The 72,089-nt window shown below is 35.6% G+C and overlaps 2 pseudogenes; both read left to right on the forward strand.

Moving 5' to 3' along the window:
- The first annotated feature begins 28,189 nt into the window (after positions 1-28,189).
- LOC142841612 (uncharacterized) lies at positions 28,190-30,254 on the forward strand (annotated as a pseudogene).
- Positions 30,255-43,364: 13,110 nt separating this feature from the next.
- LOC142841613 (uncharacterized) lies at positions 43,365-51,586 on the forward strand (annotated as a pseudogene).
- Positions 51,587-72,089: the final 20,503 nt, after the last annotated feature.

Consider the following 72,089-nt stretch of genomic DNA (forward strand, 5'->3'; position numbering starts at 1 on the left):
AGAAGTGTAGCCAAACTATTATACAAATGTTTGATAAAGCCATTTACATTCTCAGTCTTTCTTACAGAAGAATACATGTGTGGAGTTGGTTAAAATAAAATTGTGTAACTGAAAAAGATTCACTTGAAGATCCAAGTTAAGCATTAAAGTCTATTTAGTAGGAAATTTTAATGTTCACCAAGCTATGATGGAGCTTCCTGCAGTGCTAGGAAGAAAGTGATAAAAGATCATTCAAAACAAAACACAGTTTTCTAGACCTGTGGGTTTCAATGTCTTTGGGAAGTTGAAAGTCCCTTTCACAGGGGTCAACAAAGACCATTGGAAAATACAGATATTTAATATTATGGTTCATAATAGGATCACAATTACAGTTATGATTTAGCAACAAAAATAATTTTATGTTTGGGGATTACCACAAAATGAGAACCAATATTAAAGGGTCAAAGCATTAGGAAGGTTGAGAACCACTGGTCTAGGCAGTAAGAGTAATTAGAATTGATTCATGTATAAAGTGTGAATGTAAGACAATTGAAGGGTATCTGGAAGAATGAGTACATTAAAGTATCATTTTACCACTGTGCAGGTTGGACACTACAAAAGTCTAAGGGATGTATTTCATATTGTTGTTAATGTGAGAATTACTTCACTGAATTTTGTACAGATATATACAACAGATATGAGAATGTACCAAGATCATATGGTTCACTTATGTCATGTTTAAACAGGAAGAGGAATCTGATAGCAGATGATCAAAATCACATCTCCCTAAATTTATGGGACAGACATTATAGATTCATATTTCTTACAGGTTCATATTTTGAGAAAAGCCAAAGTAATTTTGTCCAACATTGAATAGAACTTTGAAAGGCATCTTTTAGCTGAATTAATTTGCCTTGAGCATATTAAATAAACTTAAATTTATTCCTCATATCAGCACTGTGAAATAATTGTATCTATCTCTCTTTTTGCAACATTTTTCCACACAAAGTAAAAACAGTCTCAAAAATTATAGACAAATAACTTTTAAAAGAATCTATGGAGTTCAAATTTTATTTATTTGATTTTTTTATTAATTAATTTATTATTTTTTGGAGAGAGAATTTTATGTATTACTGACTGGAATCTTACATTGTAGTCAAGGATGATCTTAAACTTCTGAGGCTCCTGCCTCTCCCTCCAAACTCTTAGGATTATAGTCATGTTGGGCTGCATTCTATTTTGTTATGATAGTCTAAATACTTCCTGAAGTGCCTCATTGGCAACAATTAATTTTAATTTCTGTAGAATATGAAACACAAAGTAAAAATTAGCACGTAAAATGTTTTCTCTCTTTTCTTTCTCTCCTTTTTTGGGGGGGATTAAGAATTAAATGAGGGGCATCTAGGTTATTTCCAGGATCTGGCTATTACAAATAATGCTGCTGTGAACATAGTTGAACAAATGCTTTTGTAGTATGATTGGGCATCTCTTAGGTATATTTCCAAGAATGGTATTGCTGGATCCTAAGGTAGGTTGATTTTAAATTTCCTGAGAAACCACCACACTGATTTCCAAAGTGTTTGCACAAGTTTGCATTCCCACCAGCAATGAATGAGTGTTCCCCTTACTCCGCATCCTCTCCAGCAAAGGCTATCACTGGTGTTTTTATTTTAGCTATTCTGACAGGTGTAAGATGGTATCTCAAAGTTGTTTTGATTTGCATTTCCCTGATCACTAAGGAAGTTGAACATGTCTCTTGGTCATTTGAACTTCTTCTGTTGAGAATTCTCTGTTCAGTTCAGTGCCCCTTTTTTAATTGGGTTAATTAGAATTTTAAAGTCCAGTTTCTTGAGTTCTTTATATATTTTGGAGATCAGACCTTTGTCTGATTGCAGGGTTGGTGAAGATCTTCTCCCATTTAGTAGGATGCCTTTTTGTCTTAATGACGGTGTCCTTTGCTTTACAGAAGCTTCTCAGTTTCAGGAGGCCCCTTTTATTCAATGCTGTCCTTATTGTCTGTGCTTACTGAGGTTATATGTAGGAAGTGGTCTACTGTGCTCATGTGTTCTCTTCTATCAGCTTCAGTGTGGTCGGGTTTATATCAAGGTCTTTTAATCCATTTGGACTTGAGTTTTGTGAATGGTGATAGATATGGATATATTTTCATTCTTCTACAGGTTGACATCCAGTTATGCCAGCACCATTTGTGGAAGATGCTTTATTTCTTCCATTGTATACTATGAGCTCCTTTTTCGAAAATCAGGTGTTCATAGGTTTGGACAGCAGAGGAGAGGGTGCCTGAACTGTCCTTGCCCCACTATCATACTGATGATTATCTCAAATATTACCATAGAATCTTCGTCTGGTGATGGATGGAGATAGAGACAGAGACCCTCATTAGAGCAATGGACTGAGCTCACAAGGTCCAGTTAAAAGGCAGAAGGAGGGAGAAGACGAGCAAGGAAGTCAGGACCTTGAGGGGTTGGTCCACCAACTGAGGAGTGAGCCTGTTCTAATGGGAGCTCACCAAATCCAGCTGGACTGGGTCTGAATGAGCATGTGATCAAACCGTACTCTCTGATTGTAGAAGCCATTGATAAAGGCAATGGGACTCGTTTTTACGGCATGTTCTGGCTTTTTGGGATCTTAGTCTATATGGATGCAGAGCTCCCTAGGCCTGGATGTATGGGGGAGGGCCTTGGACTTCCCACAGGGCAGGATTCCCTGCCCTCTCTCAAGCAGAGAGGGAGAGGGTGTATGGGAGTGGGAGGGGATTGGGAGGAGAGAAGGAAGTGTAAATATTTAAATGGAAAAAATAAAAATTAAAAAAGAATTAAATAATTTCTTTAAGCATGTAGTGAACCAAAGGAAAAGAACAAATAGCAAGTAGCAAATAGAATCAGTGTGTAGATAGCAAAACTTTGAACCAGGAGTTCACAACAGATACAACATAATTGGACTGATAGAAAGAACAAACCAAGGTCATGTCACCCTATGAAAGGCTTGCAAACTTCCAACAGTAATCAACTGGAAAAACAGAGGCAGTCAGCTGGGGTTCCTAACAGAACTCTCTGAGTGGACCTCCCATCGTTAAACTTGCTGTTTCTGTTTGTTTCCCACCTACCCAAAGGCATTTTATACTGTGAGGTGTAATTACATTATAATTTCAAAACCTTAAAAAGAGAGTTTTAAAAAAAATAATTTGATATTTAAAGAAGCTTTTTATTTGATGTTTAGTTCAGCTTACCTTACAAACTGTTGACGTATTAAGCAGAATTGTTACAGCAAACTTCATAGTAACCCTTGTAAAATGTTTGAATGTACTTATGATGTGGGAGTGTCATATATCAATCTGTTGATTTCATTGGTTAACCAATAAAGAAACTGCTAGGCCCATTTGATAGGCCCACCCTTAGGTGGGTGGAGTAAACAGAACGGAAGGCTGGGAGAAAGAAGCTGAGTCAGAGAGTCGCCATGGTTCTCCCACTCCAGGCAGACGCAGGTTAAGATCATTCCTGGTAAGCCAGCTCGTGGGCTAAACAGATTATTAGAAATGGGCTAGCCCAGGTGCGAGAGTTAGCAGAGAAAAGGCTAGATATAATGGGCCAAGCGGTGTTTAAAAGAATACAGTTTCCATGTAATTATTTCAGGTAAAGCTAGCTGCTCTTACTACTACATACTTAAATTATCCTCTCTTCACTAAAATTCTTGCACTTATTTGAAATTCCTTAGCATTATTTTTTATGGGTACATAGTACAGTAATGATAGGAAATATCATTCCTACAGATTTTCTAGAATGAACTGACAAGAAACACATAAGATAAGATGCAAATATTAATCTATTCATCTGTAGTAAAAGCAGAAGATGGGAAATAACAGGTAAAAATAAAACATGAAGTTTCTCCCAAATTTAGAGTTTTGTGATTATACAACTGGTTTCAATCTTAGAACTTTATGATTTTATGACTTAACCAGGTATGTTCTTATTTATTTCTGAGCTTCCCAGAATACACAAATAGATGGTTACTTGTAACTTCTTGATGGACATTGTTGCATAAAATAGAGTAAACTGCTCTGCAGAAACGGATTCACTTTGTCTAAAATGCCTATCTAAATATCACTCCAGTCACTGTTTAATAAATTTTATATATGTAGTTATGTTTAAAATTAATAGGTATATGTCCATTAGTATGTTTTGAGGCAAATATGTTGATTAAAGGGTAAAAATATACATTTCACAATTTATTAATTATATGAACATTGTTCTTTTCAAAGTAATTGTTGCAAAATGTGTTTCTATGATGGGTATGCACATTTCATACATCAAAATCAAAAGTATTTTGACAAAGGATAGACTGTTAAGTCACTTTAGTAAGTTTTAGTGTATTTAACATCTGAGAAAAGTGACCCTAAATGGACAAATGCTTCCATCAGATTGACCTGTAGGCAGGTATTTGCGGTCTTTCCATTATTAAGGACTGATTATTAACACCCAACCCACTGTGTGGTACCATTGCTGAGCAGGTGGCCCTAGGATGTATAAAAAATAAGCTGAGCCCAGCAATGTAAAGCAATAACCTATGCTTCTGTGGATATAGTAATGACACTTGGTTCACTTTTATATTTTTCATTTACTGATAGTGATTTTTAAAGCATATGAAGGTTAATAATTTGGATTAAGTTAATGTTTTATAACAACGCTCCATTTTAAATTCCATTTGTTGTTACCAAAGATTTGCATTTCAAAAACAAGTAATGGATATTTCCATTTTATTTTTTGAGAGCAAAAGTATTCAGTTTTGTGAGAAGACAAATGTATCTGAAAAACTTTCTGATCCCATTTGTGTACAGAAATATATTTTTGCACAAATACAAATCCATTTATTAATACATATATGTACATGTAAATGTGCATGTATATTACATGTTTATTTATATCTACCTATCTTTCTACCCATCTATCACTGCATCCATTAATGTTGTAAAATATCCTTCTGTATATAATATACTTACAGTGATAAAACTAGATCAGAGTTGGGTAAGAAATTAAAATTTAAAATATCCTTTGAAACAGTTTGAAAAAATGGAATTTTGCTATCCAAAATTTAACTCTCTTAGGTAGCACTAGTCATAAGAAATGCAATCTCAGTATTACTTCCACCACACTAAACTGTTATTGCCTAGACATTTTTCTTTTCTTTTTTTTTTGACTGTCAAAAAATCAAATATAAGAATATTTATTTATTTATTTTTTTATAAATTTATTTATTTATTAAAGATTTCTGTCTCTTCCCTGCCACTGCCTCCCATTTCCCTCCCCCTCCCCCAATTACGTCCCCCCCCCAGCCCGAAAAGCAATCAGGGTTCCCTGTCCTGTGGGAGGTCCAAGGAACCCCCACCTCCATCCAGGTCTAGTAAGTTGAGCATCCAAACTGCCTAGGCTGTAAAATTCTGGGCTGCAAAAATTTTCAGCTGATATCTGTTGTCATGAAGATTCTCAAATCAGTTTTGAATTATACTAGTAGTTATTGTCAATTAATTCTTGACCTATGTTTATCCTTCTGTATTTTCATACTCAATAAATAATAGTAAAACTTCCTGTTATAAATCAGTCAGCTGTTTCAGTCACAATGATCTATCAGAATATTACATTTGAGTCTGATTAGACAGATGTCTGGGTCAAAAATAGCCTTTTTGTCTCACACATAAAAATTACAAATAACATTTGACTGCTCTATCCTCAAGTTATATAATAACTAGTTAAATAAAAATATTTCTGTCTACCATTATAATTTATTATATCCAGACATATTCACTACTTATTCCATGTACTATATTATTACTATAAATTGATTTGTAATAAAAAGGGATCATCACTATAAAAGCTAAACCTGTCACAGATATTTGACCATCAAAGAAAATTTGTATTTGATTTTTGTCCAAGCGAAGGGTATTTACCACCCTCCCCTTTGAAATGATTCCATAATTTCTTTTATTTCTCTATTTGTAACATTATACTCCTACCAATCAAGGTCATATCTGCTGACAATATTATAATCAATCACTCTCTGGAAGGAGCTACTCTACAAATAACGTATATCTATTTTTTTTGAGCTTTGCTGAAATTATTCTATATCCTTAAAGTAAATTTACAAGAAAACTCTGAAAGTGATTGAGATTATGCATTTGGACATGGATATTCATTAAAAAGAAACAAAGTTTCTTTGAAAATCCTAAAAGGAAATTTTATCACTCAGGATATGTGGAAATGAAAATGAGGTAGTTGGGCAGCCATTATCTGTATAAGGACCAGATATATTTTACATAATTGCACAAAATTACTTTAAAAATGACAAAATGAATTTTACTATGGTTGACATAGTTTGCTTTCTCTTGCTGTGATGACACGTCTTGACAAAAATCAACCTGAGAAAGGAAAGTGTTTAATCACACTGCATAATTGAGGGAAGGAAAGACAGGAACTCAAGCAGGGCATGAACCTGGAGGCTGGTACTGGATTAGAGACCATGGAAAAGTGATGATTATTTGCTTGATTGCCGTGTACAGAATCAGCTTGCTTTTTATATAAATCAGGCACAGAACCATCTGTGGTGGTAGGCATCCCACATCAATTCTTAATCAAGAAAACAATCCACAGATTTGCCTAAAAATCAGTATGAAGACATTTATCAACTGAGGGTCACTCTTCCTAGGTGACTCCAGCTGTGTCAAGTTGATAAAATACTAATCAGCACAGAAGGGTTAGTTGAATTCAATCTTTTGTGTGCAATTACTTTGGGAACTGAATAAAATATGAAAATAATATTTATTGTGATTTCATTGTGTTTCATAATCTCTGTATGGAGATGTGACCACTGCTTATTTTATTTTATTTTTTTCAATCATAAGATCTTCTGGTTCTTATGTTTCTAAAAATAGGCATTCTACAGAGATTTTATAATACCAATATTTACTACAATGTTTAAAATTATATATGAAACACAATCAGTAAATTTCATAATTCTTTTTCTTTTTTATTTCTATTTTTATTTTTATTATTCTTATTGAGCTCCACATTTTCCTTTGATGCCCTCCCTACCTTGCTCATCCCCTTCAACCCTCTCCCAATGTTGACATGCTCCAAATTTACTAAGATCTTGTCTTTCTATATTTCCCATGTAGGTTACTCTTAGGAAGTTTGCAATTTTTATATACTAATTTAAGAATCAGTGCAGTTTAAAAGTATTCAATATGATAGTTTGCCTCAAAGGTGTAAAATGTAAATCAGAATCACATGAGGGTCTGTATTTAGCCAAAAATGGCAGTACCAGTAAATGATTCAGATAGATAGTAGGTAGGGTACATACCTCAAGCCTTGGCCTTGCAAACCCTAAAATTTGCATCTACCAGAGTGAATATTTTGGTTATTTAAGAAAATTTTAGTTGTCTAGACATTGAAAGTACACAATGATTATTTTGTTATCTCTTTATAAGCAGAAGGAATTTGAGGTTATTCTTAGTGTGGGGAAACCAATTTCTTTAATATATTTTATAGAAAGAGACTTTGAAATGGTTCAGAGGTGAGGTCTCCTCAGAAGTCTGAGTTGATCTTACAATAGGGCAAGTCAGGAGGAATATAAAAAACAAGGAACAATGAAAGGAGAAAGTTCATGAGAAGACATGGTTGAGGATGTTTAAGGGTATTTCCTGCTAGATGGTTAACTAACTTAATGCTTTCTACAAAAGATGTATTTGGAAGAACTGATCCTTTCCACCCAGGGTTCTGAGCACTTCTCACTGCATAGTCAAAAGAATTTAATAGCTGAATGGATGTGGGATTTAATAATGACATCAAAAAAAACTGTTGTCATTGGGAGATAATTCAGAGATGGGCCATATATCTAAGCAGGGTTTTAGTTCTTCCTGGCCTGATTGGCAGTAGTTACTGAGTATCCAGAATAATTCTGGTGCCTCTGATATGAACCAGTTCTGTGATGATGCTGGCTGTACATCGCTCCTTTTAAGTGCATAAAGACACAACCAGTAGATTTTAGTGAAATTAAATATGTAGTTTCATTAATCACACAATGAGGGTTACATTCTCTTGGTAACAGTGTCTAAGTAAGAGTAAAGTACAGAAGTTTAGAAAAATAATTAAGGACAACAGCCCGATGGAAGTCATCATTGCTCCCATGCCCATCAGCCCATAGTCCACAAGCAAAACCTATACTATTTCCCGTTCCCAGAGAGATCCATTCATCTTCCACCCCAGTGCCCTCGTTATTGCATAAACACTTTGTGTCTGTGTTTGTAGTGTAATTATCCTTTACATAACAGCTAATACCTACTTATAAGTGACTACACATTGTATTTTTCTTTCTGGGTCTGAGTTCCTTGCTCAGGATGATTTCTTTCTCTAGTTTCATCAATTTTATGCCATTTTTCTAACAGCTGTGTAATACTAAATATACCATATTTATTTTTTATTCATTCTTCAGTTCGAAGAACATCTAGGTTGTTTCCAGTGTGAGGCTATTATGAATGAAGCCATTGCAAGTTAGATTGACTCTCAATTTTGTTAAGAGCCACCATATTGATTTTCATAGTGGCTACAAAAGTTTGCACTCCCACCAGGAATGGAGGAATATTCCCATTGCTCAACATCCTTGCCAACATGAACTGTTACTTGTGTTACTTAATTTAGTCATTCTGAGAAGTGTAAATTGGATTCTAAATCACATTCCCCTGATGAGTAAGGACTTGTACATTTCTTTACAAATTTCTCAGACATTTGAGATTCATCTATTGAGAATTATCTGTTTATATCTGTATTCCACTTATTCATTGGAATGTTTTGTTTGTTGATGTCTAGTTTCTTGAGTTACTTATTTAGTTTAGATATTAACTCTCTGTCAGATTTAGAGTTAGTAAAAACATTTTCCATTTTTTAGGTAGTAGTTTTGTCTTATTTCTGGTGCCATTTGCCTTACAGATGTTTATCAGTTTCTGTGGTCCCATTCATCAGGTTTTGATATTTGTTCCTGTAATATCAGACTTCTGTTTAAGAAATTGCCTTTTGTCTTGATGCATTCAAGGCTATTCCCATTTTCTCTTCTATCACGTTCAGTGTGTGTCTGGTTTAATGTTGAAGTATTTGATTCACTTAGACTTGAGTTTTATACAGGGTGATAAGTAGGGACAAATTTTCATAATTTCACATGTTGACATTCAGTTAGACCAGCTTAATTTGTTAAAGGTGCTTTATTTTTTCCAGCTTCTTTATGAAGTCACGTATCCATAAGTGTCTGGATTTATGTCTCAGTCTTTGATTCTGTTTCATTGATCAACATGTCTTATTTTCATAATTTTGTGACACACAAAAAATACTTATTTCTCTTAAAGGGAACTGTAAAATGATGAAAATTCCATGAAGTTAACTCACAAAAAGTAAAGTAAATATGATTCACATTGGCAACAACAGACAACAAATGCTTAAAGACAGGGGAGGTAGTCTGGCATCCCATCTTTTGAGACTCTAAAAAAATGAAGATCTGGTTACTAGAGGACATAGTTTGGATGGCTCACTATTTTGATTGACAGATTAAGACACCTCCATATTGGCTGCCATGCATGTTCCTTCCAGTTATGCATCTGATTTAAAAATATTAAATTATTAATAAACATAAGTATAGAGGAATATCATAAGTCATTTTTATAGAGGTCAATTTATTTTGTTGATCATATATCCAAAGCCAGTTTTGGCCTGACCTGTCATTTGATAGAAAATACACTTTTTCTCATATAACATATCCTTATTATAATATTTCCTTTCTCTACTTCCCCAGTGGCTCCTCACCCCCACCATCATCCAGATCCATGCTTTTTCTTACTCCTATTAAAAAAACAAACAAACTAATAAGGAATAATATCAAAATAAAATAAGATTAAAAACTGAAAGATCTGATATATCAGAATAGGGCAAAACAAACAAAGAGAAGGAGAAAGCCCAGAAAAGGTACACATGACACAGTTATAGAATCAGAGACAAGTTATTCACACACTCAAGAATCCCATAAAATCATTGAACTTGAAGTCATTATATATACACAGAGGACCTGTACAATCTGAATGTGTGTGCATATATGTGTGTGTATATATATATATACATATACATATATATACACATATATATATATAATGGAAAAATACTAGAAGACAATCTTAATGTATATACACACACACTGTAGATAGCATAACACAAGATGGCAATCTGAATCTGTGTGTATATTGTGTGTGTGTGTGTGTGTGTGTGTGTGTGTGTAGTGTTATGCATACAGCCTAATCCTTAAAACTAGTTTGTTTCCCCAGTGAGACTTCACTGGAGAAAACTAAATATTCAATTGCAAATGGTTATCAAATGGAGATAACTTCTGGGTTAAGAACAGGAGAATGTGTCTTTCAGCTGTAGAACATTATCTGGTGCAGACCTCTGCAGGTCCTGTGCATGCATACCTCCTCATTTTCTGTGAGTTTATATGCATCTATCTCCTGTTGGTTTAGAGTGCCTGCCTTCCTGGTATCCTCCATACTTGCTGACTCTTACAGTCTTTCCACTTTATCTACCAGGTTTCCCTGAGTCCTGGGGAGAAAAATGGGATGAGGACCTCACATTTAAGGATATGACTTCATCCCATGATTGCACATTCTATGCACAATGTCTGATTTTGGGTCTCTGTATTTGTTTCTGTCTGCTGCAGGAGGAAACTTCTCTGATGATGGTTGTACAAAAGTATAGCAGAATGTCATTAGAATCTAGTTATTTTACTTCTACACTTTTTAGAACATCAGTATTTGGTTTTACTCTAGATCCCTGGGATATATAGTCACAGGTTCTGGATCACTAAGTAATACCTCATACATGTTTTATTTTTTGAAGTGGGTCTTCAGTAAAATAAGAAATTTGTTGGATACTCCCATAAGCTGTGTTTGACAATTGCACTAGCATTTATTCCCAGAAGGATACCATTGTAGAATAAAGAGTTTGTGGTTATGGTGGTACTCACATTTCTCTTTATGGTATTCATTAGAGTACATTACTTAACCAAAGACTCTACCATGTAGGAATGAAATCTCTATGTAGGCATCAGGTCTCTATGTCCAATGAGTTGTGCAGGTATTGCCTTCTGATACTGAGCCTTGCTGTAAGTTTGTGGAGAGCTACTTCTAGTCTTGGATATGCACAACATTGTAACTTATAGTTACTTACAAGGATACTTAAACTTCTGTATTGTGTACCAAGGGAAAATAAATGATTTAAGATTAAATAATCAGATGTAGACAGGCTTTTCTCCCTCCAGTTATTGTTTTATTTCAAAAGAAGAATTGTTCTTCTATCCATAATTATACACAATGCCTAATATCTGAATGATGCTTAAATAAGAACATTTCCTTAAGATTAGTATTAGAATAGGGTCTTTTCAGGTTCCCTCTCCTCTGTTGTTCAAGGTACTATCTGGGGACATCTCCCTGGACACCTGTGAGGCCTTCTAGAGTCAAGTCTCTTGCCAACCCTAAGATGGCTCCCTTAATTAGGATATATATTTCCCTGCTCCCGTGTCCACCCTGCCTTTATCCTAACCATCCCATTCCCCCAAGCTCCCCCAATCCTCCCCTTCTCACGTTTCTCACCCCAATTCCCCTTAGCCCAATGCCACCTCACACCCAAGTTCCCAGTTTTTGCCAGGCAATCTTGTCTACTTCCCATATCCAGGCAGATGACTATATGTTTTTCTTTGGGTTCACCTTCTTATTTAGCTTCTTTAGGATCACAAATTATATGCTCAATATATTTATTTATATTATATCCTCTATTTATGGCTAGAAACCAATTATGAGTGAGTACATCCCATGTTCATCTTTTTGGGTCTGGGATACCTCACTCAGGATAGTGTTTTCTATTTCCCCAGATAGTACCTTGGGCAACAGAGGAGAGGGAACCTGAAATGACCCTATTCTATAGCCATACTGATGAATATCTTGCATATCACCTTAGAACCTTCATCTGGCGATGGATCGAGATAGAGAAAGAGACCCAAATTGGAGCACCGGACTGAGCTCTTAAGATCCAAATGAGGAGCACAAGGAGGGAGAACATGAGCAAGGAAGTCAGGACCACGTAGGGGTGCACCCATCCACTGTGACAATGGGGCTGATCTATTGGGAGCTCACCAAGGCCAGCGGGACTGGGACTGAATAAGCATGGGATGAAACCGGACTTTATGAACATGGCGGACAATGAGGGCTGATGAGAAGCCAAGGACAATGGCACTAGGTTTTGATCCTAATACATGATCTGGCTTCGTGGGAGCCTAGGCTGTTTGGATGCTCACCCTCCTGGACCTGGATAGAAGTGGGAGGACCTTGGACTTCCTGCAGGGCAGGGAATCTGGACTGCTCTTCATTCTCGAGAGGGAGGGGGAATGGAGTGGGGGGAGGGGTAGAGGGGGAGGGGAGTGGGGGAGGGAGCAATGTGTGGGAGGAGGGGGAGGGAAATGGGAAATGGGGAAAGGGCGGAAATTTTTTTTCAACAACTAAAAAAAAGATTAGTATTAGATAACAAGGACTGAGATTGTAGAATTAGCTGAATTTGTTTTTGTAGTCAGTAGGTGGCCTCTTATTAGTCCCAGCCTCCCAGAACCAAAATAACCACACAGAAACTGTATTAGTTAAATCACTGCTTGGTCCATTAGCTCTTGCTTCTTATTTACTAACTCTTTTATTAATTTAATCCATTTCTACTAATCTGTACCTTGTCATGTTGCTGTGGCTTACCAGGTAAAGTTCCCAGTGTCTGTCTCTGGTTGCTCCATGGCTTCTTTCTAACTCTGCCCTTATTTCTCCCAGCATTCAGTTCCAGCTTCCCAGTCTACCCTGTCCTGCTATAGTTCTCCCTCGCTATAAGTCGAAAGCAGTTTCTTTTTCCATTAATGGTAACCATAGTATACAGAGGGGAATCCCACATCATGCTTTAAGAAATGGGAAGATATTAATATTATCATGTTCTAGACAAAATTTCAGAGAAAAATTTGTAAAAATGTTACAAAGTACAAACGATACCTTACATACTTATTGTAACTCTCAATCCAAGAAGGTAATCACCTATTATTTAAAGTTGAAATAAGAGAAGTATTGAAAGAAGTTTTCAACCAGGACAAGTGAATATGCTTATTGAAACTAGTTTGAAAATGTTTTCTCATCTTTCAATTGAAAAAGGTAGACTATACAATTTCACTATGCCTAGAAACATTTTGAGTTGAGAAGCAGAAATATTCTTAAACTATGTGCTGCTGGTCCTAGTATCAGGAATGTAGACTTTCCATACTTTATTGAAAACTCCAATTTAAACAACCTATTGATAAAACACATCTAATAAACAGCTCATTGAGAAAATACAACTCACACAAACAGATTTGGGGGGTCCTTGGATTAACATAGTATATATTTTTGTTGTTATATGATTGTAGTTAATATCACTTGATTTTAATTCTTAAAATTTCCTGAGCTATAACCTATATGATATATGTTTTCTGTTATTCTAATGACATTAACATATAGAGGTTACCCATAAATTTAAAAATATTATAAATACCCAACAGCTAAAATAGTGACATTCATTAATTAAGAAGGAAATGGAAATTAAGCCACAGTGAAATATGTTAATTAGAATGCCAAATGCAGAGATCCACAGTGAAATACTGGGCTGAAAAAGTCCAGTTGAAGAGAGGGAGGAGCCAAAATATGGGCAAACATGTCAAGACCATGATGGGGATACCCACTGAAATAGCTTATGATGAGCTAGTGAGAGCTCACTGACACTGGACTGACAATGGGGGAACCTACATAGGACCAAACTAGGCCCTCTGAATGTGGTTGATAGGTGTTTGGCTGTGACAGACTATGGGGCCACTGGGAACCCCCAGTGGTCCTGCCTCAGGGAACATATAGTGGGGAACTCTTCAATCCTGCCTCAAAGCCATGAGCTAGACTTTGTTGACTCCTCCATGGGAGACCTTCCTTTCTCTGTAGAGTGGATGGTGGGTCTGGTTGGGCAGGGGAGGTGGAAGGAGTAGGAATAGAGGAAAAAGTGGGAGCTAGGATTGGTATGTAAGATTTCAATAAAATAATAATAATAATTAATACACACCTTTAAACCTAAGATTCAGGAGGAAAAGGCAGGTAGAACGTTATGAGTTCAAAGTCAATCTGTTCTACATACAGAGTTACAAGACAGCCTGGGATGCATAGAGGTACTCTGTCTAAAAATTAAAAAAAAAATGAAATGAAACCAAATAAAAATAAAAAAATAAATTAAAATATGAATACATTCCCATTTTCCCAACAAAGTATATGGCAAATTACCTATTGATGGATGAGAGCATAAATAAAATAGATTTAAGATTTAAGTGAATATCAAATATACAATGAATTAAAAAATAATGTATCTCTTTAAGATAGTGACCTTGGTAAGAGAGAAAATGAGATGCCATGAAAACCTGCTATTCTGTTTCCTAGAGTATTGTAATATACTTTAGCATTACAAACCTTAAGCATAGCTTAATGATAACATATCCATTCACATTTTTGCACCTGCAGTAATCTCTCAATGTTCATAAGAAATTGACTCTGAAATCACCCTTGGATAGCAAAATCTGAAGGTATTTAATTCTCTAACAGTGATGTAATATTTGAATAACCAAGGCACCTGTTTGTTTTCAACATATTGGTTATAACATCAAATATGCAAATGTTAACTTAATGATTATTATATTATATTTTAGGAAAAATAACCACATTATGTATTCAGGAAAAAATTAGATTTCAGTCTACTGGGATTCCACAGGCCACTCCATCCAGTGGAACAGGTAGGCTAACTGCAGTTTTGTTTCTTATGACTTCTCTTGGGCTCTTTCTGGTTGGTGTATCAAAAATCTCATATCAGTTTTTGTTTTATCTTATATTGCATCTTATTATATTTCATTTTATTATTGTTTATGGAAGACTTTAGTTTCTAATAAGAGACAGAAAGGAGGTGGATCTGGATGTGGGAGAAGCTAGAGATGAATTGGGAGAAGGGCAAACAGTAATCATGATATATTATGAGAGAAAAAAATCTATTTTTAATAAAAGAAAAATGATTTCAATCCAGAGATTGGAATTTGCAGAAAAAGGAAGACAATTTTATTAATTCATGGCCCTAATGTTGTCTTTACTTTATTGGCATGTACATGTTTGCCAGCCATAATAATGATAGTACAAGCATGTGCATGCACACACAAAAAACACATACACACACAAACAAAAGAACCTTTATATAGCATTTATTTGTACCTGATGTGAGTAAAAGAAATACAAATATTTCAAATAACATATATTTTTGGTTAAATAAAACTCAAAAAAAATGAAAATATTGTGTTGAACAGTGTCTCATTAGATTGATTTTTAAAAATCTTCAGTTTTTATCTTATTGAAAGAATTATTTATTTATCTTAGTTAACTATGACAAGTCTTTGCTACATACCACTAAGTATGCAACATTGGTTTTGGAAATGCTAGAACCTTGCTGAACATATACAATGTCGAAGTGTAAACCCCAGTCCTAAAAGTAATGTGCATTGTTGATCAAATTACCCAAAGAGAAAAATAACAATTATGAATATTTTCTAAAGACATCAGTTTACTGAGCTATAATTGTAGAAAATGCTATAGTTACTTTCCTTGTGAATTGAAAATAATATATATATGTTGTGGGAGTGGCGGGGCTGCATCCCAGGCACCCGGCCGCCCTCATGGCTTATGCCCTGAAATAACAACACACAAACTGTATTCTTTTAAACACTGCCTGGCCCATTATTTCCAGCCTCTTATTGGCTAGCTCTTACATATTGATCTAACCCATTTCTAATAATCTGTGTAGCCCACGAGGTGGTTTACCAGGGAAGATCTTAACCTGTGTCTGTCTGGAGTGGGAGAACCATGGCGACTTCCTGACTCAGCTTCTTTCTCCCAGCATTCTGTTCTATCTACTCCGCCTACCTAATTTTTTGTCCTATCAGAGGCCAAGCAGTTTCTTTATTACTTAATCAATGAAACAACAGATAGAAAGATGGCCCTCCTCCATCATTTCCCCTTTTTCTGTTTAAATAAAAAGAAAAGCTTTAACTTTAACATAGTAAAATTACATATAACAAAACAGTTATCAAGTAAGAATTACAGTTACAATATTTATATCTACTTTATCTTTTATCATAAATAAGGAAAACTATAACTATAACTAACCATTCTTCAAGTCCATCAAAGACTCCAGAAGAATATAATATTACCTAAGTAATCAAGAAATCCAAAACTCTAAAAATGACAGACACATCTCGCTGCCTGTACAGTCACCCAAAGTTCCTCTGTAGCATTGGGGCATCCATCTTTGGCCTATAGGCCCATAGTATCCATCAGACATTTCCATGAAGCAGGAAAATTCATAGACAGTTCAGTCACTTTTTGTTATGTCCTGCAGAATGTCTCGCAGACTCTATCATGAATCAGGAACCCCAAAAGACCATCTCACCTTTAGACAAGTTCAGCAGTCCTCTCTCTGTGGATTCTCTATGTCCAGTTTATGCAACAGTCCAGGCAAGAGGAGTTTCTTGCTCAAATGGCTAACCAACTCCATAATGAGCCTCTTCAATGCCCATCTTCCTTTTGAATTAGATTGGTGCTGCCAGGAGCAGACGTGTCTCATTGTCATGAAAAGCCCTAAGTTATTAAAATATTTTAAATGCCATATTCTGCAGTCTATCTAACTGAAGTATATCTCTATATATCTAGAAAATCTAACTAACATGACTACAAGCTTTACTATTATCGATGATTATCCATTAGCAACCTATATTTCCTATTATACATTACATTTTAAAAGAACTACACAATCACAATACCTTAGTCAAGAACAGAAATACTTATACATATAACAAAATTGACCTTAAAATCCACACCAATACAAATTACTCATATCTACATCATATCTCCCTTTAAATGTAAAAGAACATTTATAAACAATATTTGAGAACATGGGTGCAGTTTTTTTCTCTCCAAACTGCTTCCTGCTGAATGGGGACGCTGTTAATTAGGTCTTTCATGGTATAACCTGTGTGCCAGGGTCATCTCAGTTGACAGTTGAGTGAAGTAATTTTTTGAGGGTGTTCACAGCAACCTTTCAGGAGGGCGTGGTCTATCATACCATATTGGGATAGATGCAATCCACAGGGTCTCATCCTCTGTGAAAACAAAAGAAGACCCTCTCCAAAGCATCATATCCTTAGACCCAAATTCTGAAGTCATAATACCCTTATGAAATCCATTCTGGTTTAGCTTGTCAGCCCATGTAATGAAATGTCTCTGTACTTAGCTCCTTTACAGTCAAAAAATTTAAAGAAAACACAATGTACATAATCCAGACTCTCTGTGAATTTTTCATTTTTATGTGGCTTATTTTTACTCTATCACTTTACTTTATTCTGTCTCTTTAAAGACTTTACCATTTTTTTAACCATTAACTTTATTCTCTATATTCTTTTCTTCTCTCTCTCAAGCCTATGTACATTTATCCAACACTGTGACTTATTTAGTGGTCTGAATCTATTTATTGTGAATCTGTAATTTTTTTACTATCCAGGAGCATTTCTTAAAAAGTTAAGCACTTCTTAAAAAGTTAAGTTGCACCATGTAGGGGTAATACAGTACTGCCTGTTTACTGCCAGTCTAAACTTTAACTGCACTGTTATTATGCTAATTATGGTAGTTCCTGACTGAGATCAGTACAGTTCAGCATGGAGCAGCTGCTCCTGCCTCATATCCATTTGGTGCCCCTGAGCTGCGCACAGTTCCAGGCACACAGGAAGTCCACATTGGAGCCTCAGTCAGCAGTTTAATTCGGAGACTGAGCGTGCAGGACAATAACTCTTTTCATCCAGGTTACAGCCAAATCTGACACGCAGAGCACTGCACAGTCAGAAAACACCTCTCTGTATGGCGGCAGGAATCTGCCATGCTCTTCCACCTGCCTAAGCCTGATTTTGCCATCTGCCCAGGTGCAGGCGGGGAGCTCTGAGCCAAGGGTATGGTCTCAGCTACTTTCCTCCCGATCTAGAGTGGGAACACAAATATCCAGTCCCATAAAGTCATTGAAATGCTTTAAAGCCAGAGTTTGCACTGGCAGCACAGCCCCGGGAAGCTGCGCTTTAAAATGACGCAGCTTTTTTTCTGCTGCTGTTGCCGAATAAGGAAATCTCTCTACGGCACACCACCAACAAACAGCAAAAATCTGTGTTAAACTCTCTCTCCCTTATTTTTAAGCCTTCTCAGGTTTTTAAGTGGATTTAGCTACAACGTTGGGTGCCACTCTGTTGAAGTAGGAGCGGCGGGGCTGCGTCTCTGGCACCTGGCCGCCCGCACAGCTAGCTTTATACCAGAAATAATTACATGGAAACTGTATTCTTTTAAACACTGCCCGACCCATTATTTCCAGCCTCTTATTGGCTAGCTCTTACATATTGATCTAACCCATTTCTAATAATCTGTGTAGCCCACGAGGTGGCTTACCAGGGAAGATCTTAACCTGCGGCTGTGTCCGAGAGGGAAATCATGGCGACTGCCTGACTCAGCTTCTTTCTCCCAGCATTCTGTTCTGTTTACTCCACTCACCTAAGGGTTGGCCTATCAAATTGGCCTAGGCAGTTTCTTTATTAATTAACCAATGAAAGCAACAGATTAGAAAGAAATCACTCCCACATCATTTCCCCTTTCTGTTTAAACAAAAAAAGATGAAGGCAAAGGTGTAAGTCACAACGATCCCACACCAGTTTGGAATTATGATTAATAGAATGGTTATTTATTTAAATGGGAAAAAACTTACAGATCACCATCCCAGACAACAGCCCTTTGCACAATCAGGAAGGAAGTCTAGTCACTGGAAGCGGAGCAGGAAGTAAGAAAGAGAGGAGAAGGAAGTGGCCGCATTTTTAAAGAGAGAGAGACCACGCCCCAATGGACAGGTATCTCAGCGGCTATTGGCTGAAGAAGCAGGAGGAGCTCCCTCAACATACATACATATATATATATATATATATATATATATATATATATATATATATAAAATTATTAAATTTATTTTATGTGTATCTGTGCAGTACATGCATGTGGTGCCTACAGATGTCAGATGAAGGTATTGCAACCCTTGGAACTATAGTTGCAATGGTTGTGAGCCATCATATGTATGCTATAAATCTAACTCAAGGAAAAGTAACTCTAAACAATTAGGCCAACTCTCCATTCCGACATAGCTAAAAGATGAAGTTGAAAAGTGGTTATAGTTCCTTTCAATTATCATAATTTTGACATTGTTTGTTGTGATAAAAGAATTGTTTATTTGCAGGAAGATCTGAAATGAAATATTTCAGGTTCTTTGATGATAAATTAAACATATTCAACAAATAAACGACAAAACAATAAATGTTTGCCATTCTGAACCTTTCATTTACATTCATAATTACTGCCTCATATAGACATGTACTGTTCTAGATATTAAGAGCAGAACAATTAAGTAGAAAATCTTTATCTACATACTTAACTCATACATTGTGAAGACAGCTCATTTTGTTCTCTCCTAGACAATTAAAAAGTATGCCAGTTCATAAAATCTTAAAGGAAATGAATATTTGAGCCTTAAAAGTAACAACAGTATCTTCTCACTTACGTTTTGTTTTTAGTGCTAAGATCTCCTGTACTTCTAATTCATTGTGTATCCAAGAATGACCTTCCTCAACAGTTCAACAGTTATATTCCACCACACCCAATTTAACAAGTGTTTTCTAGAAAATTATTTTTCACAAGAACTTGCTTACAATATCTTGGTGTGTGTGTGTGTACGTGTGCTGGTGTGTGTGTGTGTGTGTGTGTGTGTGCGTGTGTGCATTTGTGATATATGAATGGGGAGTGATCAACTTCAAGACTTATTCTCAGTTTGAAAGCAAAGCTATGAAAAATTTAACTTAAATGTCACAAATTTTTCCTGTTTATGTACAGAATATACTTCTTTTTTTCAAGTTTTTGAAATTATAGATCACCATAATAATCTCCAAAATATCAACACAACTTTTTTTTATTCAATGAAAAAGTATTTCCAGGTTAAGTGGTAAATTATATAGATGGTTTCTGAAAGACCTACATTATAATCAGCTTTATGATGAAACATGTGGTTAAGAATTTTGTACCTTCTATTTCCAGTTTTCTTTTCTCCAGAATAACAAAGTAAAACTTATATTACTCACTGGGGCCTATTTTTTTCCAAGAGTCTAAGTTATTCTTCCTATCTCAACTGACATCTGGCTTGAACAAAACCAGACACATCACATACCTTCCTGCCCCAATTTTTTGTGCTCCAATAAACATGAAGAGGAGAATCAAGCATGGATACTTCTTAGGCTGAACAGTTATCAGGCACAGCATGTTTGTAGCAGAGGCCTATATTCACAGACATATGAAAACACACTCAGGATAAGATACTGAGCACCTGCTACAACCAAGCTGAGTGGTTGAATATATAATACCACAGAACCAGAAAATAATTCTTAATATATTTTTCATTCTTTATATGTATATCACAAGACATATGTTAAAATTTCCTTTTAAAATTATGAATAAACTACACAATTACATCATTTAAAATATTAAATTTTATTTTTAACAGCAAAGTTTATTTTTTATTGACTACACACAAAATACTAGAGAAACTCTAAACCTCAGCACATGATTTCTATAAGCAGTGTGTCTTGCTTAGAATTTCTGTTGCTGTGGAACACCCTGAACAAAAGCAATTTGGGGAGGAAAGGGTTTATTTCCCCTTATAGTTTGTAGCCAATTGTCCCAGGAAGTCAAAGCAAGCACTCAAAGCATGAACTAGTATAGATGATATGAAGGCGTGCTGCTTACTGGATTGCTTCTTATATCTTGATCACCCTGCTTTCTTATAGCACCTTGAACAAACGGCTGACTCATAGAACTACCCACAGTGAGCTAGGTCTTCCCAAATCAATCATCAGTCAAGAAAATATACTACAGGCTTGTCCACTGGTTTATCTGGTTGGGAAATTTTCTCAATTAATGTTCCCTCTTATAAGTGATAAAAGATTTTATTAATGTATAACCTTAGGTAAAACCATTTAAAGTCACTAAGTTTAACTGAAAATAGTACACAACATGAGTGGATAGAGAAAGGGGTAACTGAAATATATTGTCTAAAATTCTGAAAGAACTGTATTTTTTTTAAAAAAACACGCTTTCCAACTTTAACATTTATTTTCTGTTCTCTTTGCTCTCAGTCCAACCTCACGTCAAAAGTGTACACTTTGAAAAGTTGTACTCAGATCTGGATGATAATTGCAGCACAAATTTGATATCAAGTGGCTTTTAGCAGCTCCCTTTTTCTTTCTCCAGGCTTTGGAAATCCCAACTATAAAATTTTCCATTCTATGTTTCCAGTCTATTTTGCTGCCACTGGGTGGTGCTCACAGTACATGTTAGATGTTCTGTTTGCATGACTACCAGGCAGTGTATCTGGAAACTCAATAACACATGGATTTGTTTATTTTCTTGTTTCATTTTGTTTTGTTTTTCAAAAGTGACTGATGAGGTTGGGAAACTGTTAATTTGTATCACATTATGCTTGTTTTTAAAGTTGGTTATGATGATTGAGCAGCAGTTCATTCTGTAATCTTGAAGGGGCATGGCTCTCACATCCCATAACTTATATTGATACAACTAGAGTGGCAGTCATATTTGATTATTAACCTAGGGAAAGGCTGCTAACAATCAGAACAGATCTGAAAAACTCAAGTGTACTGGAGGGGTCATCTGAAAATGTAACCTAGAGAGCATTTCTCTGTGTCTCATGTTTAAATTTCTGAATTTCAAATAATTAAAAGTTAGGGATAGAAACATTGAAAACCTTATTTCTGAAAATGGTATAGCTAATGAATTTATGATCACACAACAGTGGGGTTACTTGTCATAAGCCTCCATAGTGTGAACCATGCAATAGTCAATGACAAATAGGGGCAGGCCCAAGATCCTACCTCTTCATGCAGAAGCACTGGTTTCTGTTGAATTCTGAGGATGTAAATTCATTATCTTCATAATGTACCTCCTGAGGAACCCTCTAAGCTCAAGAGGACAATTCCAAACTCATAGTCATGCGAACAATCCTGGTTAGACTCAATGAACACTCAAAACAAACAGGAATGAAAGTGGGGAACGGACTTGCAGAGAGGATGGGTTTTAGTAAAGGTAGTAGTAGTATGAAAGCAAGTTGGATGTTACAGTAATCTGAGCATACTATATACAAGTATACAACTGTTAAAGAATAAATTTAGTACATGTTATTTAAAAAAAAACACAGAACAATGAGTGATTGTTTTTACAGTATGTGTGAAGTCCCTGATTTGCTTTCAGGCACCCCTAGCAGTGAAAGGAGGAAAAGAGATAAAAAGACAAGATTGTTATAGACTTCTATTTAAAATCAAAATTCTTACTGTTGGCAATGTTGAAGTAATTCTACGGTGCAATATATGGAAAGAATCAGAAGCTAGATGATCACAAATATGTATCCTTTTCTACCTGGAAGATATGCCTACGGTGTTTCAGTAGTTTTTAGTTTAAAAAATTTGAATTTACATCTAAAACTCATGTGATTATATCTCTTTCTTCCTTGATTCATTTATACACAGTTTTGTGTATCTTTTGCATTAGTCACTTACTAACCTGGGCATTAGAAACACAGATTCAAGATGTAAGAATATTGGTATTTTATTTTTAAGATTGAATTACCTTTAGAAAGAACAACATGAGTTGAGGTCCTGAGTATTTAAAAATATATTGAAGTCTCTTTGTGCCACTCCACAAAAATTAAATTTCTTAGTAGTAGAAACTTAATATTTCACAAATATTAATCAGTGCTGGAATTCTATCTATATAATGTTTGATTATAGTTTTTCTTGCATATTTTAATTAGCATACAGTATTATTCATTTAAGTATAACATTTTATGCATGTTTTTAGCTTTAACTTCAAAGTAGTTGCAAATTTTTGGAAAAGAATAAACCATTCTTTATTCATTTTTAAAATTTTCTTACTTTTGTATTTCCCCGAATTTTGTTCTTTAATTTCTAAATGGAACCTGTGGAAAAAGTAAGGCACAGGATTTATGTTTCCAGAGGAAATTTTAATAGTGTATTTGTAAATTATATACCTCTAAGCTATATGTTATAAGCTATAAGCTCCATGCCAAAATAAATTATTGAAATCTACAAATATAAATAGATTCCGAGTTGTCTCCAAAAGACTCATATTCACCAAGAAAATTAGAATGTAGCCTCACTTGGCTATTTGATATAAGTACTTGTGAGTATTTGAAGGTCTCAGTTTTGAAATCATTTTGGATTTCAGGTAGGTACTACATTAGTAACTGATATCATTGTAAGAGAAAAGGAAATTTGGATACATGTTTATAGACACAGAGAGTAATGTATAGGTCATAAAAAGAAATTGGGCCATGCTGCCACAAACCATGCAATACCAACAATTTTCAAGAACCAGAGGGATGTAATAAAGGAGTCCGCAAAATATTGGTGAGAGCTTTGAGAAGAAACTTTTTCGGTATCTTGATTTTGGATAGCTGGTATCTTGAATTGTGAGAAATAATTTACTCTTATTTCAGTTTGTAAAACTGACAGTAATTGACTAAGGCAACCCTAGGAAATTTATGCATGTATCAGGAAAATTTTACTTCTAATTAATCTTAAAAAGTCAATTCCAAAACATAGTTTGTAGTTCTCAAAATTTTTTACTAAGTCCTCAACTTTAAGCAAAAGAAAAGAAAGGTAACCATAAGAGTAGATTTTATCACAAATTCCTTTGTCCTGCCTTATTTTGTTGCTGATGTTTTGTGATTGCCAGGCTTAAACAAATTCCTGACTGATATTATTTAATAGCAGTTCATAAGTGGTCTGCTAGAAAGCTTCAAGGACTGAAACAAGAGCCAAGATTTATAGAAAGGACTGGCAGAGATTGTGGAGAGCATACTCAAACAATTCTAAAAGGTGTAATAGGCAATTTGTGTAGAAGAAAGACAAAATAAGTAAAATTTCTAGTCATATCTTTGTCAGGAGCAGCAATTAAAAATAAAATAAAATAAGAAATTCTTCTACCTTTGAAGGACTATTTTGTTTTCTTTTTATTTTAAAGCCAAAAATCAATCTTCATTAAGTTGGCAAGTTGCATTGTTCACATAATTATCCTCTGTAGACCTCTATGTTAAAAGATGCCTAGAACTCACACATTGTAAAACATTTAAGAGTGAACGGAGTGGAAGGAAGTTAGGTCATTGTAAGAAAATGCTGGAAGGGGATATTGAAATCTTGTTATTTTCCTGTCTCTATCTTTACCTCCAGCCACAAAGGAAGCAATTTCCTCTACTTTATACTCACAACATTAGAAACTGTTTTGCCTCAAGCCAAAAAGCAACAAAGTCAACTGACCACAGACTGAAATCAACAAATACTTTTCAAACTCCTTATAGTTCTCTGAAATATCTTATTAAATATGAACTAAACATAGAAGGAAGTAAATGGCACATGTTGACTTTATTAATCAGTTGTTGAAAACAAACTGCATTAAAAAAATATTGCCTTCTATACAAAACTAGAAAAAGGAAGGTTAACTGTGGTTTATACAATTAACATTACATTATTGAAAAAATATGCATTTTAAGTATGATATTTTCTATAATTTTATACTTCAAATAAATAAAAAGCTTAACATGCACAAAATAGAACATGCTGTATCATTGATTTTTTTCATATAGAAATAACAATTTACTTATAAGTCAGGTTTCTTCCCCTAACGTTGATCTGTCATCCTCACTCTCAACTATATCTCCATACTGAGTATGATTTCTAAACTACAATTTCATAGTTTAAAGTACTTTTTCGGCATTACCTTGTATTAAGTAATGCATATGCTCCTTAGACGTAGAGAGTATATTACCAACCTTAAATTGCATTTACTTTTATTGTACATCATTTTACTCAGTATTTATCCCTACATGCTATATTCATTTTCTGGTATATACTGACATCATATTTATGCTATGTTTAAAAGGACACACCGTTTCATGATTCTCTATTTGATTTCTAATACAAATAGTATATGTATACTACTCTAATGGTATCATATATCTCAATGATAAAACCGTAAGATACTCCATATTGAACAAGTTTAGATGTTTACTTCTATATATTCCCAACTACATCATTTGTTGGAAATAAACCCTACAGCGTTGTTTATTACTAACCAAGTATATCCCCCTCATTATCAAGGCTAAACTAATGGATTTTTTGTGACATAATCATTCCACATACAATTATATTGTATGAATTATGAAAGAGAGGAAATGGAAGCTTTAATTTATTCTGATGGTTTACATAACAAATTGCATATAATTTCTGGATAAATTCATGGCAAATTAATTTTAGGGTTGTAAACGGTATAGTCTATGTCAATAGCTTCAACATTATTTTTTAAATTATCTGACATTAATTTCTGTCCATGAAAACATCATATCCAAAATAAAAATCAATGATTGATACATCTTTTATTCTGAATATATATTAGATACATAATAAATTATTTTCTAGTACTACCCAGCTACTTTTTAAGGGCTCGAAAATATTTTAATTTCTATTTGTAAATGTAGACCGTTAAATGAGGACATTTTTTTCAGTGTACTTTCTATGGAATGGCTTGAGAGACAACACAAGTGGATGAGAAAAGTCTAGTTCCCTTATAAACACAGGAGGGCGCTAAGAGGTTTGTTTTTGCTTCATCATTATTTTAGTAACAAAAAGGAAACAGGAACATTGGGGCCTATTATTTTAGGAAATAATAACTATTCTCCTACTTCTCTGCCTATTATATGCATTATTTCATGAATGATTACATTTTGAAGTTTTTGTAGTTTTATTTCTTTTTTAAGGGACTCAATTTTACATTTTTGGCATTGGAAATTTTCAGACTATTCTGTATCCCTGCAGTCATTTGGATCTCACCAGCTTAATGTGATTCAATAGGTTGAAAGCAGACCATTTTCTGTGTATTGAGTGCCTCAAGGACATTCCTGCATTTTGTGAGGTAATTTTCTTCCTTTCTAATACTTCTATCTCCTGTGCTTTAGATAAAATTATAAAAACTAGTGCATTATAACATCTGTAATTCTGACAGAAAAAAATTAACTCTTAACATCTAGCACCCTAAAATATGAACAGAACAGTAGGTTAAATAAAAGATATTTATACTTTATATGAAAACAATAACTGCCATTTTAAATGAAATTATTGTATCTGGTCTGTGTATTATTAATTTTATTAATAAAATCTGATTTATTATCTTTAACAAATATCATGAATTTTCCTTTAAAACACTGCCCTAATATATGATTTCTAAAACCATGATAGTAAATTACATAACTTGACTTATTTTCCAAATTTTTTCACAATTTCATGATGAAATTATTTATAAAAAGAAGCTAAAAGAGCTATATTATAGGAAACAAGTTCAACTGACATCCCAAAGTCTCTTGCTACTCATTTCTCTCTATACTCTTTTCTTTTTTGTTAATAGTTATTTCTCTTCAATAGTTTTTGATGCAAAGCAGAACAAATAAGTTAAATTTCCACTTTATGCTTTTCTTTTTAATCATTACTGAACTCTCACTAGAGATGAAAATACCATTGGCAAGGTTGGTGTTATATAAACTTAAGACACCATAATTGTCATTGTCAGTACAAAGAAATATTCGCGTTTAGCTGAAAGAAGCAATAAATTTATTTGGTTTAGCTGACATAGGATCACAATTTTTTTTTTGAATAAAGTATTGAATCCAAGACAAGAGAAATGTGCAAATTCTGTGGCTACTATTTCTCAGCACATTTTATTTCTCTGTATATTTATCTTGTTTCTATTTAAAAAGTATTTATGTAAAATGTGATAGAGAACTTGCCTAACATTTGTGAAGACCTCGGTTCAACTCCTAACACTACAAAAAAACATTTTGTTGGCCAGGTCTGAGGGCACAGATCCTTAATCCCAATACTGAGAAAGCAGAAGCAAGTGGATCTCTGTAAGTTTGAGGTCATTGTGGTCTAAAACTCAAGATTCACGGATACCTAGAGATACTGTCTTAAAATAATCAAATATTAATTAATTAATATGTTTATTTTAAAATTAATAAAAGAATAACATTTGGACAAAATAAATCAACAATTTTTCCCCTGTAAAAAAGACAGTTTCTAATTCATAGTTTATGCATTATAGCTCAGATGGAAAGCTATACTGCAATCTGGGAACCAGTGAATATCACAAAGTCACACTGCACAACAAACCACACACAACAGATTTATCAGGAGGGAAAAAAACAGAAGTGTGACTGCTTCTGCTCAGGTGAGAAACAACAGCAAACTGAACAGAATACAGATCTTATATGAGCTTCATCAGAAGGGAATGAAACTTTTCAGAGTGGAGAATTCCAGGGTGGATATTGTGAGATTTCATGTCTAGAAATTGGGCTTTTTACTCTATAGTACAGTACAGGGACAAGATCCAGCAATTAGGGCACTTACAGTATTCTGTAGGTGGAACCTGTCAGTTAGAGGTCCTTGGGGGAGGGGCCTAGCCACTAGCGTGACTGGAAGGTGTTACCCATAGTCTTCTATTTTCATATTGTTGCCATATAGATTACTGAATGGAAGGAATAAAAATGTTTAGTAGCTTTATAATTTCACTTTGTGATGAAGAAGATTAGAAAATGAATGTTATATTAAGTATAAATCAATTCATTTCTAACCTTTAATCAATGTTGGATGTCTGAATTTATATCAGGAATATTAAAGTAATTGTGTTGTGATTACATTACTTATGTAAAACTGGTATGCAGTTATATTCCCGTTTCTCGAAGAGTTTCAGCACTAGGATGGGTGGGGCTATATGTACCATTAATAGAATGTGTGAGTGAATACAATTAAAATCTCACAGTCAAAACCACATAGTCAAATGGAAAGAAAGGGCCACAATTATTGTGTTCTTCTCCCTGTTCTATTTATTTTCCCCTTTACAACTGATCATTTCAGAGGATCTAAGACTAAGGAATCAAGGATCATTAGTTACAGCCATCCTCTTCCTAATGTGGACAACTTGGCAAACAGCACTTCAACCAGCACACTGAGGCATGTATTTCAGGAATTTGGGCCTGTTAGTGATGTATATATCCCCCCAAACCACTTAATCAAAGAACCTGATGGCTTTGCCATCATCCATTTCTACAAACAAACATGATGCTAAGGATGCTATGGATGCCTTAAATGGGATTTTACTGCATGGTTGTAAACTTCGGGTACAGATGGTACACAACGATGATCCACTGTATGTTCAACTTGGCTGTGGCCAGGGAGGGCAACACCGTTTCAAGAAAGAGAACCATGAATTCCAGAGTCACAGTAAAAGACACTGTTGTCCCACCACCAGGATCCAATCCAGATCTTACAGCATATCTTCTCCAGAACACTTAGAATCCAGATCTCAATCTCATTGCTTGCAGAGAAGATTGCCATCAACCAAAAACTCCAACTTCAGCTCCTCAATGTTCAGTTATGAGTTGCCGGATACTCCCTGTCCAAGGTCTAGAAGGCTTCCACAACCAAAATGGAAGAAATCCAAATCTAGATCTTCATGCAAGCATGACTTCAAATGTCATGAAGGAGGAGGTAAGGTGAAATAGGTTAAGAATTCCTCAGCAAAGAGTCTGAGTACTGGGAATGGTAAGGGTAAGGAGAGAAGAGGCTCATTGAGTTGAGAGTTATTTGTAAAATCTAATAGAACTTAAAAAATAATACATTGCCTAGGCTTTTATTGTAAACCTTTTTCAAGTATTAAAATTAATTTTATATTTCATTTTTACTGTTATTTAAATATTATAATTCCCTATAAATGATGATAAATTTTAATTTTTCCTGTCTATTTTTGTATTGAAGTAAAACTTCGTTATCTTCAGAATGCTCACTTTTTTTTTTTTTTTTGGTTTTTCAAGACAGAGTTTTGCTGTAGCTCTGAAGCCTGTCCTGGAACTAGATCTTGTAGACCAGGCTGGCCTCAAACTCACAGGAATCACCTGCCTCTGCCTCCCGAGTACTGGGATTAAAAGCATGTGCCACCACTGCCTGGCTTAGAATTCTCACTTTTAAAATATAAAGTTAATAGAGCATTAACATCATTTGAAGCCTTCTATGACAACATGTGCTCTTGTTTTTTTTTTTTATCTAAAACTCTGTAATTAGAGGTTTTTTTTTGTCCTTTCAAATCCAGGAAAAGTATAAATGTTTATTTGCTATATATTTTCTTGTCTAAATAGTAAGTAAAACCTTCATTTGTATGGAGGTATTACTATTATTTTTTTAAAAAATATTTTTAAGCACCATTATAATGTGCTTTTTGTGTGTGTGTATCAAGAAAAAGTATGCAACAGCTGAAGAATTAGACTTACCTATTAAGGTGGTATTTAGAGTACAGATTACTTGGCTACCTTATGTATTCTATTTACTCCTTCATAAGGACGATATGATTATATAGAAACAAATAGTTGGGCAGCTTATTAAATTCATGAAAGTCCCACTTCCAGTCACCCTGGCTTTGCATGGGTATATTAATACACACAAAAATTAATCAGGCAAGTGTTAAATATTTCTTCATGGTTACTATTGAAAATATATTTATCATACAGTATATTCTGATCATGATTTTCCTTCTCTCAACTACACCCTGATCCTTCTCACTTTTCCAACCACCCTTCGTTTTCTCTCTCATATAAAGCAGATATGCATCAAAACATGAACAACAAGAAAAAAGAAAAGAAAAAACAAACATCCAAAGAAAACACACACTGTTATAAAAACACATTAATTTACACAGAAATCCCATAAAAACACAAAAACTATAATATGCAATCAAGTCCTGTAAGGTTAAAAATGCATTCAAAAATTATTATGAAACAAACAGCCTCCAAAATACCGTTGAACTACTTTTTTTTTTTTGTTGGCCATTTGTTTCAGGGTATGGGGCCTGAATTTAAGTGTGGTTTGTATAAACAACAAGACTCCATTGGAGAAAGTTAATTTTCCCTTTGCAGTGCTTATCAACTGGAAACAGCTTCTGAATAAGGGATTGGGGTTTCTGTTCACTTCCCCACTCAACTCTGGAAATCCAACCGGCTTAGACTCTATTCTTCTGAGATGATGTCTGTTTATGATAAAAAAAAAAGTATGGTTTTTTTGGACACAGCAGGAGGAAATATTCTGTTTTATAATACAGAATCTTATTCAGTCCCAGTCCCGCTGGCCTTGGTGAGCTCCCTATAGATCAGCCCCACTGTCACAGTTGGTGGGTGCACCCCTCGCGGTCCTGACTTCCTTGCTCATCTTCTCCCTCCTTCTGCTCCTCATTGGGACCTTGGGAGCTCAGTCCGGTGCTCCAGTGTTTGGGTGCTCACCTTCCTGGACCTGGATGGAGGGGGGAGGACCTTGGACTTCCCACAGGGCATGGAATCTGGACTGCTCTTCAGATTGGAGAGGGAGGGGGAATAGAGTGGGGGAAGGAGGAGAGGAGTGGGGGGAGGGGGAGGCGGAAATTTTTTCAATAAAAATAAATAAATAAATAAAACAATACAATATCTTAAGACTGTGTCTTTTTATTGAGGAATTATTGGTGTTAAGAGTTAACAATGGCAACTGTTGGTTGGTTTCTGTATCGTTATTATGTGAGTTTTCTCAATTTTTCATTTCTTTACAGGAGATTATTTATTCCTTTTGTTGTTTGAGTGTGGCCACCTTTTTAGGCTAAGGTTTTTTATTCTGGTCCCTTCCTTAGAGCTGAATTTGTAGATAGACACTACTTAAATTTAGTTTTATGTGGAATATTTTTCTTTCTACATCTATTATCATTGATATTTTTGCTGTATGTAATAGTCTAGGCTGACATATTTAGTCTCTTAGCATTTGGGGAGCAACAGTCCCCTTCTGGCTTTTAGAGTTTTCATTGAGAAGTCAGGTATTATACTAATGGGTCTGCCTTTATGTGGTACTTGGTCATTTTGCTTTTCAGCTCTTAATTTCTCTTTGGTCTTTATCGTTATTGTTTTGATTATTATGTGCCTAAAGGTCTTTCCTTTCTGGTCCAGTCTACTTGGTGTTCAATGTACTTCTTGTACATTGATAGGCATTTTCTTCTTAAGGCTAATAGAACTTTTTTATGATTTTGACAACATTTTCTGGGCTTTTGACCTATTGCAACTGTTCATAGATTTGGTCTCTTCATGGTATCCCAGATTTCCTGGATGTTTTTTGCCTGGAGTTTTTCAGATTTAGCATTTTCTTTAAGTTAGGTATCCATTTCTTCTACCTTGTCATCAAAAACTGAGATTCTGTTTTTCCCTCCTGTGTTGGTGGGGCTTATTTCAGAGATTTTTGTTTGACTTCCTAAATTTTTTCATTTCCAGTTTTATTTTAGTTTGTGTTTTTTTTTAAAGAGATTATGTTTCTTTGTTAAATCCTATTGTTGTGTCATGAATTGTTTTTTATCATTTCATTAAACTGCATTTTCACAGATTTCATTAGATTGCCTCTTAGATGGCATTTCTGCAAGTTGGTAGGTGGCAGAGAGAACTAGAGGTGGGCTAGGAGAAAAGGGTGAAAGGGGCTTCAGGAAAGAATTAAGGGGATCCTCCTCACACATTTGAGGTGGGAATCCACAGGGAAACAGAGGTATGGTATAAAGAGGCAGTTCCATAGGGAATTGGCAGTAAGATGGATATTCTTATCTTATTCCTAATTATAGAAGAAATGTTTTCATACTTCCCCACATTTATTATATAGAATTTGTTGTAGGTTTGTCATCTGTGGTAATGATTATCTAACAACATATTACTTCTGTACGTAGCTTTTTAGAAACTTTCATCAAGAAGGTATTTTGAACATTGTCAAAGACATGTTCTGTGTCTGTTGAGATGATCAAATCATGTCTGAAGTAAGCTGTTTATGTGGTGCATTAGATTTTGGGATATGCATAAATTTAAATATGCTTATAAAGTTTGTAATGATATAGATTTGATTGTGGCATATAGTTTGAAAATTGTTTTTCATTAAATTGGCAAAATTTATTTGTGTACATACTCATGAGAAAAATGTTCTACATCATTTTTTGATGTATCTTTAATTGGTTTTGGTATAATAACATAAGAGTGTGTAGAATGAAGTTTATAACACATATTCTACTCACATTCCATAGAATATGCTAAATAGCATTATTGTTATTTGTTCTTTTTTTTTTTTGGTTTTTCGAGACAGGGCTTCTCTGTGGTTTTGGATCCTGTCCTGGAACTAGCTCGTGTAGACCAGGCTGGTCTCGAACTCACAGAGATCCGCCTGTCTCTGCCTCCCGAGTGCTGGGATTAAAGGCGTGCGCCACCACCACCCGGCTTTGTTATTTGTTCTTTAAAGGTCTGGTAGAATTCAGTCATGCATCTGTCTGATCTCGGTATCTTTTCCTTCTTAGTAGTAGTCTTTCTTACTGCTTTGATATTGTTGCTAGAGATATTATCAAGATACATAAGCCTTCCTAGGCTCAATTAATATGCATAATGTGTCCTCAAATTTATCTACTTTTTATAATCTTATGGTATAAAATGTAGATTAAAAACATTCTTTCTTTTTTATTTAATTTTATAATTTATTAAATTTATTGCATATGCATTGGTGTGACTGATATCTCACTCACCAAGATGGAAAGTATGTGACGGGGCAGTCTAGAACCTTACAACCTTCCATCTGACTCTTTCTTTTTTTTTTTTTTTTTGGCTTTTGGGGGATGTTCTATTAGGAACTCTCCAACGCCAGCTGGCCTGGGTCTGAAAAAACCTGGGATAAAACTGGACTAGCTGAACATAGCGGACAATGAGGACTACTGAGAACTCAAGAACAATGGCAATGGGTTTTGATCCTACTGCTCGTACTGGCTTTGTGGGAGCCTAGGGAGTTTGGATGCTCACCTTACTAGACCTAGATGGAGGTGGGTGGTCCTTGAACTTCCCACAGGTCAGGGAACCCTGATTGCTCTTTGGGCTGATGAGGGAGGGGGACTTGATCCGGGAAGGGGGACTTGATTGGGGGAGGGGTGGGAAATGGGAGGCAGTGGCGAGGAGGAGGCAGAAATCTTTAATACATAAATTAATTAAAAAAACATTCTTTAATACCCTCCTGAATTTCACTAGTATATGTTGTAAGGTCCTCAGTTTCATCTCTAATGTTATTCATTTGAGTCCACCATTTATTTTTATTAGTTCGGCTAAGATTTGTTTATTTTTTTATGTTTTGAAAAATATCTTCTCTATTAATTGTTTGCACTCTTTCAGTCTGAAATATGTTAATTTCTGCCCTGACCTTTATTATTTCATTCAGCCTTCTATACTGACTTTGGTTCTGGATTTTTCTGTTTTCTTCTGTGACTTTAATATAGATCATGGAATTATATATCATTAAATTATTATATATGTCATTGAAAAAACTGATCCATCTGATTTTTAATTTGAACATTTATTATTTTAAACTTTAGAATTTCTATTCCTGTTTGTGAAATGTTTAGGTAAAATGAGGTTTAATTTTCATATGACTCTACTGTATTGTACATAAGCTTTTCTCTGTATATTTTTATATGGAGCTCTAAATGGGTATTTGGCTTGTGAATTTTCAGGGTCTGGGAAATTTTCTGTCACAATTACATTGAATAGATTTTCAGTTGTTTTAGTTTTCCTCTCAGCTTTTGGATTTTTACTGAAGATGTTGCCTTGATAATTTACCAATGTTGCTACTTACTTAACTGTGTTCATTTCTGCTCTTTTGCACTTTTCAGCTGTCCTATCAGACTTTTTTAAAAATACACAATATTGACCATATATTTTTCTTTTTGAAATAGAGCTTATTCTTTGTTATCTGAACTCAGATGATCCACAGTGTCATCCAGAGACAGCTTGCAATCGATCATCCTACCTTTTAAGTAAAAGCACAAATATTTTGTGGAGTCCAAAACCATGAACTATTATTATAGAACTGACAAAATTTCTTTTGAAGTAGGAAATGAAACAGGTGCAACCAGCTTCATCAAAACTATGAAATTTGGTAAGTTATTTATTTTTATAATAACCATTGAAAATTATTTGAGATGGCATTTCCACTCATTTTAATGTATATTTACAAGATGATTAATGTTATTCATCATTTTCATCTATCTAGGTAGCATTTGTATTGTCTTTTTTTGAGACATCAGGAATGCAACACCCTTGACAGTAATTAGAAACGCTGTAAAACTCAACTCAAATACACCTGAATTAGAGATAAATGTGTTCCCCAATAAGACATATGAGAATGTCATGAAATAATTGTGGATTGCCAAAGTAAGGGTAAGGATGTACTTGTCTACACAAGAGTGTCAAGAAAAGCTCCAAGGCATCCCACAATATAAAGAATAGTTTTCTTATACAGATGTTAGGCCCCCAAACTGAAGAGTGTTGATGTTTCAAAATTCAGTTGTAGCCAGAAAGCTACAATTTTCTTTCAGTGAGAAATAGGGTTGAACATTATCTTTAAAAGCCCCACTATAATGAGTTATTCCTTGTCATAGATTTATGTCAAGATAGTGAAGAGGCTATTATAGCAGGTTTTGTTTCTTTGGTGTTGTCTTAGATGTATAAGTTTAGGTTCAATATATTTTGCTTTAATAGGCAATTTATGTCAATTCTAGATTTTAGTACTATTTTGAATTATTCAAACTATTTTAAACCTATAAATTTCATTTAATTTTGTCAGTATTTTCAACAGTTTTATAACTTGACCTCATGAATTATCAAAATCGCACCTTTAAGGAGATAGGTAAACATAAGTAATATTTTAAAATTAATCAACACAAGATGTACAAAATCAGCTCAAAATGTCATTTTGAAGAAAATTCTAGTACTGAATAATAACTACAGTATATTTGGTTAAATTAATATCATTACTACAGACTGTAATATAAACTGCGATGAATTTACTTTGATGAATCTTCCATTGTAATCTATTAGATTATATGCACAGTGAAACACTGAAATATTATGTTTTCTTATTCTCTTTTAAATTTCTCTAGAATTATTAAGGATAACATGAATCTTTGCAAAGCAAGTTGAAACCAAGTGCCCTTTTTCCCTTTACTGGTAAAACTATGCTGTTTTATTAGAAAATGTATTAATTTTGAAAGTACTTAACTATGTAAAATATTCAAATATTAGTTTTCCCAAGCTTACTGTTTATAGACAAAGTTTGTGCATACTATTTTATGATAGATCATGTTTTTTAAATTCTTTTTTCATTTCTTCTTTTGATGTTAACTGGTCTAGGAGATAGATAGTCTTGTGTGATATACTTAGTAGTAATGTTATTAGGAGCTTGGCTGAACTTTTTGTTACAGCATGAAAATATGTTAGATGAGGAGTAAAGAAAACTGTATTTTTAGTAACAAATTGAGTAATTAAAAAATTGTGATATCTTTAAATTAGCAAATTTTAAGAATTGAAACCTAAATTAATAAGTCAGTACTAGTCTTTTTCATGTTTCTTGCAGGAGAAAATATGGAAAACAAGCAGAGGCAAACAGAAAATTCAGAATCTGTGATAATATTTGTGCAATCAAATCTATCTGAAGAAAGTAGATCTGAAACACTGACGGGAAAGCCACCTATCACAGGTCACGTGGGAATTAATAACCAAGATCTTCTCAAAAAGGGAACATGTCATGAAAATAAGTCACCTCTAAATTTACAGAATGGGGTGTTAAGCTGGTCTCACATTATACTGTGTGTCTTCAGAGAATCTTAGGGAAAATGACAAAGATATTTTACAGAATTGAGCACCACCAGAATAATATACCGGGTAGCAACTCCAGAGTTTAACATTTTGTAGTTTCTTTCTATAATAAATACCCTTTCAGTAGAATATTCTCTAGGCTGTTTCTGCACTGCTTCTGTGAGTTTGAATAGCGGAGTTTATTTTAATTGTAAATGGGATCAGGTGACATTTCAGAATATACAGAGATGTCTTACATTGTTCCAAATCATTCTGACATTTATCATTGTCTTTATTTGTATGTTAAAAATTCAAGAGGCCAACATTCTCAATACTAAGCTTACATGTTGCAAACTCTAATTAATTGGATGTAAAATGGGGGAGAAATTGTTAGTAATGAAATAATTGTGAAATAGGATAACACCAAGGAAGGGTTCTCATATTATACTCACCTGGAAAAGAGAGACTAAGAATACTGAAAAATACCTGATAATTATCTCCAATATAGTTATGGAGACCCCAAAGTTAAGAAAACTGATACTGAGAAATACATCTCTAACTTTCCTACTTCTTACTCTCTCACAATGTGAAATATACATTATTATCATTATTATTATTATTATGCCAAGGATAACTAAATAAATTAGTCTATTCAACTCAAAAATCATTGTAAGAGAAATTGCCTATCAGATCAATAACTAGATAGAAGGTATGTAATATAGACCATGCAAATAAACCAAACTATCATAGTAAACTGAACAACTAATCTGTTTTACAGTTTTTCTTCAAAGGAGCTCTTAGGAAAAATGTTATCTGCATGGAACCAAAGATAATAAATCTGTGGAGTTTTATATTGTTGTTTTTGTTGTTATTATTATTAAAGATAATTCGGTCTATATTTCTTATGCCCTTCACTGTTAGATAATGATATTCCTTATCTTTTGTAAAATATCTCTGTTAATTTTGTATGCCTTCCTTATTTCTGAGAATTCAGGCATGCAACCACTTCAATAGCACAAAGTAATGGTGAAAAAACTCTATAATCAAGTGCCTTGAACTGAAAACAGCTGCATCTATTCCTGAGGAATACCTTTTTTATGTTTTAGACACAATTGTGAATAATCACAACCAAGGGAAGATGTGAGGTTACTTACATCTAGTATGGTCTAGTGTGATGATATCAAGAGTATGTTCAAACCTCTTACAATTTACAGGATGTTTCCCAAAATAATTATCTGAGTCAAAATCAAAGGTTTAAGTTTTAAAAAATAAACTGCTCTAACCACACATAGTACTACTTTTCTCTTCCACTAATTATGTGGAGTATTACTAACTAAAGACATAAAAGTTTGTTCTTAAACTTGGCCTCATATACATCCAAAGAGGAGTCCACTTTAATAGTTGGGTTGTTCCACATGCCATAACAGTCATGTTATAATTATTCTAATCATTTAGATTAATAAGGAATAAATATAAATTCAAAATTCTTGTAACATTGAGTTACAAAGACCCTTTACAAATTGTTTTATTTTGCCCATGTCTAGGATATTCATAACTTAAAATAATGTTTCATATTTAAGACCATAACATGTAAAGAACATAAAAGGAATGTTATAGATTCTGAAAAAAATTGACAATAATGCATTTTAGCTAAAGCCTTCTAGTGGATTTAATTGGAGGATACTTGTTTGGTGATATTAATTGCCTTATTGAAACTGTAAGAAATATGTTTGGCATACTTTCCACAATGGTATATAATTTTATGAAAATAGTAAAATGCTAAATATTCCTACTGATCCCCTGTACATTTTTCTCTAAATGTATTCCGTCTATTAAAATGAATTTTAAATGTTTTTTTCTTTAAAAATTTAGACTGTACAATTTTAGAAATAATCTATAAACATGAAATCTATATATAATGTGTACAAAATTTACATTTTCCTTTCAACCATTGCTTATGAAGTAAAGTTTCAGAAAACTAGTTTATTGCAGATCTGATTTTATGATGCTTTTCTTGCCTCCTTCCATTTATGGTATCCCATGGAGAAGACCAAGGAAAAGGCCTGGTCAGTTGTCCTCATCAACTTAGACTGTGAAACCCAATATGACCAAGTTCAACAGAACTGCCATTCACTAGCTGCCCATGCATGCTTTACTATTGCCAGGGCATAAATTTCATTTTTTTTTTCATGGAGAAGCTCATTTGTCCATTTGTCTATTTTTGAGTTGTTTCTATGGTATTGTTTTTCAGGACAGGGTTTCACTGTAGCTTTGGAGCCTGTCCTGGAACTAGCTCTTGTAGACCAGGCTGGCCTTGAACTCAAAGAGATCTGCCTGACTCTGCCTCCCAAGTGCTGGGATTAAAGGCATGTGTCCCCACCGCCTAGCTCATCTGTATTTTTTACAAGGGGTAATTATACTAAAAAACAGATATTTTTATTCAAACAATCTTAAAGTGTGAAAAAAGTGAAAAAATAAAGATAACAAATTTGGGACACAAAATGAATACAATTCAACCAATCAAGATGTCCATAGAGTAACAAGTGTTAAGTTTACAAAAGGAAATCAATGATATGAAATGAGAATTTGTTATTTATGTGAAATTTTACAAGACATAATGTGGAATTCAACCACAAAAATGTAGGAAATCTACATTCTGAGTCTAAATACTTGAAGACATACATATCCAAGGACTATCACCAAAGCAATGATTTCAGTTGACCTAGTAGAGAACAGATAAGAAGCGAAACCCCAAAACTGTTCATTGATAGAGCATGGATGAAAACTAAGTGATCTTAATTAAGTAACTTAAATGTTTTATAAATTTTGGTGATACATGGCAGAAGACTTCTTAACACAAATATGAATGATATATGGGTGGAATTACAAAAAATGAGATGCCAGGAATTAAGTTGCAAATTAGGAATCTTTTTCAAGTTTTCCAAAAAAATAATGTCTTTTCAGTAAAAAAAAATCCCAGAAATAACTATTAAATATGAATATGGAGAATGGCATATTTGTGAGGTAGCAGTAAACTGAGTTTGAAGTTCCATTTTAGTATACTTTTGATATGTACCTCCCCAATGTTTAAAATTACTTATTTTTAATGTGCTAGTTACTCTGCATATTTCTTCTTTTGAGAATTCCTAAATACAGCATCTTCAAAAGAAAATCTGAATGCTGTTTGCCTTTAATCAATAAGTCTTAGTTGACAATAATCATTTCCCTCCGTAATGGACATACTATCATATTTTTAAAAATGATTATGGGTTCACACATTGAGGCTGGGATTAAAATAATAAATATCCTAGTGATAAATAATATCCCAATAATGAGACTTTAGGAATGTTACCAAATATCATTTGATGCACAAGACTGCTTCCAAATAAAGCCACATGCCTGCCAACAAATCAATAGTGATTATATTGAAAAACATTGCTCCATCCCCAAGATGGCTGTTTCTCTTCCAGTGGTAAATAAGTTTTACAATCTAACAAAGGTGAAGTAAAGTATTTTGGTACTTGAACATGTTCTTATATGCATACAATGAAAATTCTGTAGTTGTCAGTTTCAAGGAGAATCTTCATTTCTCAAAAGGTTATGACAATCCAAAAGTGACAATCTTAGCTCTGCTGCAGTTGAACTATAAAAGTATTGCTGGTGAAGAGATAAAACCCTACATAAAATGTATTTCTGCCAGACCGAAAGGGCCTCTTACCTTGGGAATATACATGTGGTTACAAATTGTAACAGAGACTGCACTTTTGCTTTCTGGTCACCCAGACACAAATAATCACATGAAAAGTATATTAATTAGAGCACTGTTTGGCTATGAGGCTGTGACCTACTGGTAATATTCTGCTGTTTTCCTCCTTTAGCAGCTACTTGGCATCTGCCTGACTCTGCCTTCTTTCTCCTTACATTAAGTTTAGTTCTCTTGCCTAGCCCTATGATGTCCTGCCATAGGCTAAAGGAACTTTATTAACCAACGGAAATAAAAACATATTCACAGCATACAGAGAATCCTACATCAACATATCAAAGCCAAAATCTAACTTCCAGGTTTCTCTGGTTTCTAGTAACACATCATTGTTATGAATATTAACACCCCCACAGTAGCTTGCTGGAACTTCTCACCTCCCCTACTATTCCTATACTATGCTAGTTCCCAGGCTGTTCCAGCTAACCAACCCTCCTTCCTTCTCAATAACTTATAACTTGCAGTACTGTCCGCACATTTTTGTTATTTTCTCTGCTCCAAAAAGATAGCCCTGGCATTCAGCACTGACAATCCCTGATGCTTCTGGCTGTTCACACTTTCACATCTGACTTCTACCGATCCATGTAGTGGTATAATCAGTGGTCTCTTTAAAATGTAGTACAATGGATCAACATAGTCATTTGATCTGATTTACAATTTCAGGCCAACATAAAATCCTGGTAACAATATGAGTTATTCATATCATTTTGAATCCAAAACATTTTTTTTCATTTACCTACTTCTTTAATAGAATTATACTTCAAACATACCCATGCATTATTGAATGGCGTACATCATTTAAAACCCTAGACATAAAAGTATAAATTAATGAGAAACAAATAAAATTGAAATTTGAATAAAGCACTAGTATTGAACCTGAACTGTAATGTATTTCTTAATCACATCAGTATTTTTACCATGAGCTAAAAGAAATTGATTTTTGATAACTACTAAGGGGGATATTTTTAAAAAGATATTTTCTGAATTTCTCTAAGATGTTGCTAAACTTATCTATAAAAATGTTAAGCTTCCCAATATGAATTTAAACTATCCTTTTCTTACTTTTAAATCAAGATTGTATCATTAGAAAATATACTGATTCTAAAATTATTATCTTCTCAAAATATCTAACTCTTTAGGTTTCTCTTCATGTGTGTGGTTTTTTTAAAACTGAAAGTGGATTCTTCTCACATACCATACATTTCAGGCAATCTCCCATCCCTTGATTTCTCCTAGCATCCCCACCTCCCCTTTCCTCCATACACATTCCACCTCCATTTCCCTTCATAAATGAACAGGCTCCAAGAGAAAACAACCAAGTACAACAGAGCAAATTACAATAAGACAAGACAAAAGACATCCTACTGAAGCTTGATAAGGAAACCCAATATGAGGAAAAAAGTTCCATTAACAGGCAAATAGTCAGAGACATACTTGCTCATATTAGAATTCTCACAAAATTACCAAGCTAACAGCCATAAAATAAATTCAGAGGACTTGGTGCATAAGGTTTATAAATTAAAGATTTTGAAAAGTATTGTATGATGAATCTGATTTATAGAATTCTTTCCAATTTTTCCCTTTTGTTATATCAGGTAAAGAAGACCTTTTGCACGATATGCTTAGTTGTGATAGTGCTAATTACCAGACAACAAATTTTGAACAATGTGAAGTTATGGCAGGAAAACACTATAAAGAATGCCAGTCTTGGAAAGAAACATCTCTGAGCAAGTCACAAGGTCATAATTTCATTAAAGGGGACAGTATTATTGATAATTGTGAGAACCCTACTCTAAAATATGACCATTTATATTTTGCAATGCTTCTTGGATAAGAAAATATTGATAATGACCAGAACCAAGTGGAAAATGCATGATCCAAGTCTATGTTTAAAAGGCCACATATATCAGAAGGAAATTCAAGTGACGCATTGGTGGCAGTTCTATCTACCAGAAAACAGACAATAAAAAGAAGCAGGATTACCCAAAATTGGAAAAAAAGACCATGGATAGAAAGTAAGTTGTTTAAACTGGCAACATGATTGTTCCATTTTTATGGAAAGGTTTTACTGTAATTATGAGAGCAAGAGCAGCCAGAGGTATTCGAAAGAGTACAAAATAGACAAATGAGAAGTAGAGGGAACATAGCCAACCTACTGGACATTGCCAGGGCTATCTGTGAGAGATAGTTGAATGTCAGGGGCTAGTAAAAATAGCTAAATGAAAATAGCGGTAACTGAAGCCCAGAAGAGTGAGAATAGCCAGGTTGCATGTATTATCAGTAGCTGGAGGAGGAAATCTTTAGGAGACTGTTGTGGGGGCATTGAAATGTACTTGTGAGTAGGAACTAAGGTACCCTGGAGGGTAGCCTGGACCTTGATATGCTGATAGGATAGCTATATGAGTTTTTAGTAGAAATAAAGGAAATTATTCCTTTTGGTAGCCAGGAAACTGGCTTTACAAATTCTTGTGATGACTGGCTCTTTTCAACCTACCAAAAATCTCCCCATAGTTCAAGTTGAGTTCATTCCTGGATATTTGGGATGCCTTTGGGGGTTTGTGTAATTGAAATTTCTTTTAGGAACTGCTGCAAGTCACAATTAAATTCACAGAGTAAAATATTATGTATTTTTAAAAATTTCTTTACCAAAGAATGCCTGGAATGTGCTTCAGACCATTTTGAATGTGGCATGAAAGTGTTCATTAATTTTTGACAGCCATTAGCCATTTTCAATGGGATTTGATGACATATCCATATATGTGTTTAATAATAGTCATCATTTTTGAATATACGTTTGCTATTTATTGCTCTCTTTTGAAGTGTCAGATGTATATCTTCAATGTGCAAAGAAATGTTGCAATATACTAACCAAGAAGCTCTTGCCTGTAGACAATTGTGTCTATCTTTGGTTACATGTTTAATCTTAAATTATGTTTAGGCACCATGCTATTACTTTTCTACCATAGAAAAACCAAGAATGTTTATTGTTTCACAGAATTCAAAGGACACATCCCCAGTGGAATTATCTGGGCATAAATTCAGTAATGCTGATGTTAAAAAAATGTTCTAACCCTAGAACTGGTATTTCTCTTAAAATGTAAACTATGGATGATTATTATTATTACTATCATGTCAAGGGTGATTGAAATAGCTTTGTTGGTCATAAATATCACCTCAGCTCCTTGTCACACCCCTTTATCCAAAAAGTCAGTGGACTCCAATTCCCAGCCTTCCAAGCACTGACTCCTCCTCGGGGAGGGTCAGGACCATTCACTCAGGAACAAGGAACATGTGGTTTTGGGTTTGCTTGTGTGCTACCTCTGTCCTTCCCTTACCATGTTCTCCCAGCCATCCAGGACTGTGCCATCTATTAAACATGAGCAGAGGCAGGTGGATCTTTGTGAGTTCGAGGCCAGACTGGTCTACAAGAGCTAGTTCCAGGACAACTTCCAAACCTACAAAAACTAGTTCCAGAACAGCTTCCAAACCTACAGAGAAACCCTGTCAAAAAATGTGGTTTAATCTGGTCTGATTGAAGTTCTTTTGTGTCAATGGAGCAGATTGTCTTAAGAGGACAGGCTCATGCTGGAAAATGCCCTTCTACCAGGCCAGATTGGCAGCAGGTAAGTTCCTCTTTTAAAGTGCATGCCTGGTAAGGTTTGGGGTGACCCATTTGGGTTTTAGGGTCTCCAATGAAGCTGCGGGCCCATGCCAGAAAACTGACCCGTGCAGCAAAAGCCAGACACTTTCACTGAGGTGAATTTTGATTGATCCAGGACACTGGACATTCAATTTTTCACAGCTCCATCTTCGGTTCAAGAATTGTCTAAGCGGAAGTCCTGTGACACACTTGAGTCACTCAGGCATATGATTAAAATGGGTTTCTTGCAATTCCAAGCCGATTCCAAATTGACCTTAAGTGCCCTCTGACAAAAAAAATCCTTTTAAATTGCAGCTATCTAACCTAAATTAACAATGCTCCAAAAGCCCACGGTTTTTAGATGCACGTTCTTGCCACTCCATCTGTCTCTCTCTCCTCATTTGGGGCCAGTGGTTTGTCCTGCCCCAGCGTCCATTTTCTCTGCAGCGGCTCTGCTCCCCCACTTCATTGTTGCTTGCTGCTTCCCCACCAACCCTAACTGAACAGGGATTCTCCATCAGCTGTTTCCCTGGCCTCTGCTGCCTATGCTGCCTACGCTGGGCCTACTACTCTGGCCTCACTCTGCTCCCCACTTCCTTGCTGATTGCTGCTTCCACTCCAGGCATAACTGTGCCAGGATTTTTAAGTTGGTCAGCTGACATAGGTTTCCAAATGTGTCCTATTTGTCTTTCTGTTAGAATAATGTGGCCACAATATGTTTATTTAAGTATGTATGTTTTTGTGATGTGATAATTTAAACTTCTGTATGCATGTGTGCTTACGTTAAAATCTGTAAAATTTATATCTCCAGATTACAACAGCTCTGCAAAAATACAAACACGTGGGTAGCGGACATTTTAACCTCACAGCCATCATTTGTAAGTGCAATCACATGTGCAAGTCCACCATCATTGGTAAGGGTAACTATATGTGCTAGTATTCTACTAGCATTGATAAACTGTAACTGATTAAATAAAATACACATCTAAATTTAGCTTATCTGCCCAGTTTAAAATAACAGGTAACAGGTACCTGGTTCTCAAGTGCCTTTATAGATCTGATATTATGGCATTTTAACACAAAATTCTAACAAAGACACACCAGCTTCCACAGGAAACTTTAGCTACTCCAAGAAGACAGAAGACCTTCTGCCTCCACTCCTTGCCTCTGGGTTTGGCAAAGCAATCCACAAAACAAAAAAGTGGCCTTTCACCTCTCCAGCTTTCCTTATGTTTTATCCGGGAATTGATCTGATCTTCCTGCCAAGCCAGGTAGACTAAATCTTCCCCACACAAGAAAAATCCTTGGGGCTCCTGTACTCCACAGCAAATGGCAAACACTGCTTCTAAGACTGGTGCTTTCCAAGAACTAGGAGAGGATCTGTGAGTGCCTGCATAACTAAAAAGATGTCTCATTTTTGCTCATTTATCCCTCCCAGGTCTGTCTAAGGGCATTTGACAACTTAAGGTACTGTTCTTTAACAGGTTTCATAGTCGAGGATTAACAGTTTCAGGTGTATCTTCAGAGTTTGAGAGTTCCCAATTTACTTTAATTGTATTCTAAAATGTTCATACCTTTTAACCTAAAGCAAAAACCTATTTCTGTGGTGTAAATCTGTTCCAGTTTTCTTACAGGTTCCTGGAAAAATTCTGCTGCTGTATTAAAACCAGGTCTGGTAAAAAGACAAAACAAAACAAAACTAACAGTCAGCATAGTTTTTTGCTAACCGCATCAAGTTTCAAGCATATTTTACAGGTCATTCCTGCTGCCTGGGACAAGAGCAACTCACAAAGTGCTCTCCAAATAATGCCAAGCACCTGCACCAGCTCCTGGTATTTTACCATTGGTACCCACCCTTCTAGATGAAAGACACCTACCCGGACTAAAATCTGATTGTATCTGATACACCTGAGCCTCGCCTGTCCAACCAGAGAAATTTCCTGTTCCATTCTTTCTGGCAGTTAATGAATAGGAACAATAATAACATTTTTTCTCCTAGGAGCCTGCCTTCTCTTCCCCCTCAAAAAGCAGCTGCCTAAGGACTCCAGGATACCAGCAAGTCAGATACCACCCCAGCCACTCCTCTCACTGAGCATGCCAACTGTCAGCTCTCCCCTCACCCACATCACCCCATGTCCACAGGAAGTAGCCAGACTTGAGCCAACGCCCACTTATCCAAAGAGAGCATAAAATGCTGGTCATAAATATCACCTCAGCTCATTGTCACACCCCTATATCCAAAGAGTCTGGAATGTTAGTCTGGACTCCAACTCACAGCCTGCCAAACACTGACCCCTCCTGGGGGAGGGTCAGCACCGCTCACACAGGGTATTTAGGGTCACACTGGAAAAAGGAACATATGGGTTTGCATGTGTGCTCCCTCTGTCTTTCCCTCACCATGCTCTCCCAGCCACCTGAGAGTGTGCTGTCTATTAAACATGGGCATTTAATGTGGCTTAATCTGGTCTGATTGGAGTTCTTTTGTGTCAGTGTAGTGGCTCGTCTTAAGATTTTTCCTAACAGTTTTCTTCATGAAAATGGTATTAAATTTGAATCTAATAGAGCATATAAGGAAGCCTTAGGTTCTTCAGCATATGCTGTTATATACTATATTATTTTCAGTGTATTGATTTGGTACTATAGGCAATTAATGTCAATTCAAAAAAACATCAAAACCTTAATACATATGGAAGATACACCAATTGTCTTTTCTGAACATGCCTTCCACCTTATTAGCATTTTTCTAAAATGTTAATGAGATGTATTGCTGAAGGTATATCACTTGTCTTTTCTAGTACTTAATTAGTCATTAAAGCTGAAAAAATGCTGATGACTATCTGTCTTAGGTAGTTTATTGCTGTGCTGAAACACCATGACCAAAACTAAATATGGGTGAATGGGATCATTTCCTTCTATAAAATACATCTTTATGTTTACTACTTACATTCTAATATGTTTATCAATTGTTATAAACCACTTTCCCTTTCTTTCTCTTCCACAATGAAACTTGAAAAGGATAATGTTTTCTGAAATACATTATATAAGTTAATTATAAGAGCTTTGAGTGTTAATTCATTAGAACAAAATGTTTGTTATAAACAGTTATCACAAAAAAGGTATATTCAAGTGATTTTAAATCTATATAAACTTTATTTTTCATTACCTACAGTAGTTATATACTAATAAGATCACATATTTTATCAAAATAATGTTAGAGAGTAGACTAAAAACAATTCCAGTGAAAAATAAAAATTACTTTATAATATAAGTGAAATTGCAAAACAAGTACATAATCTTACCTAGAGTATACATTACTTGACCATATTATATTTTGACCCTGAGATACAAGAAAGTGGCATTTGACCTGCCTTAAACAATAGAATATCACAAAGAATCCCCTTATATTCTTCTTATGTTGTCTGTTTCACCAAGGATGTGGTTAATAAGCTTGGCATTAGATTTTATAACTATATGTATCTCTCAGTCCCAAAGTGCTGGAAAAGTCTGCCAGCTATCTTTCCCTGGCATGACTTAGGCCTAAGAATTTTTGAACAATTGCTCTGTTCATCACTCTGCAGAGGAGCTAGTGATTCTCAAACTAGCACAACTCAGCTCAGACTTGATTTCCAGCAAGTGAAACACTGAGCAATTGTCATTCATCATTTTCCCTATAAATAGAATTATTCTACATTCTATGAGCCAGAGAATAGTTCCATGACACTTGCCTTAGTTTCCCATGATGGGTTGTGCAGGAAAGAAACTTTTTTTGTCTCTAGTAATACCTAGTGTGGAATCAGGAAGGCTCTGCTTTTTCAAAAATATTTTACAGATTTAAAAATTTTCTTAGAATTTCATGTGTGGGTATGTATTTACATCATTCTTGCCTCTCACTCTCTCCTAAAATTCCAACCATATATACCAAACTTCTTACCATATATTAGTGAATTACAGAGTAAATATATTGTTGCTCATATGGACATGTGTATGTGGCCATATACTTTGCATTGTGGAAGAAATTAACTATCTATAGCTCTTCATTTAGGAGTGGTACCGTATAAGGTTTAGTCTATCCCCATTGGTATATGGTCTGGTTAGAACATTATGCATCTTGTTTAAGCAACCATATTGAAAATGCCTTCTTGAAACTATTCCCATAAAATACTGAAAGCAAAGATTTTCTGAGCACCTTTAAAGTATGTAGAATCCAAGTTTCCTATTTCATTGCACTTCAGATCTGTACAGTGATGAGTGTAGGCTTAACTGCGTTTTATAAGTCTGTTTTATTTCCTTCTTTTTTTTTTTTTTTAGTTTGATCCTCCCCTGACTTTCTGCTAATACAGCTACCACAAGGGCTCTTCTCTCTTCTCTTTCACTTCCTTACAAATGTTTTGGTACTTAGTGTATTGTGCAAATTTCTGAGAATCACTGCTCATCTTGAGCTCCATCTCCAAATCTCTTAACTGTACTTATTTCATACTAGAAGTAGCCCCAATTGGCAAAAAGCCTATCAGGATGATTTTTTTTCACTTTTTTAAAGAGCTACTGACAACCACTGACAACCGTGGTTTTCTTCTAGCACTCACCTTATTGGATACCTGCCTCCTCATTTTTCCTTAGTTAATCTCTGGAAACTAGACCAGTTCTTGATTGGGCATCCTCTTCCATTTTTATGGTTTTTGAAGAAAAATTTAAAAGCACTCTTATATGTTGCCTCTCTGTTTTAGAGTTTCTTTATGATATTGTCATATTTCATGGTCACAGGTACAGACAATCATTTGTAGCATATGGCTAGTAGTACTTTTTAAGAGTCTGGATAGGCTGTTTTAATTATTAAAAACATGGCAGATAGTGAATTATGACAATACCAATATTGGACCGTAACACTTCACAGTAACTCAAATAGTCCCAGTGAAAATAGAGAGGTGATTGTTAACCTGTATGATATAAGCTTGTCTGCATGAATCACTGTTACTTGCAAATATTTTTGCAGAATATAAGGAAAATATCCAGAGTCAAATAGAATATCCATAATCTGAATCAATATTTAAAACACTATGTGTTTCAAAAGAAGATTAACCTGAAATGTTTATGGTATATTATAGACCTCAGAAATGAACAAGGAGTATTCCACGATTTCCGAAGACCAACGATAGGATTAAAGGTAGGTTACTTTAAGTTTTCTGAATTCAATACTTTGGAAATTTCTGTATAATATATTACCTGAGTCTTTTGAGAATCTTAAAGTAAATAAGGTTCTGATATTTACTAGTAAGTAGAAACACAAGCATTTACTCAACATATAAGATTGGAGTTGCAAACTACAGGACATTTTAAGGCTTTTCCAAGAAGAATGCTACCAAAAACACTATAAACAATAGTGGTTCTTTTGTAGTGAACCACTATTTTTTTGTCTTTTCTTGATTATGAATTAATTATAAACTGTCTGCTGTTGCAATTAGTAATATCAGTAGTGCGAGTAAACTGTTTTAAGTTAGTAACAGAGAATCCGGGTGTAATTTTGATATGCTCTTATGTATTTGATGGCAAATGATATTACTATTTTTCATGTATTTCACATTTTGAGAAGTCAAACAAAAGAAAATTTCTATCATCAAATGAAAGTTTGCATAATTCTGTTCTCCTCCTCAGAGACATATGTTAACATCTGTAAAACAATTTGGTTGTGATAATGGATATATCTGGATATGTTAATTCTATCCAGTATAACAAAGCCAAGAATGATGCCAATCATTTTATAAACACAAAAAAATGCCACCCAATACATCTAGTTTGCCTTCAATATAGTTGGTGCTTTACTTTAAAACCATACTTAAAACTAAGAATTATTGTTTCTCTCTCTGGGTGCAGTGTGAATATTGCTATGTAATAAGTGTTCACTATAATGCTTTATTTTCTTAAGATGGTTTCTTATGTTTCAAATGAAAGCATGTTACCCATGATCCTAGAAATAAAGCTACAGACTAATAAATATTAAAAGACAAGTAAATTTTAACTTTGATATTTGTGTTGTATCTTGAGTAGAACTTTTATTTGAGTCTGCATAGATTGCTAAGCAGGCAAAATCACATTGTGTTTTTTCCAAAGAAAGTGTCTTCAATTTATAATCTTCATTTTGGGTATCTGACAACTGCTTATGACTCTAGATCCAGGGGATCTGATTCTTGGTATCTCCAACAAGCATCTGCACACACTAGGCATACACTCACACAGACAAATAAACATGCACATAACATAAGTAAACTTTTAAAAAATATTTTTAAAGCTTTGAACTTTTGGGGGACTGTATTAATATCTTGATTAGATGCCTCTCCATGGTGATATATAAGATTCTGAAACATTGAACAGAAGTACTCTCTGATAAACTTTAAATTTCCATAAATTTGTCTGGAATAAGCTAAGTTATTTCAAAGGCAGTTTTGAAATCCTCTTGCCTTTACTTGTAAATTTGGATTTTTATATTTTGCAAAAGTATTGATTCCATGTAAAATATGAATCATATTCACAATAAAATATTTGAATATTTAGGTGCTTATTTTCTGTTATTGAAACAGTATCAAAGCAGCATATGTTCTAATTTTGACAGTTCCTTTCTAATTAACTTGCACTTTATGTTTGCAGATGGAGTAAAGACTTTAGACATTGTGCCTGGTGGTGACTGTGTGAGAGACCAACTTACCTCACTTCAGTATTCTGAAAATAGGACAAAAATGGAGATAGTGGAGTGCACGTTTTGGACAACAAAATGTCAGAGGAACACAAACAATAGTGATACCAGTGGAGGGATGAGATCTACCTTTAATAATGAGAACTCCAGTCCACAAAATGGCCATGTATTACTTTCAGGACTCAGCTATCATGACAATAATAGAAACAGCCAGAAGCAAGTACACCATCAACAACCTGAGGCAACATGTGTAATTACCTTTCCACCAGAAGAAGATACAACTGAAATTTCAAAAAAAAAAGACCCATTTAGTAGAGATAAAAGAAATTTCCAAAGTAAGAGTCCAGAAGTTCTGATAGTTGGAGAAATGACAGAAAGTAGGTTACCTCAACCTATTCTGCATTCTACTTTAAAGAAAGATCATTGTGTAACACCTGAAGTTTTTTTCTCATTTTAACATTCATGAGCCTTTCCCTAGTTTTCTATCAGTTTTTCCATTGATAGAAAATTTGGCCATATCTGAGATGCAAAGAAATTATTCTTTCACATCTTCTCCAATAAGAGAGCACACATACAGTACCACTCATAGAGATCAGGCTACATCTGTTTCACCAAATAATTTTATCACTGGAAATTAATAAAGAAGAACATGCAAACATCTCTTCATTTTCTAATCAAAAAAGTATGCAGAATTCTGAAATAATTTTGGTGGCTCAACTTCAAATACTAGTTTAGATTTTGCGATAGCTATAGCATCTTATGGAACATCAGGACAAATCCTTCCAGAAAATTTTGAAGTTGAACATAATTGCATTGAGATTGACTTAGAACCTTGTGACTCATCTTCAAGTCAAAATAGTAGAAGAGTTCATTCTAGTAATAGTAGTATTTCTAGTTCTGTTTGTAGTTTTATTTCACATTCTACCAGTAATTCTAGTCCAGCTTACTCATTCATTTCCTTGTCAAGGCCCAGTCAACAGTTTTTGCCTGTTCCCAAGATTACAGACAGTGCTATTGTCAGCAATAGAAATTTATCAGCTGTAATCCAAATTAAAGAAAGCAGAAATGAACCAATTTTATCTCCTGATACACCTTCTGAGGCGAGGCAGGAAATGCAAATTACAAACCCAGAAGAATATGATGACAGTGATTCCTGGCCACCTTTGCCTGATTTTACCAACTTCAATGATATTTATAATAACCATTCTAAAGGACTTACCAAAGAACAGATTAAGACTTTACCAATAAGACCTTTTGGTGAAAATGATAAATTAAATATCTGTAGTATTTGTATTACAGAATATGTAGAAAGCAGTAAGTTTCGCATACTACCTTGCTTTCATGAATTTCATGATGAATGCACTGATTACTGGCTATCTGAAAGCTCTACCTGTTCTATTTTTCACAAACAAATAATAAATCCTGAAGAGATAGAAATTCTATTATGAGTTCTTGACCTCACATAAATCAATTTTTATAACGAAGAATGAACAAATGTCACTTGCTGTTTTAATTTGTGTTTTTATTGCTTTGAAAAACACTATGGCCAAAAGCAGTATTGGCAGGAAATGGTTTACTTGGCATGCCTATCCACCTAGAGAAGTCAAAGAAGGAGCTGAAAGAGGAAAACTAAAGTTTGAGCTGAAGCAAAGACCATGAATGTTCCTTACTAGCATGCTCCTCCTACAACCATTTTTTCTTATACAACAAACAATGGGCTGACCTACCTCTATTAATCCCCAATTAAAAAATACCTTACAGGCTTGTCTGTCATGAAACCAGGTTTTTGGAATCATTTTCTCCAATAAGGTCCCCTTCTCTCAGATGACTCTAGCTTGTGTCAAGTTGTTAAACACTACCCAGCAAAATTGATGCCTTGTCAACTTGACATATAAACACCATCACATAGACATAACTTTTCCTTTCTTGTTGCTCTGTGAAGCTCAATGTTGATATTATAATATGCAGCATATTATAAACTTTTAAAGTTCCATAGTCTTCCTTTTTTCTTAGTTTATTATTTTAGTTTTTAAAAAATCTTATTTTTTTGTATTTTTTATTTATTAATTTTTTTAATTAAAAATTTCCGCCTCCTCCCCACCTTCCTTTTCCCTCCCCCTCCCCCTACTCCCCACACCGACCTCCCCTACCCCTCCCTCTCCAGTCCAAAGAGCAGTCAGTGTTCCCTGCCCTGTGGGCAGTCCGAGGTCCTCCTCCCTCCATCCAGGTCTAGGAAGGTAAGCATCCAAACTGGCTAGGCTCCCACAAAGCCAGTACATGCAGTAGGGTCAAAACTCAGTGCCATTGTCCTTGGCTTCTCAACAGCCCTCATTGTCCGCCATATTCAGTGAGTCCAGTTCTATCCCATGCATTTTCAGTCCCAGTCCAGCTGGCCTTGGTGATCTCCTAATAGATCAGCCCCACTGTCTCAGTGGGTGGGTGCCCCCCTCGTGGTCTTGACTTCCTTGCTCAGGTTCTCCCTCCTTCTGTTCCTCATTTGAACCTTGGGAGCTCAATCCATTGCTCCAATGTGGGTCTCTGTCTCTATCTCCATCCATCACCAGTAGAAGGTTCTATGGTGATAAGCAAGATATTCGTTAGTATGGCTGTAGGATCGGGCCATTTCAGGCTTTCTCTCCTCAGCTGCCCAAGGACCTAGTTGGGTACATCTCTCTGAACCCCTGGGAACCCCTCTAGAGTCAAGGCTCTTGCCAACCCTAAAATGGCTCCTTTAATTAAGATATATACTTCCCTGTTCCCATATCCCTCCTTCCATTATCCCAAACATCTCATTTCCCCAAGTTCTCCCTATCCTCCCCTTCTCACTTTTCTCTCCCCATCCCTCCCCACCCCCCAGTTCCCAAATTTTTGCCCATCAATTTTGACTACGTCCAGTATCCAGGATGATAATTATATGTTTTCTTTGTTTGTTTGTTTTTGTTCTCCTTATTTAGCTTCTCTAGGATCGCAAAGTATAGGCTCAATGTCCTATATTTATGGCTAAAACACAATTATGAGTGAGTACATCCAATGTTCCTCTTTTTCGGTCTGGCTTACCTCACTCAGGATAGTGTTTTCACTTTGCGTCCATTTTTATGCAAAATTCACGAAGTCATTGATTTTTTACTGCTGAGTAGTACTCTAATATGTATATATTCCATACTTTCTTCATCCATTCTTCCATTGAAGGGCATCTCAGTTGTTTCCAGGTTCTGGCTATTACAAACTGAGCTGAACAGAGAATTCTCAACAGAAGAAGTTCAAATGGCCAAAAGACACTTAAGAACATGCTCAACTTCTTTAGCGATCAGGGAAATGCAAATCAAGACAACTTTAAGATACCATCTTACACCTGTCAGAATGGCTAAAATCAAAAACACCAATGATTGCCTTTCTGCAGAGGTTGTGGAGAAAGGGGTACACTCATCCATTGCTGGTGAGAATGCAAACTTGTGCAACCACTTTGGAAAGCAGTGTGGCGGTTTCTCAGGAAATTCGGGATCAACTTACCCTTGGACCCAGCAATACCACTCTTGGGAATATACCCAAGACATGCCCTATCATACAACAAAATTATATGCTCAACTATGTTCATAGCAACATTGTTTGTAAAAACACCCACTTATGTAAAGGAAACATTACTAGAAATCAAGGCAGACATCAAACCTCACACACTAATATTAGGAGACTTCAACATACCTCTCTCACCAATGGACAGGTCAATCAGACAGAAACCTAATAGAGAAATAAGAGAATTAATGGAGGTAATGAAGGAAATGGACTTAACAGACATCTATAGGACATTCCACCCAAATAGGAAAGAATATATTTTCTTCTCTGTAGCGCATGGAACCTTCTCGAAAATTGACCACATACTCAGTAACAAAGCAAACTTCCACAGATATAAAAAATCTTATTTTACATACCAATCCCAGCTCCCTCTCCCTCCAGTTTTCTCACTCCTCCACCTCCTCTGAATCCAACCCCCCATCCAATCCACAGAGAGCCTAAGGCTTCCCATGGGGAGTCAACAAAGTCTGTCATATCAGTTGAGGCAGGACCAAGGCCCTTCCTCCAGTATCTAAGCTGAGTACGGTATTCCTTAGAAAAGGGGCTCCAAAAGCCAGTTCATACACTGCTAGTGGTCCCACCAACTGCCATTGGCACCCAACTGTTACTCTCATTCAGAGGGCCTAGTTCTGTCTTATTCTGGTTCCTCGGCTGTCAGTCTGGGGTCAGTAGGCTCCCATCAGCTCATTCTAGCTGTTTCTGTGGCTATTACCATCATGATTTTGACCCCTTTGCTTGTAATGTCACTATTCCCTCTCTATGACTGGAATCCAGCAATTTGGCCATGTGCTTAGTTAGCTGTAGATCTCTGCATCTGCTTCCATCAGCTACTGGATGAAGGTTCTGTGATGACAACTAAGGTAGTCATTAATCTGATTAAAGGGGAAAGGTAGTTTAGGTGCCCTCTCCACTATTGCTTAGATTCTTAGCTGGGTTCATCCTTGTGGTTTCCTGGGAGTTTCCCTAGTGCCTGGTTTCTCAATAACCTTCACCACAATGGCTCCCTCTTTCAAGGTATCTCTTTTCTTGTTCTCCTTCTCTGTACTTTATGCAACTCGATCTTGATCCCTCATGTTCTCCCTCCTGATCCTTTTCTCCTCTCTCTACCCCCCTCTGACTCTTCCCCCATGCTGCCAATTTACTTAGGAAATCTTGTCTACTTTCTTTTCCCAGGGTGATCCATGTATATTTGTCATAGGATTTTTCCTTTTTTCTTGTCTTCTCTGTAATTGTGAACTGTAGGCTGCTTATCCTTTGCTTTATGTCTAATATACGCTTATAAGTGGATACATATTGTGTTTGTATTTCTGTGTCTGGGTAATGTCCCCCAGCATTTTTTTTCTAGTTCCATTCATTTGGCTTCAAATTTCAAAATGTCATTTTTTTTAACCACTGAGTAAAATTTGTGTAAATATACCACATTTTCCTTATTCATTCTTCAGTTGAGGGGCATCTTGATGGTTTCCAGATTCTGGCTATTACAAACAATGTTGCTATGGACATAGTAAAGCAAATGTCCTGTGGTATGGGCTGGTATGGGTCAAGATCCTTTGGGTGTATTCCCAAGAGTGGTATTGCTGGATCTCATGTAGATTGATTCCCAATTTTTTGAAATACTGACATACTTATTTACAAAGTGGCTGTATAAGTTTGCACTAGCACAAGCAATGGAGGAAGTTCCTCTTACTCTGCATCCTTTCCAGCATGTCTTAGCCATTCTGACTGATGTAAGGTGGTATCTCAGAGTCATTTTGATTTGAATTTCTCTGACGGCTAAGGAAATTGAGAAGTTTCTTAAGTGTCTTTCAGTCATTAAAGGTTCATCTCTTGAGGATTCTCTCTTTAGATCTCTACTCAATTTTTAAATTGGATTATTTGGTGTTTTGATATCTTGTTTCATGAGTTATTTGTATATTTTGGAGATCAGTACTCTGTCCAAAGTGGAGTTAGTGAAGATATTTTTCCCATTCTCTAGGTTTTAGTTTTGTCTTGTTGACTGTGTCATTTGCCTTACAGAAGTTTCTCAGTTACATGAAGTCCCATATGCTAATTGTTCATCTCAGTGTCTGTGCTATTGGTTGTATATATTTAGGAAGTAGTCTTCTGTGCCAATGAATTCAAGGCTACTTCTCATTTTCCCTTTTATGAGGTTCATTGTGATGGGATTTATATTGAAGTTTTTGATCGATTTGGACTTGATCTTTCTGCATGGGGATATATGGATCTAATTGCATTATTCTACATGTAGATATCCAGTTATGCCAGCAACATTTGTTGAAGACGCTCTGTTTTTTCCATTGTCTAACTTTAACTTCTTTTTTTAAAAAAAAATCAGGTGTTCATAGGTGTTTGGATTAATATCAGGGTCTTTTATTCTATTCCATTGATTTACTTGTATATTTTGTGCCAATACCAAGCTGTTTTCATTATTATAGCTCTCTAAATAGGGATGACGATGTCTCGAGAAGTGCCTTTCTTATATAGGAATTTTTTTGGCTATCTTGGGGTTTTTGCTGTTTCATATGGAGTTGAGTATTGTTTTTTCAAGGTCTGTGAAGAACTGGGCTGGAATTTTGATGGGGATTTCATTGAATCTACAGATTTATTTTGGTTAGATTACTATTTTTACTATCTTTATCCTACCTATCCAAAAGCATTGGAGATCTTTCCACTTTCCGGTGTCTTCTTCAGTTTCTTTCATCAAAGATTTAAAGTTCTTTTACTTGTTTTGTTAGAGTTTACCCAGGATATTTTATGTTGTTTATGGCTATGGTATAGGGTGATGATTCTCTGATCTCTTTCTTACCCTGTTTATCATCTGTATATAGGAGGGATGCTGATTATTTGAGTTATTTTTATATCCTGCCATATTACTGAAGCTGTTTATCAGCTATAGGAGTTCCCTGGTAGAATTTTGGGGGTTGCTTATGTATACTATCATAACATCTGCAAACCATGAAAGTTTGATTTCTTCCTTTCCAATTTTTATCCCCTGATCTCCTTTTGTTGTCTTATTCTAGCTTGAACTTCAGGTTCTATGTTGAATAGATACAGAGTGGACAGTCTTATCTTGTTCTTGATTTTAATGGAAATGTTTTAAATTTCTCTCCTTTTAGTTTGATGTTGAATGTTGGCTTGCTGTATATTGCCTCTATTGGTTTTGTATGTTCCTTGTATCCCTGATTTCTCCAGGACCTTTATCATGAAGGGGTCTTAGATTTTGTCAAAGGCCTTTCCCACATCTTATGAGATGACTATGTGTATTTTTTTTTCTTTCAGTTTGTTTATATGGTGAATTACATTGACAGATTTTCATACATTGAACCATTCCTGCATCTCCAGGATGAAACTTGTTTGACCATAGTTGATAATTTTTATGATCTTTTCTTGGATTCAGTTTGCCAGTATTTTATTGAGTGTTTTTGCAGTAATGTTCTTGAGGAAAATTGACTTATAATTCTCGTTTTTGGTTGTAACTCTGTGTGGTTTTGGTACCAGGGTAATTATCACATTGTAAAAAGAGTTTGACAATGTCATTTCTGTTTTTGTTGTGTGGAACAATTTGAGGAGTATTAGTATTAGCCTTCTTTGAAATTCTTCTGGTAGGTAGAATTCTACATGGAAGCTATCTGGTACTGGGCTTTCATTGGTTGGGAGATTATAGAAGAATGTTCCTATTTCCTTAGGGGTTATAGGTATATTTAAATCATTTACCTGCTATTGATTTAATTTTGGTATGTGGTGCCTATGCAGCAAATTGTCCTCCTTTAAATTTTCCAATTTTGTGGAGTACAGGTTTTTGAAGTATGACCTGATGTTTCTCTGAATTTCCTCAGTGTCTGTTGTTTGTCCCTTTTCTCATTTGTGATTTTGTTAATTCTCATATTCCCTCTCTGCCTTTTGGTTAGTTTGGATGAGGGTTTGTCTATCTTGTGGGTTTTTTCAAAGAACCACATTGATTGCTTTCTCTGTTTCTACTTTATTGATTTCAGCCATAAATTTGATTATTTTCTGGCATCTACTACTCACGGGTTTGTTTTCTTCTTTTTGTTCTAGAGCTTTTAGGTGTGCTGTTAAATCGCTAGTGTAAGATTTCTCTAAGTTCATTATATGTTGTGGGGGGGGGGTCCTTCTGCTCCTCCAGCCAATAGCCGCTGAGATACCAGACCATTGGGGCGTGGTCTCTCTCCCTTTAAAAAAGCGTCCACTTCCCTTCTTGCTCTCTCTTTCTTCCTGCTCCGCTTCCTGCAACTAGACTCCCTTCCTGATTGTGCAGAGGGCTGTTGTCTAGGACGGTGATCTGTAAGTTTTTTTCCCTTTAAATAAATAACCATTATATTAATCATAATTCTAAACTGGTGTGTGATTGTTTTTGACTTACGCCTTCGCCTTCATCTGGCACCCAACGTTTGGTTTTAGGACCCCTCCTTCCCCCGCTCCACTGCCTGCCTTTGAAAATGGTATGTCAATTATGTTAGGCCTTAGAGTGAGGTGTTGAATCTCCCACTATTAGTGTGTGTGGTTTGCTATATGATTTGTGCTTTAGTAATGTTTCTTTTATAAATATGGGTGGCTTTGTATTTGGGGTATATATGTTCAGAATTGAGACTTCATCTAGATGGATTTTACCTGTGACAAATGTGATAAGTCCTTCTTCATCTCTTTTGATTAATGTAATTAGAAGTCTATTTTTTATGTTGATTAGCTACACCATCTTCTTTCTTAAGTCCATTTTGTTGGAAAATTTTTTCCCAACCCATTACTCTGAGGTAATATCTGTCTTTTGAATTTTTTTTTAATTTATTTATTTATTAAGGATTTCTGCCTCCTCCCCGCAACCGCCTCCCATTTCCCTCCCCCTCCCCCGATCAAGTCCCACTCCCTCATCTGCTCGAAGAGCAATCAGGGTTCCCTGACCTGTGGGAAGCCCAAGGACCGCCCACCTCTATCCAGGTCTCCTAAGGTGAGCATCCAAACTGCCTAGGCTCCCCCAAAGCCAGTACGTGCAGTAGGATCAAAAACCCAATGCGGTTGTTCTTGAGTTCTCAGTATTCCTCATTGTCCGCTATGTTCAGCTAGTCCGGATTTATCCCATGCTTTTTCAGACCCGGGCCAGCTGGCCTTGGTGAGTTCCCAATAGAACATCCCCATTGTGTCAGTGTGTGGGTGCACCCCTCCCGGTCCTGAGTTCCTTGCTCGTGCTCCGTCTCCTTCTGCTCCTGATTTGGACCTTGAGATTTCTGTCCGGTGCTCCAATGTGGGTCTCTGTCTCTGTCTCCTTTCATCGCCTGATGAAGGTTAATATTCATGAGGATGCCTATGTGTTTGTCTTTGGATTCACCTTCTTATTTAGCTTCTCTAGGAACATGAATTATAAGCTCAATGTCCTTTATTTATGGCTAGAAACCAAATATGAGTGAGTACATCCCATGTTCCTCTTTTTGGGTCTGGCTTACCTCACTCAGGATAGTGTTTTCTATTTCCATCCATTTGTATGCAAAATACAAAAGTCCTTGTTTTTTACTGCTGAGTAATACTCTAATATGTATATATTCCATACTTTCTTCATCCATTCTTCTGAGCTGAACAGAGAATTCTCAACAGAAGAACTTCAAATGGCCAAAAGACACTTATAGTCATGCTCAACTTCCTTAGCGATCAGGGAAATGCAAATCAAGACAACTTTAAGATACCATCCTACACCTGTCAGAATGGCTAAAATCAAAAACACCAATGATAGCCTTTGCTGGAGAGGTTGTGGAGAAAGGGGTACACTCACCCATTGCTGGTGGGAATGCAAACTTGTGCAACCACTCTGGAAAACAGTGTTTCGGTTTCTCAGGAAATTCGGGATCAACCTACCCCTGGATCCAGCAGTACCACTCTTGGGAATATACCCAAGAGAGGCCCTATCATACAACAAAAGTATATGCTCAACTATGTTCATGGCAGCATTGTTTGTAATAGCCAGAACCTGGAAACAACCTAGATGCCCTTCAATGGAAGAATGGATGTCTTTTGAATTTGAAGTGTGTCTCTTGTAAGCAACAAAAGGATGGATACTGTTTCTGTATGCATTTTGTTAGCCTGTGTCTTTTTATAGAATTGAGACTGTTGATATTAAGAGAAATTAATGACCAGTGATTGTTAATCTTTCTTTATAAATTTGAATGCTTTCAAATTTCAGCCTCTTAAAAAAAATCTAATGTCTTGGTAAAACTCTAAAACCTCTTTAAATATTCAAAGTCTTTCAACTGTGGGCTCTCCTAAAAATCAAAATAAATTAAATACTTTTTTATTTCATAATCACAGCAGTGCAAAACCACACAACAATAGTTTACATCTAAGTGCAAGACATTTAGGATTCACTCAAGACCATTTGAGCTATTCCAAAGAGCTTTTAAAAATATGCAGAACTTGTCCCATAGGCTCAGGCCAGCTCTACCTCATTGCTGCTGCTCTAAATGGTGACTATTTTATGGTTCTGGCATACCCAAAATTCTGGGGTTTCCTGCTGCAACTGGGTTGCACGTTTACCAAATGCCTCTTAAGGGCATTCTTTATACTGCTAGACTTCAGCTTCTCTCCATGACCCCTTCAATCCTGAGGGTTCAACTCTCACTGAGGCTGCATCTTCACCTATAGTTTCTTTTTGCTTTTTACAATGTCAAACCTCAGCTGTTCTTCATAACCCCTTCATGCCTATATAACCCGCACCATGTAGGACTTGCATTTGACAAGTTTGGCTTCTCAATACATGGAACCTTAACTGTCTTTAGAACTCAGCTTCTATGTGCTGATCCTGAGGAAACACTTTCCATAAAATTTTAAATTAATGATGCTGGTCTCTTTCTAATTGGTACTATTTTCTCATCTCCAACTGACTAGCATCAATTATCCAATTAAAGCAGTAGTTTCACTTCTGTGGTGCTGATCACTTCTTAATCACACATGAGTACAGCTCCAGATCACCAGAAACGAATATTTATTTCTTAATTAATTAATTAATTTTGCAGGCCAATCACCATTTCCCTCCCTCCCTACTCTCCCACAGTCCTCTCCAACTTACCCTCTTTCTCACTACCAACAGCTTCCCCTTTCTCTTTAGAAATGTGCAGGCCTTCTATCTATATCAGCCAGCCATGGCACATCAACTTGCATTAAGAATAGTCACCTTATCTCCTATTAAGGCTGGATAAGGAAATTCAGTAGGAGGAAAGTGTGCCAAGAACAGACAATAGACTCAGAGAAAGCCCCTGTTCACACTGCTAGGAGTCCCATAAGAAGACCAAGATATACAACCATACACATAGGACCTAGGTCAGTGCCATGTAAGTTCTTTCACTGAAAGCTCACTCTCTGTGAACCACTATGAGCCCAAATTAGTTGATTCTGTGGTTTTTCTTGTTATATCCTTGGCCATTCTGTCTCCCATAGTCCCGCCTTCCCCTCTTCTGCAGGATTCTCCAAGGTCTGCCAAAAGTTTGGCCAAGGGTCTCTGCATCTGTTTCCAGCAGTTGCTGGATGAAGCCTTTCTGATAGCGATTAGGCTAGCAATGCTCAACAAGTATAACAGAATGCCATTAGGGATCATTTCACTGCTTTCTTTTTGTCAGTCATGGTGCATTCTCTCCTTGGTCACTGGTCTATTTAGCCTCTGAGTTCTGGCCCTCTAAGTAATGTTGGAGTGGGTTCCCTCTCATGGTACGAGTCTCAGGTTGGATCAGTTATTGGTTGGCCACTCCCATAATTTCTACTCAAACTTTGTCACAGTTTATTTTGTAGGCAGGGTAAATTGTAGATCTAAGATTTTGTGGCTGGGAAGTCCTGCCTAGTTATAGAATATGGGTGATTCAGACTCTGTATTTCACATTGCTAATCCAGGGTCACCCTTATACATTGTTGGGAGTTTCCATTTCACTAGGCTTCTAGCTCATCCCAGAGATGCTCCTGAACTTAGTTGTCTTTTTCAGTACTCTCTACCTCCATCTTCTCTTCTATCTGATTCCTCCTGTTTCCATGCCCATTCCCACACGTAGACCCCTCTCCCCATCCATCTGTGATGTCTATTCTATTCCTCCATTCACAGTAAGATCCATGTACACACCCTTGAACCTCCCTTCTTAGTTTAGTTGGGTCTATGGATTATAGCATCGTTATTATTTACTTCACAGCTAATATCCAACAATAAATGAGTACATACAATACTTCTATTTCACAGTCTTTATTACCAGACTCATCATGTTCTTTTCTAGATCTGTCCATTTCCCAGCAAATTTCATGATGTCATTGTTTTTTAACAGATGAGTGTTACTCTGTTGTGTAAATGAACCACATTTTCTTTATCCATACTTAGGTTAATTGGTATCTAGGTTATTTCCAGCTTCTATTACAAATAAAGCTTCTGTGAACATAGTTTTTAGTGAGTCTCATTCTGGTATGTTAGATCATCCTTTGGGTAAATGATTAGGAGTGATATAGCCGGGTCTTGAGGCCAATGGCCTCTGAATTTTCTGAGAAATCCACATATTGATTTCCAAAGTGGCTGTACAAATTTGTACTCCAATCAGCAATGGAGAAGACCCTTGTGTATTTTTGTATTTATTTTTATCTCAGTCATTCTTATAAGTGTAAGATGGAATCTCAGAGGTTTCTTTTTTTGATTTGCATTCCACTGATGGCTGAGGATAGTGAACACTTCTTTAATTGTTTATGAGTTTTTGGATTCTTATGTTGAGAATTCTCTATTTACATAAGTATCTCATTTATAAAATTTTAGCATTTTGTTTGGTGATATCGAGTTTCTTGAGTTACTTATATAATTTGGAAATCAGCCCTCTGTCAAATGTGAGGTAGGTGAATGTCTTTTTCCACTTGCAGGCTGCCATTTTGTCATATTGACAGTGTCTTTTGCATTACATAAGCTTTTCAGTTTCATGAGGTTCCATTTATTGGTTGTTGATTTATTGCCTGCACAGTTGGTGTTATGTTCAAGAAATTTTCTTCTGTGCCAATGCACTGACGGCTAATCCCTACGTTTTCTTTTATCAGGTTCAGTGTTTCAGGATTTAAGTTGAGGTCTTTGATCCACTTGGACTTATTTTTTTGTGCAGCGTGAGAAATATGGATCTATTTGCATTCTTTTACATACAATCATCAGTTAGAGTAGAACCATTTATTGAAGATGCTTTCTTTTTTCCATTGTGTATTTCTGGTTTCTTTATTAAAATCAGGTTCCTATACGAACATCTGTGTCTTCAATTTGCTTGCATTGATCAACCTGTCTGTTTTTATGCCAATAATATGTAGATTTTATTACTATTTCTCTGTGATACAGCTTGAAATCAACTATGGTGATCCCTCTAGAAGTTCCTTTATTGTGCAGTAATATTTTAGGTATCTGGGTTTTTGTTTTTCAATATGAAGTTAAACATTATTCTTTCAAGTTCTATAAAGAATTGTGTTGTAATTTTGATGGAAATTACATTGAAACTTTAGATTGCTTTTGCTAAGATTGCCATTTTTACTATGTTAAATGTATCAATTCATGAGCATGAGTAATCTCTACATCCTCTGATATGTTCTTCAATTTTCTTTCTGCAAGCAGTTAAAGTTCTTGCCATACAAGCCTTTTGCTTGCTTGGTTATAATTACACCAATATATTTTATATTATCTGTGGCTATCGTAAAGGCTATTGTTTCCCTATTTTTATTTCTCAACCTATTTATCATTTGTATATAAAAGGGCTACTGTAATGATATTTCATTTGCATTTTAATAAATAATGTTTGCCTAAAGATCAGAGTGTAAATCAGCCACTGTGGTCAGCCTTACAGACAAGGCAGTGGTGACATACACCTTTAGTTCTAGTAGCCACACTAGTTTGACTTAGAAACCAGGTGGTAGTGGTGCAAACTTTTAATCGCAGCCCTAGAGAAGAATATAAAATGGGAGTAGATAGCTGCCAGACACATTCTCATTATGAGGTTTCCTGGAGGTAAGATTGCCATTTTGGACTGAGGTCAAGGTAAGAATCTGTCGCTGGCTACTTTGCTTTTCAGACCTTTAGGCTGAACCACAGTTTCTCTCTCTGAGTTTTTATTATTCTTGCTTTATTCAGACTACTGAGTCATTTGAGTTCATATTGTATCCACCATTTTCTCTAAAGTTGTTTACTGGCTGTACGAGTTTCCTGTTAAAAATTTGGGGCTGCTTGTGTATACTGTAATATCATCTGTAAATATCAATTATTTGACTTCTTCCTTTCCAATTTGTTTCACCTTGACCTGCTGTAGATGTCTTATTGTTCTAACTAAAATTTCAAGTACTATATGAAATAGATACGAAGCCTTGTATTGTAGAAAGCCTTGTATTATCCTTGATTTTAGTAGAATTGCTTTGAGTTTCTCTCTATTTAATTTCATGTTGGCTGGCAGTTTGCTGTATATTGATTTGGTTATAGTTAGGTATGTTCCTTGTATCTCTGATCTTTCAAAGTCTGTCATCATGAAAGGATGTTTAAATTTGTCAAAAACTGTTTCAGCATCTAATGATATAATTATATATGTTTTTGTTTGTTGGACCATCTCTGCTGCTTTGGGATGAAGCCTACTTAATAACTGTATGGAAAAGGGCTAGATAAATAAACACTTGATAATTGTGTGGTAAAAGGGCCAGATGAATAAACACACCCTGACCCTGAAACCAAAGTCAAAGAACCACGCACTGAACTCAGCTTGAAAATAACCAACCCTGAGCAGATGAAACAGCCAATCCTTGAGAATGAAAACAACAAGTCCTTGAGCATGAAATCCAGCCAGTTCTGAGTTTGTACAAGCCCAAGGTTTGAAATCTGATCATTTGCCACATTGAAAATCTTCATCCTGGAAAATCTTCACCCTAAGAAACTTCTACATAAGTTTTTACTTGTTCAGGTTGGAGCTGCCTTTTTCTACACGGGTATAGGCAGTCATACTCCTAGATTCCTCCCACACCCAATAAGTTTGTTGAATGAAGTTTGGGTAATTACCTTCTTTTGCTAGTCTGAGGAGGAGCATAGAAGTAACAACTTTCATCTGAGCAGAGTAGAGCAGAGAAAAGCTGTAACAACTTTTGCAAGAACAGGAGGAAAATTGCTACATTCCTGTATGAATTCACCTCACTCCCCCCCCCACCACCACCACACACACACACATTGGAGCAGAGCTACAGGTATTGCCTGGTTTACAATGGCCAGAATACCTTTCTCTTCAAAGTTGTGACAAAGTTACTGCCTGGATTCTGATGGGCAGGATACCTTTCACTAGAGAGCTTAACACAATAAAGGTGGATGTTCTTTTGGATATGTTCATAAATTCACTTTGTAAGTATTTAATTGAGTATTTTTGCATCCTTGTTTATGGGAGAAATTTGTAATTCTCTTTCTTTGTTGAGTCTATGTGTGTTTTTTGTGTCAAGGTGTCTATGGCCCCAGAAAATGAAATATACAGGGTTACTTTTCTTTCTATTTTGTGGAATAATTTCAGAAGTACTGGTATTAACTCTTTCTTAAAATTCAGTAGAATTCTCTCTCTGCTACAACCATTTGGCCATTGGCTTTTTTGGTTGAGAGATTTTAATGGCTGCTTCTATTTCCCTAGGACTTGCAGGTATATTTAAATTATGGAATTGCTCTTGATTTAATTTTGGTAGGTGCTATCTATCAAAAAACAGTTCATTTCATTTTTCCTTTTTAGTTCTTTGGAATACGGGGTTTTAAAGTATGAACTGTTTATTTGGATTTCCTAATGTCTGTTGTCTTTTCATTTCTAATTTTGATAATATGGATAATCTCTCTGCATTTTAGCTGGTTTATATAATGGTTGTTTGCCTTTATCATTGATTGTTTCAAAGAACCAACTCTTTGTTTCACTGATACTTTATATTGTTCTTTTGATTTCTATTTTATTGATTTCAGCCCTCAGTTTGATTATTTCTTCCTTCCTACTCCCGTTGGAAGTGTTTGCCCCTTTTTCGTTCTAGAGCTTTTAGGTGTACTGTTAGGCCACTAGTATGAAGTCCCTTTAATTTGTTTTTCTTTTTTCTTTTATGTTCATTAATTTATTTATTTTACATTCTGCCTGCAGTTTCTCCTCTCTCCTCTCCCCCCTTTACCTCCTTCCACGTCCCATCTGTGTCCCACGTCTACTCCTCCTGTTTCTGTTGAGAAATGGCAGGGGACCCATGCATATCAACAGAACAAGACACTTAGTGCTATGAATGTTCCTGCTTTCATTGTGTCGCATAAATTTGTGTTTGGTGTATATTCATTTTCACTGAATTCTAGGAAGTTTTTAAATTTTTATTTTTTTCCATGATCCTGTGGTTTTTCAGTAGAGAGTTGTTTAGTTTCCACGAGTTTGTAGACTTTCTGCTCTTTCTATTGTTGTTGAAATCCAGCTTATTCTGTGGTGGCCTGATAAAACACAGGGGTTTATTTTAATTTTCTTGTATCTGTTGAAATTTTCTTTGTGACTGAGTTTTTGTTCAATTTTGGATATTGTTTCATGAAGTGCTGAGATGAAGTTTTATATTTTTGCGTTTAGAAGAAATGTTTTGTAGCTATCTGTTAGGTTTGTTTGAGTCATAACGTCTGTTAGCTCCATTATTTCTCTGTTTACCTTTTGTCTGGCCTATCCATTGAGGAGAGTTGATGTTAATGTCTTCCAAGATTAATGTGTGAGGTTTCGTGTGTGATTTAAGCTTTAGTAATGTTTATTTTTCTTTTTTATTACTTTATAAATAATACCAATCAAAAATTTCCCTTCCTCCCTTCCTCCCACTCCCCCCCCCTGCTCTCCCACTCACCCTCCTTCCTTCCTCCTCCAGTCCTAAAAGAAGGAAGGGTACCCTGCCCTGTAAGAAGTTTAAGGCCCTTCCCCCTTCATCCAGGCTTAGAATACAATTCCCAAAACCAGTACATGCAGTAGAGACACATCCCAGTGTCATTATCGCTAGCTTCTCAGTCTGCCCCAATTGTAAGCCACATTCAGAGGGTACAGTTTGATCCCATGCTCGTTCAGTCCCAGTCCAGCTGAATTTGGTGAGCTCCCATTTGCTTAGGCACAGTCTCAGTGGGTGGACCAACCCCTGGTCCTGACTTTTTTGCTCATATTCTCCTCCTTTCTGCTCTTCAACTGGACCTTGGGAGCTCAGTTCAGTGCTCCCAGGTGGGTCTCTGTCTCTATCTCCATCTGTCGGCAGATGAAGGTTCTATGGTGATATTCAGGATAGTCATCAGTCTGACTATGGGACAAGGCCTGTTCAGGCACCCTCTCCTCCACTGCTCAGGGTCCTAGCTGGAGTCATCCCTGTGGATTCCTGGAAACCCCTCCAGAGCCAAGCCTCTTGCCAACCCCAAAATGGCTCCCTCAATTAAGATATTTTCATTGCTCCTATGTCCTTCCTTCCTCCATTTCAACCATCCCACTCCCCCAAGCTCTCCACAACCCTCCCCTTCTCCCTTCTCTCTGCCCTTCCCCAACCCCACCCCCAACCTTTTGCTCCCAACTTTTGCCTGGTGATATTGTCTGCTTCCAATTTCCAGAAGGATCTATATGTTTTTCTTTTGGTTCACCTTATTACTTAGCTTCTCTAGGATCGCGAACTACAGGCTCAATGTCCTTTGTTTATTTTACAAATGTGTGTGCCTTTGCATTTGAGGACTAGACGTTAAGAATTACAGTGTCCTCTTTTTGGACTTTTCTTTTATGGATATGTCATATCCTTCTCCACTTTTTGAATAATTTTGGTTGAAAGTTTATTTTGTTAGATATAGAATATCTACAAAGGCTTGCTTCATAGGTCCATTTGCTTGGAAAATCTCTTCCCAACTCTTTATTCTGAGATGATGTCTTTCTCTTTTAAACAGTTTCCAGAAAATTTGACCTTAATTATCAAGGTTTATTTTGAAGTTAAGCCTATTAAAAGCTCTCAGGATCCAGAAAGATTCACTATGACAGGCAAGAATCTGGCTAATTGGATCTGAGGGTAAAGTGAAATAAATCAGCTCACATACATTACAGCTACATGTTCTTTATTCCCTGGAATGAAGAAGAAATGAGAAGAAGCAGCAGCATTAGGGCTGATCTCCACAAAGCTTTCAGTTTATACAGGCATACAGACAATTTAACAGTTCCATAGGTGGTAACAATAGTATCAAGCATGCATTTTCACAGTTAGAAAAACTGGTGGATCTGGCAAGGAGTTACTTTAAATCTCAGAAAGTGCATGACTAGGAGCACAGCATTGGTAGCTATTGTAGCTTGATTTGCTTTAGCATCTAGCTGGTAGAGTTAAAAGGAATCGGTTCTGTGGACTTTGCTTTTGACTCCAGCAGGGTGTCCAAGTGAGAATTTCTTCCTCTGAAGTTAGTTTTCATGACTCAGGACTTTTCCTCTATAAACAGTTAATTTCTTGGGCTACGATCCAATTTTAGCTGAAACCAAGGTAAAGGATAAATACAGAATATTAATAACATGTTAGATTAGAGTAAAGGTACAATAGATTATACCTTTCTGAGTTTGATGTTAGAGCAGACATATTGACTCCTGTATGGGGTTCCTTTCTTATCTGTGAGAACTGTCAATAAAGAAAGTTTCTGGGGGAGCAGATTTGGGCTGTGAGAGTAAAGGTTTGACTGAGTGAATCCTTTTCACACCATGGATTCATGGTGTCGGGGGAGGTATCTGATTGCCCTTACAGGAAAAGAGAGGTTTATACCCTGCTGAGATTCTACAGAAGGGAGAAATGCCATGGATTCACAATATTTCTACAGAACTGACAGTGATTTATCAATAAAAGGTGTCCCCCTAGTTACATAAAAATGGTTTATTCCAAGTAGTTGTGTACATGTACACTTCCCATGTATTAGTCCAATAGATCTGTCAGCTGTGCATTTACTGTATAATACTTGTGGGGTCATCACACTTAATGGTGTTTTTATCTGTGTAATCATTGCTAATTTCTCATCTCCAACTGACCAGTATCAATTATACCATTAAAGCAACGGTTTCACTTCAATGATGCTGGTCACTTTTAATTGCAGTGACTACAGCTCCAGATGACCAGACACGACAAATTCTTAACAAAAAAATATCATACAAATGACCTGATAGAATTTTCCTTCCCTTTGAAACTTCACAGGCCAGCCCCCCCCTTCCCTTTTTATGTCTAACTTGATGTCAATATTATGCCTATCTTCTAACATTCTATAGAATAAGCCTCTGGGCCCTGCAATACTTGTGAAGCTCCAAAGTTTTTCTACAATCCTCCCCAAAACAAATGGCCAGGTATGTCAAAACTATACCTCATTTCTAGTAACAATTTCTGTATTAGTTTGCATTTCTAATATTTTGATAAAACACTTTGATGAAAATCAACTTAGGGAAGAAATAGTTTATTCAACATACATATTCTGGATCACAGTCTGTTGATGGAAGACAAGCCAGGAACTAAAACAAGTCAGGAACTTGGGGGGTAGAAGCTGATGGAGAGACCATGGATGAGTGCTGCTTACTGGCTTGTTCCTTAAAGTTTTCAAAACCACCTCTTACTGAATCCAGCACTACCTGCCAAGAGTGTCTCCAAACAAAATGATCTAGGCCCTACTCTATCAATTATTAATTAATAAAATACCCTACCGTCTTGCCTACAGTCTGGTTTTATGGAGTAATATTTGAAATTGAGATTCCTTCTCCGATGACTCTAGTTTGTGTGAAATTGATGTAAGAACTACCCAGCACACTTGATTGCTATGTTCTTTTGTATGGTGTTACATATATTGTAAATGCGACCTTGGGCCTAGAGGAATTATTTGCTTCTCCAAGCATTTGTTTCAGAATGGAAAGAACTTTTTATATATCTTGTTTTCTTTTCTTTTCTTCTTCGAGATAGGGATTTTCTGTGGATCTCTGGCTGTCCTGTTCCGTAGAGCAGGCTGGCCTCAAACTCACAAAATTCTGCTTGCATCTGTCTCCTGGAGTAATGCTATAAAGTCATGTGCCACAACCTCCCGGCTCCTTTTTATGTATCTTATTTTACAAAAAAAATCTAATTTCACACTTTTACGGGTTTGGAAGGGAACTTAAAATTTATCCTATGTGGCAATGTTCCTGATTCAAAAAAGAAATACTTTAACTATGGTTTAATAAGTTTCAGATAAATCCTAAAAGTTTTATCTAATAGTATGTGTCTCAGGAATTTTACAGCCTTGGGTAGTATGGTGTGTATTTAAAAAATGGAAAACAATCCAAAATTCATTAAGAATTAATGTAAGAATTAATAGAATCATCCACATAAAAGTGAAAAATGGTGTTACTATCATAACTTGTTTTTAAAAATCTTAATACCCTTATAATCTTGCCTGATATTCTAGCAGCTTGTCCCAATCCTTTACACCTTAGATTTTTCTTATACTCTGTACAGAATCCTTTCAAAAATAGATGCTGCACTTACAAAGTGTTATGGAATAGGAACATATATAGTTAGTAATCATTTACAATGATAAAATCATTGATAGAATTGAAGAATTTTTGCAAACAAAATTAAATAAGATTCAAAAAGATAAGTATATCATGATTGCTCACATAGATAGATAGATAGATAGATAGATAGATGATAGATAGATGATAGATAGATGATAGATAGATAGATAGATAGATAGATAGATAGATAGATAGATAGAGGAAGAAAGGGGAGAAAGTTTAACTACTTTGAAAATAAAAGTTTCAAAATTATATATATATATATATATATATATATATATATATAATCTGTGTGTGTGTAGATATATGTATCAGAAATGACAGAAACAAACCTGATATTTTACACATTTTTAAAGTTAATAATAAGTAGAAACATGGAAGATAATAAAGAAATAATTGAGTACAAAGAAATGCTTGAAACAATAAAAATTCATAGAAAGTATGTATTTTCTATAGCCTCTAATGACCAGTATTTATAATAGAGGGTCACCTGACAAGAGAAATGACCTTGAGATAGATAAATGACACACTCTGAGTAAAACCTGAAAGTAGAAAACTGGAAAAATAAACTTCTTGGCCTTTCTTTTTTCAGTTCATCTAATGTTCTGATAATAGTTCCAGATCAATTAGTTTATTTTACTAAGACAAAGTATTTGAGATTTATCACCATCCAGTAGCACCACTGATTGTAAACCAAAATTCAACCTATATAACTTTGAAGAAATTGTATATTAATTATATATAAAACATATACAATGTTTATTAAATAGAATTATATATAATTAACATAAAATGCTAATATTTGAAAGTAAAAAATGTGAAAACACTTGGGATCCCAAGAATTTTGCATAAAAGGGACTCAACCTGTTTTATACTTCTAAAGACAAAAATTCCTCTTTGGATAGAGTGTATAGTTCACAAAATATACCAAATGAAAAAAAAAATTTGCTACCTAGAGTGTTCTTTGTCCAATTTAAGAATTTTCTATGATGTGAGCATACAACCTTGATTTTTATACTTTATAAAAATCTTCATACTGAAAGCTAATTAATTTAATAGATATCTCACATATTTAATCTGTCATAGTCTAGGTTGCTTACATACTTTATAGTATTTTTGCCTAATCATTTTTAATATCTGCCAACCATTTTTCAAGCTGTTAGCTTTTATGTTGATATTTATATTGGCTAGAATATCCCTGGGCAATACCTGGTACTAGCATTAGAGTTTGTAAATACTGTTCTTATCACTAAGAAATATGTTCAGTTTCTAAAATGCTAGATAAATAAATGCATGATGCGATTTTTCTAGAGACTTGTAAATGTTTAGATACAGATAATGTTCAGTGATGCAATAATAAAATGTCAGAACATCCTAAACCTACATGCTATCCAAAATTTTCAATATTTTATATTTAATTGTGCATATATGTGTATAATATTGTGTGGATGTATGTAAGTGACTGCACTGCCCACAAAGCCCCAAAGGCTTCAGATCATGTGGAGTTGGAGTTATAGGCATTTGTGAGTTACCTGACATGGTGCTAGGAACTGAACCAAGGAATTCTGATAGAACCATATGTGTTCTTTATTAAGTATTTTGTCTTAGAAGAGCCTTTCTACCAACATAAATAATCCTAATCAGACCGGATCAGACTGAATTAAAGATGCCCATGTTTAATGGAGTGCTCCCAGGTTGCCCTGAGAAACATGGAGATGGGAAGAGAGAGAGAAGAGGAGACCATGTGGAACTCGGAGGCCATGTGTTTATTCTCTGGAGGACAGTTTAAATAGCCTGTGGGAATGGTCTTGACCTTCTCTGGGGAAGCACAACCATTTGGTGGGCTTTCTCAAGTTGG

This window comes from Microtus pennsylvanicus, chromosome X, assembly GCF_037038515.1.
Source record: "Microtus pennsylvanicus isolate mMicPen1 chromosome X, mMicPen1.hap1, whole genome shotgun sequence".
In the NCBI taxonomy this organism is placed as follows: domain Eukaryota; kingdom Metazoa; phylum Chordata; class Mammalia; order Rodentia; family Cricetidae; genus Microtus; species Microtus pennsylvanicus.